Here is a 72,089-nt window from a genome sequence, read left to right as displayed (position 1 = left end):
GGGCGCTGAGGATGGCTCTATGGCCTCTGCCTCAGGCGCTAGAATGACTCCAGTTGCAACAGAGCAACGCCCCAGATGGGCAGAGCATCGCCCCCTGGTGGGCATGCCGGTGGATCCTGGTCAGGCACATGCGGGAGTCTGACTGCCTCCCCCGTTTCCAACTTCAGAGAAAATACAAAAAATAAAAATAAAAAAAAAAGATACTAGATCCAGGTCCTGGCTGGTGGCTCAGTGTGTAGAGTGTCAGCCTGGCATATGGACATTTTGGGTCCAGTTTCTAGCCAGGACACCCAAAAGAAGCGACCATCTGCTTCTTAGCCCCTCTCTCTCCCTCTTTCCCTCCCTCAGCCAGTGGATCAATTGATTCAAGCATGGTCCCCGGTACTGAGGATAGCTCTGTTGGAGCGCATCAGCAGCAGGTGCTAAAAATAGCTCAATACTCTAGCATCGGCCCCAGATGGGGTTGCTGAGTGGATACTGGTGAGAGTGCAGTAGCTGCCTCACTAGCTCCCCTTGTTTCATCTAAAAAAAACACAAATAACAAAACAAAAACAAAGGTATCAGATTCAGTAATGTAGTAATAAAAAGAATTAACACCATGACAGCCTGACCTGTGGTGGTGCAGTAGATAAAAGGTCAACCTGGAACGCTGAGGTTGCTGGTTTGAAACCTGGGCTTGTCTGGTCAAGGTACACATGGGAAGCTACACAAGGTACTATGAGTTGATGCTTTCTGCTTCTCTTCTTCCCCCCCCTCTAAAAATCAATACATTTTTTTAAAAATTAAAAAAGAAAAGAACACCATGACAAAGTACAGTTTATTCCAAGAATGGCTGTTTAACATTAAGAAATCTCAAAAAAAATTTAAGAAATTTGCTCATGTAACTTATCAAATTAAAGGAGAAAAGCCAAATGATATTATCTAAGAATGCATTGTATAACATTCAACATCCATTTCTGAATTTAAAAAATTCTTAGTGAACTAGAAATAAAAGCACATTTTCTTAATTGGATAAAGACGGTTACCAAAAAACACAGTGTGAAATGGTACAAGTATTCACATTAAAGTCAGGGACCTGAAAAAACAGAATGTATTACTGGATACCTATTCTGTGCCAGGCATGCCGATAGGTACAAAATATACTGTAGTTGATAAAGTTTTCTTAAACTAGACTGGCTTCTAAAACATTATTCAGACTTTCCTTTGTTCATGAGTCCATTTGTCATAAGTCTAGCTTTAGGCCTTCCATAAAGAGAGAGTCAAGTAAACTGCTTGTTACTTGGTGCTTGCTAGACTGCTCGTTAGACTGTTTGTTAGACAGTAGTAAACTGCTTGTTACTTGGTGCTTGCTAGACTGCTTGTTAGACTGTTAGACAGTAGTAAACTGCTTGTTACTTGGTGCTTGCGCATAGACTGCTTGTTAGACTGTTTGTTAGACAGTAGTAAACTGCTTGTTACTTGGTGCTTGCTAGACTGCTTGTTAAACTGCTTGTTACTTGGTGCTTGTGAAGGTGAGGGTTAGAGAGACAGCTTTTCTCTGATCCTATTCCAACTTCATTCTTAGGCAGGCTTTGAGTTCCTGGGTCTGGTGATCCTGACCCTCTTCAGCATTATGACCTCTTATGGTCTCTGCCCAGGACAGTGTCCAAGCCTTTCCCTGGAATAGAGGTTTTCTAATTTGTCACCTGTGCCTTGAGGACCAACGGGTTCACCGCCTTCCTCCATCAGCTTAAGTATTTTGATCCTTAGAGGACAAGGGTCTGGGCTTCCTGTGGCCATTACTGTGGTGGCAGCCACTCCTCTCTTCTAACCCTGTACCACCTGCAGTCTTTCTCTGCCTGCCACCCTGCCCCCAATCTCTGTCATGGGTGCCCAGTGCAGGTCCCTGGAGAAAAGCCTGGGAGAGAATGTAAACTTCCCTTATGATTGTGGTTTCCATGGGGTTCCCATGACAGTCCACATTCAATTTTAGCAATTTATTTAAAAATTTCGCAGAATTCTTCTTTGCTGTTCGTATAGCTGCACAATCTTTCTTCCTATGCTCTGCCACAGATGACCCAGGGTTGCACCTCTCCTGTGTTTAGAAGCATCAGTCTTTTCTTACATTTTAGGCTGTTATAGCCCTGTGACCTCAGCCCTTTGATTTACTCAGTAAAAGTTATGATTTTATAGATTATCTAGCTTATTGTTGTTGTGGTGGTGGGGTCTTCAGCTTTCTACACTGAGGCACAAGCTGGAAATCCTTCAGGTGTTATTGATTGATTGATCAATTTTTGTATTTTCCAAAGTGAGAAGCAGGGATGCAGTTAAGACTCCTGCACGCGCCCAACCGGGATCCACCCAGCATGCCCACCAGGGGGCGATGCTGCCCATCTGGAGCGTTGCTCTGTTGTGGCTGGAACCATTCTAGCGCCTCAGGCAGAAGCCATGGAGCCATCCTCAGCACCGGGGCCAACTTTGCTCCAATGGAGCCTTGGCTGTGGGAGGGGAAGAAAGAGATAGAGAGCAAGTACAGAGGGGTAAGGGTGGAGAAGCATATAGGCGCTTCTCCTGTGTGCCCTGACCGGGAATCAAACCTGGGACATCCACACACCGGGCCAATGCTCTACTGCTGAGCCAACCAACCAGGGCCCAGGAGTTATTTTAATTAAGAAAATATAGGTGTCTTGATTGCTGGACCAAAATTCTCATCAGTTTTTATCCAGGACAGTCCTACTTACTCTTTTAAGCCATTTCTTCCTACTTGTCTTTCTATCTCTTAGAGCTCTTGCTTTACAACCCAAGTTTCATGCTCTGCTTCTGGCTGTTGCCACAGTTGGTGTCATATTCAGATCATCCTCTCCATCTTTCTGACTTATTGATTAGTTTGTAATCAATCTTTGGATTTGTGTACTTCTTGATTTAAGTGAGAAGGGCAATTCGGATGGACACAACATCACATTCAATGATGCTGGGATTTTCTGGGTCTTCTATTTACCCAACCATGTTCTTTACTCAATTTAACAAATATTATTTGAGTACTTACTAAATACAAAGCACACAGTTCTGTGTACCTTGTAATCTACAAAAATGAATCAGGCTAACACATGTCTTTCACCCATCTCTCCACTTCCAATTCAACTATGTGTATGACCCCACTTGAAACATGACTCTGTGGGAACCAGCAGATAGACACAGTGTGCATTAGGCGGCATGAATGAAGCCTAAGGTTATAGTGAGTGTAAAGATGGAAGGGGAAGAGGATCAGAATACACTGGGCTAACAGAAAGAGTATAGCTTGTGAAGATCCACAGACCTCCAAAAGGAGGGATAGGACCTGACCCAGCATTGTTTGTAAGAGGAAATGCTGATCATCTTGACACTTGTGGAGCTTTGGGGAAGCAGACCAATTGTGTTAAGACATCTCTTCCTCTGAGGCTGGATGAGCCTTGGCCTTTGAAACTGTTTCAGAAGGCAGAAGACATACCATAAAAAATACCATAAAATATATTAATACATAAATAAAAGCACTTCAGAAGACTAAATTCAATGCATACATACAAGGCTATGAAACAAAAAGCATGGTTTTGTTCCCTTTTTAAATTGAGGTTTTACATTCAGTGAAATGCACAGATCTTAAGAGTACAGTTTGATGCACTTTGCTAAATCCGCACACTCATATAATCAATACCCCTATCAACATATAGAACATTTCCTACTACTTCCCAGTAAATTCTCATCATTCCTTATTTCTCCCTTCTTTCTGATTTTCACTCACCATAGATTAGTTTTGTCTGACTTAAAATATGTAGATGGAACCATAAATGTCAACCTCAAAAATAAAATATCCAGTTATTTTATCAGCAAAATGAGTTTACTTGGGAATAGCCGAGAATTGTAATTTGAGTCAGTCAAGCTATGGTGAACTATAGGCAAGTTCAAAAATACTATATAGAAAACTCCAGAAATAATTCATAGATTTTATTTTATTTTTTCAAAATTATGGATTTTATTTTTACTGAAGCATTTAGAAACATCACTAAGCTTATTTTTGGAAGGCTAAAGACATTGTTATACTGAGTATATTTTTTTTATAGAAAATAGGTCTATGACTAGCATTATCTTTCTTATTACATATAAAAACTGAGCCTTAAATAGCCGATACTCATGTTTTTATTACATGTAATTTTTATGTTTATTGTTAGGTGTTAAAGATATGTTTGTCTTAACTTACCTGTGATGGCACAGTGGATAAAGCATTGACCTGGAACACTGAGGTCATGGGTTCAAAACCCCAGGCTTGCTCAGTCAAGGCACATATGGAAGTTGATGCTTCCTGCTCCTTCCCCTTTCTCTCTCTCCCCGCTCTAAAAAGAAAAAAAATAAAATCTAAAAAATAAAATGGTGCTTACCAAGAAAAAAAAGATATGTTAGTCTTGTTGCTTCTGCTTGTAAAATTTCTTTACTGGTTGCCTATTTAATATATAAGATATCCATTGACATTAATTGCTTAGATAAGAATGGGTTATTTTCTTATATCACCTACACTAGATAAGCTCACTATGTAAAGGCATATTTTGCCTTCCTTTCACAAACCTGTGCTAAATCAATATCCTTAATAATCTCACAACTGTGTGACTTTTCAATAAATGTATCTTTACCAATCTATCAATAATATTTAAAAAATATTGTAAAACATTAGTCAACTCTATTTTATAGTTGCCACATTATTTTACATTAAAAATCATCATGACTAAAACTAACAGCTTTTTTAAAATTTTTAATGTTTATTTTATTGATTTTAGAGAAAAGTGAAAGGGCAGAGAGAGAGACAGAGAGACAGGAACATCAATCTATTCCTGTATGTGCCTTGATCGGGTATCAAACTGACAACCTCTGCACTTTGGGATGATGCCTTAACCAACTAAGCTATTTGGCCAAGGCTTAGTGTTTTTATATTTTGTAATAATAACCATCATTATATGTGTAAATTATCCCTCATCTTCCTCATCCTCATAGCATGACTTTGGATTATACAGATGAGGAAACTGGCCATCGCTAGATATTTTGGTTGGTTAGAACATCATCTCAATACACAAAGGTTGTGGGTTCAGTTTCTGGCCAGGGCATGTACAGAAAAAGATCAATGTTTCTGTCTCTCTTTCTTTCTATCTTCCTCTCTCTCTAAAATCAATATTTTTTTAAATCTTAAAAAAGAAAGAAAGAAAGAAAGAAAAAGAAAAAAAAAGAAAACTGACTCTCAGAGCTATTAAGCAACTTGCCATAGTTCACACAACTAGTGGTAGCAAGGAAGAAAATTGAACCAAGTTATCTGCCTTCAAAGATGTCCTTCCAACATCCCCTATGGCTTCATCTAGAACTGTACAAGCTGAACAAGGAGGAAACATGGCTGGTGCCCAGGGCACATTTTGATGGCCACTTGTATGACTGCGGGGTAGTCCATATATCCCTGTTTTATTGCAAAACATAACTTCATTGTCTTTTTCTTGTCATCATTCCAAGGCTGGAAAACAGAATCTCCAAGTTAACCAATATACCAATCTGGAACCATCTTCTTCTTTCTTCATTGGCTCCTTGTTCTCCCTAATGGGGGCCACTTTCTGGAAGGCAATTAGAGTTGACCCTTGAACAACAATAAATAAATAAATAAAATCAATAAATAAAATCTTTTAAAAAATTTATTGGGGTGACATTGGTTAATAAAATTATAGAGGTTTTAGGTGTACAATTCTATAATATATCATCTGTGTATTATATTGTATGTTCACCACTCCAAGTCAAGTCTCCTTCCACCACCATTTATCTTGACCCTCTCCTACCTCCCTCCAACCCCCTTTCTCTCTGGTGATAATTACCAGACTGTTTTCTGTCTATGAGGGTTTTCTTGTTGGTGTTAATCCCTTCAAAGTAACTTTCTTTTTTTTTAGTATTTAAACTGTTTTATTGATTTTAATTGATTGTGTTTATATAGATTCAAGTGTCCCACTGAATACGTACCCAAAGTAACTCTTATTTCACTTAATGATGGCCCCAAAGCACAAGAATAGTGGTACTGGCAATTCAGATATGGCAAAGAGAAGCTATAAAGTGCTTCCTTAAGTGAAAAGTTAAGCATGGTGCAATAAGTTATTTTGAGAAGAGAGATGACCTTCACATAGCTTTTATTACAATATATTGTTACTAGAAAGCCTGGCGGTCATACAAAATGACCGCTGTTCTAGATATTATAAATTGTAATTAAAATGATTTGTGCAAAGGTGTCTGCTAATTCAAACTGAATTACCCAGGGCAGACGGTGAGGATGCCCCTTTGCTTAGTGTCCCACGAGGTTTCCCCCTTCTACTTGCTTAATTGCTTAAAGTAGAGTGCAATGAAGGAAACCACTGGTGGTACATTTCTTAAGAGCCACCGCTAGCTCAATAAATAAAGGTGATTTAAGTAATAAAATGTTAATTCACATGTCAAAAATCTCTTTGTACACAACATTTTTTGTGTAGATCTTTCCATCATTTTTAAGCTCACCTGCCTTTGTTCAAGGGACTCATTTTGTCGAGATAGGCTTTTTTTGTCTTGCATCTGAGGCAAGCCTTGTTTCTCTATGCTCATCAGTCTCATTTTGCCAAGAAAGACGCATTTGCTCTGCGACTTGTCTTTCTCTGCTCAGTGGTTTCTTTTTGTTGAGAAAGCCGTTTTTGTGCAGCTTTAGCTCCTTTTCTCTCCTCTTCAGTGCTGTATTTTCTAGGAGGCATTCTTAAAAGAAATTTCGTTAAGACGTAGTTTTTATGTAAAACAGATGATTGCCAATGCAAACAAATGTTCACCTTCCCCCTGACACGCTCAATTTGCGTTCAGCCTTAAATTGTTTCAAAAGCAGATGATTGCCAATGCAAACAAATGTTCACCTTCCCCCTGACCCGCTCAATTTGCGTTCAGCCATGGCAACTTCACCTCATTGGCTAGTACAGTTACGCAAGCAACCAATAAGCTATCGGCGACAAACAGACACTTAAGCTGCATATAATAAAGATAATTGTTCTATTTTGTTATTGTTGTTAATGCCTTACTGTGCCTAATTTATAAACTAAACTTTATCATAGGTATGTATATATGAGAAAAAACATAGCATATGCAGGGTTCAGTAATAGTCACTGTTTTAGGCATCCATTGGGGGGTTTGGACCATATTCCTTATGGAAAGGGGGACTACTGTATGTACAGTATTTTTTTTTGAGGTTCATTCATGTTGTTATGTCTATCAAAAGAAACAACAAACCCAAAATAGAGTCACTTGTGGTAAGCCTTGTATCGACTTAATACTTAACGAAATTATAGTTTCACCCTCTCCCAGGTGTGGAATTTTAAACTAATCAGTCTAATATTTCCTAGTCAGCACTAGTGAATTAAACTGCTCAAAAAGACTTCCCCTAAGTCTAAGGGAATGTGACTTGGCCTGAAATATCCATTCTTTTGACTTTCTTGTCTCACCCTATCTGCCTATAAAAACCTTTCATTTTTCAACAATTCCTTGGAGCACCTTTCTAGTTGCTAGATGAGATGCTGTCCAATTCATGAATCACCTAATAAAGCCAATTAGATCTTTAAATATACTCAGTTAAATTTTATTCTTTTTTTTAATGTATTGATTGATTTTAGAGAAAAAGAGAAAGGGAGAGAGACAGAAACACTGATCTTTTCCTGTATGTGTCCTGACCAGTGATTAAAATAGCAACCTCTGCATATTGGGATGATGTTCTAACCAACTGAGCTATATGGCCAGGGCTGAATTTTGTTCTTTAACAAATATACCTGTGGGGTTCTTTTTCTTTTCTTTTTTAAAAAGATTTTATTTATTAATTTTAGAAAGGGAGGAGAGAGAGAAAGGGAGAATGTAGGTCAAAAAAGTTTGTAAATATGATATATATGTTTGCTCGCTTATAGTTTGCATTGGGTGTGGGAGACAGGCTGTAAGCCGGCAAAGTCATTATATCCCAAGGCTTAGTTTTAAGACTAAGCCTTTCCCACCCTTTTAATACTAAGATCTTTTCAAAACTAAGCTTTTCCCCACACCCTTGACTGTTGCATGATGTGGGGCGGTGCACACTTATGAGGAACCCCATTTATGCCTCAGATAAGTGACTTTGTATCAGAGACTTCCTTATTTGTATATTGGCTTAAAGGTTTTGATTTCTACACTATAAAATAAAGCAGACTGGGGGCTTTCTCCCTTGGTTCCTGCTATTATCATTGCGGAGGAGAAGCAGCCAAGATGGCAGAGTGCTAAAAGAGAAGCCAGTTTGTGCAGAGTTTGTGCAGAGAGAAGGAAATGGGGAACAGAAGTGAATAAGGCTGGTGAGGTAGAAACCTTTGATTCTAGGAAACTCAGATAAGTCAGTGGCTTTGGGAGCCCTGAATGAAAAGGGAAGTGTTTTCCCACTGTGTGTATTTCTCGCCCTTTGGGTGCAAGCTAGGATTAAATGTAATGACCCACCAATTCTTGGATTCATTGTTTCATTACCATCTGTCCGAATCAAAAGCAAACCTGCATGGGCCAGGTGGCTGTGGATATGGCCTTTACAGGGGAGGAAGAGGAAGCATCAACTCCTATATGTGCCTTGACCAGGAAAGCCCAGGGTTTTGAACTGGGGACCTCAGCATCTTAGGTTGGCGCTTTATCCACTCCAACACAAGCCAGGATTTTCTTTATTTTTTTAATGCCAAGTAGTATTCTATTGAATGGACATAACACCTTGTTTATCTACTTTCCTGATGAAGAACATTTGGGTTGTTTTTATTTGGGGCTGTGTAAAGCCAGTATCCAAGGCCATCATCACAGCAGCCTGGCCCACGCAGGTTCGCATTGGATTCAAACAGTCACTAAAGAAACAATGGAGCCAAAAACTGATGGGCCATCATCTTTAATCCTAGCTTGCACCCAGCGGGCAAGTAAAAACACACACTGGGCTCCAAAACCCACTCACATTCAGTGCTCACAAAGCTACTGACTTATTCGAGTTTCCTAGAATCAAAAGTTTCTAGCTCACTGGACTTATTCACCTCTGTTCCCCATCTTCTTCCTTCTCCCTGCACAAACTGGCTTCTCACTCAACACTCTGCCATTTTGGCTGCTTCTCCTGGCCTCCTCCATGTGACCTTTCTCTGCTCTCCTTTCTGCTCTCTCCTCTAATGACAATCCCAGGAACCAAGAGAGCAAGCTCCCTTTCTGCCCCTTTATAGTATAGAAATCAAAATCTTTAATCTAATATACAAAATAGGGAAGTCTCTAATACAAAGTCACTTATCAGACACATGATGCAATTGCACCACCCACATCAAAAAGGGTGGGAAAGGCTTAGTCCTAAAACCAAGCCCCAGGCTACCAGGATCCTGCCTTCCCACAGCCCACCCCCAACACACATTAATATCACCTGGGTGACGGCTTCCACGTGGGCAGCACCATCTTTAACAAAGTGAGCATAATATATATATTTTATCTGCCCAACAGGCTATTATAAATAAAGCACCTATAACATCTTTAGTCAAGTAAACATATGAAAACTATGATTTTTAAAACAACAGTAAAGATAGAGACCTGAAGATGGCAGCAGAGTAGGCGGATGCATAGATGCCCAGCTCTAACCACCAAACTGGAATACAAATCAATTTAGGAAAAATCAGCATAAAAAAACCAACTCTGGACTACAAGAACAGCTCTCAAAAACCAAAGAGCAAAGAAGAAGCCACAACAAACCTGGTAGGGAGCGCCTGAATCTCCCCTGCTTACAGGAATGGAGGGGGGGGGGTGAAGCTGAGAGCCTGAAGGGGATCTCACTCCAGGGAAAAGAGCAGAAAATACTGCTCACAGCCATATGCCTGGCGACCAGGGAGCAAGGTGTGTTAAAAGAACCGGCTTATCTCCCAAGTGGAAAGTAGAGAGAAAGGGACAGACTATGAGGGCAAAGGAATTCAGGAGATGAACTAAAAAAGCTGACTCATTCGTGCTGGAGGCGGCCATAGCTGGGGGAGGGATTGATCCTTCCACAAAACAGTACTGAATTGCTTCCAGATCAGAGATCTCCAGATATCTCTCCAGCTCCAATCAGCACAACAAGACATAGCTGAAAACAAGAAGTGGGGAGGAGGGGCAGTAACGCAGGTCTCCATGGAGATCTGAGATACACCTCCCCCTACTGAAGCTGAGAAAACACCCTGCCCCCAGAGAGATTAGTTGGTGGAAGAGGCCTTCAGAGCCTCAGGTTACACCCATCACATTTCTGGATACAGTTTCAAGGAAGCCCCCTGCTGAGATCAGTAAACAAGACTATCACCTGTTAAGAAAACAAACAAATCAAGACTTCAAAGCTGCCCAAACCCTAAAGTGGATTACAAATACCACTGATACCAATCCAAGAAGACCTAGAAATAACACAATTGAAAACTGGAGGCAGACAACACCAAGCTTAGACTCAACCAACTCTACAAACAAAACACCGAAACACAGATAATGCAAAGCATGTGCTCTACCACTGAGCTACATCCCCCGCCCCTATAGATAATGAGAAGACAAAGAAGTGCAATCCAAATGAAACCACAAGAGAAACCTTGAGGAGATGAACTGAGTGATATGGAAATAATCAAACTTCCAGATGTGGAGTTCAAACTAATAATTGTAAGGATGCTTAGGGATCTTAGAACAACAATGGGTGGTGATTATAAACACCTAAATAAAGAAATAGCAAGTATAAAAAAGGATATTGAAATATTAAAAAAGAATCAGTCGGAGATGACAAATACAATATCAGAAATAAAGATCACAATGGAAGGAATTAAAAACAAGATGGATAGAGCTGAGGATCGAATCAGCGAGTTGGAGGACAACTTGAATGAAGGCAAGAAAGCAGAGAAGAAAAAAGAAAAGAGACTCAAAAAGACTGAGGAAACTCTTAGAGAGCTCTGTGACAACATGAAGAGAAATAACATCCGGATCATAGGGGTTCCTGAAGAAGGAGAGAAAGAACAAGGGATAGAGACTTTGCTCAATCATATCATAGCTGAAAACTTTCCTAAATTAATACAGGAGAAACTCTCACAAGTTCAAGAAGCACAGAGAACTCCATTAAAGAGAAACCCAAAAAAACCTACACCAAGACACATCATAATTAAAATACCAAAGCTAAGTGATAAAGAGAAAATATTAAAAGGGGTAAGAGAAAAAAAAGCTATCACCTACAAAAAATCTCCCATAAGGATGACATTCGACTTCTCAACAGAAACACTTGAGGCCAGAAGGGAATGGCAAGAAATATTGAAAGTAATGCAGAACAAGAACCTACAACCAAGACTACTTTATCCAGCAAGGCCATCATTTAAAATTGAAGGAGAAATAAAAAGCTTCCCAGACAAAAAACAACTCAAGGAATTCATTACAACCAAACCAATGCTGCAGGAAATGTTAAGGGGCCTGTTGTAAACAGATCAACATGGGAAAAGAATATAGCAAAAAAGGAATACAGCTTTAAAGAATAAAATGGCAATAAATAACTACATATCAACAATAACCATAAATGTAAATGGATTAAATGATCCAATCAAAAGACATAAGGTAGCTGCATGGATGAGAAAACAGGACCCGTACATATGCTGTCTACAAGAGACACACCTTAGAACAAAAGATGCACATAAATTAAAGGTAAAAGAATGGAAAAAAACATTTCATGCAAATGGAAATGGAAAAAAACTAGGATAGCAATACTTATATCAGACAAAATGGACTTTGAAACAAAGAATATAGTAAGAGATAAAGAAGGCCACTACATAATGATAAAGGGAGTAATCCAACAGGAAGATATAACTATTATAAATATCTATGCACCTAATATAGGAGCACCTAAATATATAAAGCAGACTTTGATGGATTTAAAGGGCAAGATCAACAGCAATACTATAATAGTAGGGGATTTCAATACCCCACTAACATCACTAGACAGATCCTCAAGAAAGAAAATTCACAAAGAAACAGCAGACTTAAAGGACACACTAGATCAACTCATTTTAATAGATATCTTCAGAACTTTTCAACCTAAAGCAGCAGAATATACATTCTTTTCAAGTGCTCATGGTACATTCTCTAGGATAGACCACATGTTAGTGAACAAAAGCGTTCTCAACAAATTTAAGAAGATTGAAATCATATCAAGCACTTTCTCTGATTAAAATGGCATGAAACTAGAAATGAACCAAAACAGAAAAGCTCAAAAATTCTCAAACACATGGAAGCTAAATAGCAGGTTGTTAAATAATGAATGGATTAAGAGTGAGATCAAAGAAGAAATAAAAAAATTCCTAGAAACAAATGACAATGAGCATACAACAACTCAAAATTTATGGGACACAGCAAAAGCAGTACTGAGAGGGAAGTTCATAGCACTATAGGCACACCTTAAGAAACTAGAAAAAGCTCAAATAAACAACTCAACCCTGCATCTAAAAGAACTAGAAAAAGAACAGCAAGTAAAGCCCAAATGTAGTAGAAGGAAGAAAATAATAAAGATCAGAGCAGAAATAAATGACATAGAGGCTAAAGAAACAATACAGAGGATCAATGAAACTAGGAGCTGGTTCTTTGAAAAGGTAAACAAGATCTATGAACCTTTAACTAGATTCACCAAGAAAAAAAGAGAGAGGACTCAAATAAATAAAATTAGAAATGAGAATGGAGAAATAACAACTGACACAACAGCCTGACCTGTGGTGGCACAGTGGATAAAGCGTCGACCTGGAAATGCTGAGGTCGCCAGTTCGAAACCCTGGGCTTGCCTGGTCAAGGCATATATGGGAGTTGATGCTTCCAACTCCTCTCCTCTCTCTCTCTCTCTCTCTCTCCTCTCTAAAAATGAATAAAAAAACCCAACAAACAAACAACTGACACAACAGAAATACAAAATATTGTAAGAAAATACTATGAAGAACTGTATGCCAAAAAAACAAGACAACCTAGATGAAATGGACAAATTCCATGAAACATACAATCTTCCAAAAATCAATCTGAAAGAATCACAGCCACATGCCTGACCTGATGGCTTCACAACTTAATTCTACCAAATATTCAAAGAAAAACTAACTCCTATCCTTCTCAAGCTATTTCAAAAAATTCAAGAGGAAAGAAGACTTCCAAGCTCCTTTTATGAGGTGAGCATAATTCTGATTCCAAAACCAGGCAAAAACAACACAAAGAAAGAAAATTATAGGCCAATATCCCTGATGAATTTAGATGCTAAAATCCTCAACAAAATATTAGCAAACCGGATCCTAAAATATATCGAAAAAATCATACACCATGATCAAGTGGGATTTATTCTGGGGAGGCAAGGCTGGTACAATATTCACAAATCTATCAATGTTATTCATCACATAAACAAAAAGAAGGAGAAAAACCACATGATAATTTCAATAGATGCAGAAAAAGCATTTGATAAAATCCAGCACCTGTTTATGATCAAAACTCTCAGCAAAGTGGCAATACAGGGAACATACCTCAACATGATAAAAGCCATCTATGACAAACCCACAGCCAACATCATACTTAATGGGCAAAAATTAAAAGCAATCCCCTTAAGATCAGGAACAAGGAAAGGGTGCCCCCTTTCACCACTCTTATTCAACAGCTATCAGACAAGAAGAAGAATTAAAAGGCATTCAAGTTGGAAAAGAAGAAGTAAAACTATCATTATTTGCAGATGATATAATATTGTATATAGAAAACCCTAAAGTCTCAGTCAAAAAACTACTGGACCTGATAAATGAATTCAGCAAAGTGGCAGGATATAAAATCAATACTCAGAAATCAGAGGCATTTTTTTACGCCAACCATGAACAGCCAGAAAGAGAAATTAAGGAAACAATCCCCTTCACGATTACAACCAAAAAAATAAAGTACCTAGGAGTAAACTTAACCAAGGAGACTAAAGACTTGTACTCAGAAAATTATAAAGCTTTGATAAAAGAAATCAAGGAAGATACAAACAAGTGGAAGCATATACCGTGCTCATGGTTAGGAAGAATAAACATCATTAAAATGTCTATATTACCCAAAGCAATCTATAAATTCAATGCAATACCAATTAAAATACCAATGACAGGCCCTGGCTGGTTGGCCCAGCAGTAGAGCGTCGGCCTAGCGTGCGGAGGACCCGGGTTCGATTCCCAGCCAGGGCACACAGGAGAAGCACCCATTTGCTTCTTCACCCCTCCGCCTTGCCTTCCTCTCTGTCTCTCTCTTCCCCTCCCGCAGCCAAGGCTCCATTGGAGCAAAAGATGGCCCGGGCGCTGGGGATGGCTCTGTGGCCTCTGCCTCAGGTGCTAGAGTGGCTCTGGTCGCAACATGGCGCCGCCCAGGATGGGCAGAGCATCGCCCCCTGGTGGGCAGAGCGTCGCCCCATGGTGGGCGTGCCGGGTGGATCCCGGTTGGGCGCATGCGGGAGTCTGTCTGACTGTCTCTCCCTGTTTCCAGCTTCAGAAAAATGCAAAAAAAAAAAATACCAATGACATACTTCAAAGATATAGATCACATATTCCAAAAATTTATATGGGACCAAAAAAGAACACGAATAGCCTCACCAATCTTAAAAAAGAAGAATAAACTGGGAGGTATCACACTTTCTGATATCAAGTTATACTACAAGCCCATTGTACTCAAAACAGCTTGGTACTGGCATAAAAACAGGCATATAGATCAATGGAACAGAACAGAGAACCCAGAAATAAACCCACAGATCTATGGACAACTGATATTTGACAAAGGAGGTAAGGAAATACAATGTAGTAAAGACAGCCTCTTTAACAAATGGTGTTGGGAAAATTGGACAGCTACCGGCAAAAAAATGAAACTAGACCACCAGCTTACACCACTCACAAAAATAAACTCAAAATGGATAAAAGACTTAAATGTAAGGCGTGAAACCATAAGCATCTTAGAAGAAAACATAGGCAGTAAGCTCTCGGACATCTCTCGGAGCAATATATTTGCTGATTTATCTCCACGGGGAAGTAAAATAAAAGACAGGATAAACAAATGGGACTATATCAAACTAAAAAGCTTTTGCACAGCTAAAGACAATAAGAACAGAATAAAAAGAGAAACCACACAATGGGAGAACATATTTGACAATACATCTGATAAAGGGTTAATAACCAAAATTTATAAAGAATCTCAACACCAGAAAGACAAACAATCCAATCAAAAAATGGGAAAAAGAAATGAATAGATACTTCTCTAAAGAGGACATACAGATGGCCAATAGGCATATGAAAAAATGGCCCTGGCTGGTTGGCTCAGTGGTAGAGCATTGGCCTGGCGTGCAGGAGTCCCAGGTTCAATTCCCGGCCAGGGCACACAGGAGAAGTGCCCATCTGCTTCTCCACCCCTCCCCCTGTCCTTCCTCTCTGTCTCTCTCTTCCCCTCCAGCAGCCAAGGCTCCATTGGGGCAAAGTTGGCCCGGGCGCTGAGGATGGCTCCATGGCCTCTGCCTCAGGTGCTAGAATGGCTCTGGTTGCAACAGAGCAATGCCCCAGATGGGCAGAGAATTGCCCCCTCGTGGGTGTGCTGGGTGGATCCTGGCCAGGTGCATGTGGGAGTCTGTCTGACTGCCTCCTCATTTCCAACTTCAGAAAAATACAAAATCAAAAAAAAGAAAAAAGAAAATATGCTCAACATCACTAATCATTAGAGAAATGCAAATTAAAACCATAATTAGATATCACCTAACACCAGCCAGAATGGCGCTCATCAACAAAACAACACAGAATAAGTGCTGGTGAGGATGTGGAGAAAAGGGAACCCTCCTGCACTGCTGGTGGGAATGCATACTGGTGCAGCCACTGTGGAAAACAGTATGGAGATTCCTCAAAAAATTGAAAATCGAACTGCTTTTTGACCCAGCTATCTCACTTTTAGGAATATACCCCAAGAACACCATAGAACTGCTCCAAATGGAGAAATGCACCCCCATGTTTGTGGCAGCATTGTTCACAATAGCGAAGATCTGGAAACAGCCCAAGTGTCCATCAGAGGACGAGTGGATTAAAAAGGTTTGGTACATATATATTATGGAATACTACTCAGCCATAAGAAATGATGACATCGGATCATTTACAATAACATGGATGGACCTTGATAACATTATACAGAGTGAAATAAGTAAATCAGAAAAAACTAAGAACTATATGAATCCATACATAGATGGGACATAAAAATGAGACTCAGAGACATGAACAAGAATGTGATGGTAACGAGGGTGGGGGTTGGGGGGAATGGGGCGAGGAAGGAGAGAGGGGGTGGGGGAGGGGAGGGGCACAAAGAAAACCAGATAGAAGGTGACGGAAGACAATTTGACTTTGAGTGAGGGGTATACAGCATAATCAAATGTCAAAATAATCTGGAGATGTTTTCTCTCAACATATGTACCCTGATTTATCAATGTCACTGCATTAAATTTAATTAAAAAATTATAAAAACAACATTAAAGATATATTGAAGTAGAATATATCTTGCTAAGTGACCCAAGAAATATATAACATCCCAGCACACAGAGTAAAAAATAAATAAAGAGACCTGATGTATGACTATTTAGAGTTCCAGAAGCAGAGAAAGAAACAGATAAAAGAGAAGTAACCATTAAACAAAGAATAATAAGAAATTTCCCTTACCCAAAGATAGACTTCCATTTGTAGATGAAAGGGGTCACTGAGTTTTAGGTAAGACCAATGAGAAAAGACACACCTAATCATACCTGAGAAAAAATCCTGCAAAGAGAAAATCTTTAAAACTTCCATGTAGGGAATCATACATCTAGTCTTGGACCCTCTATAACTTGGTTTAAGAGACTTTAGTTTAAAAGTACTGAATGTGTCCTGACCAGGCAGTGACTCAACGGATAAAGCATCAGATTGGGGCATGGAGGACCCAGGTTTGAAACCCCGAGGTCGCCAGCTTGAGTATGGGCTCACCAGCTTGAGTGAGGGGTTGCTGGCTTGAGTGTGGGATCATAGACATGATCCCATGGTCACTGGCTTGAGCCTATGGTTTATGACTTGAGCAAGGGGTCACTCTCTCTGCTATAGTCCCCTGGTCAAGGCACATATGAGAGAGCAATCAATAAACAACTAAGCAGCTGCAACAAAGAATTGATGCTTTTCATCTCTCTCCCTTCCTGTCTGTTCCTATCTGTCCCTCTCTCTGTCTCTTTCTCTCTCTCTCTCTCTTTTTCTCTCTCTCTCTTTCTCACACACACACACACACACCTTGAATGTGAATGGTGAGGTGAATGTAATTCCCTGCTGCAAACACAGGAAAATAGGTTTCTTGGATGTGAACACCAAGAAACTGTGTGAATAAGTGATCTTTGTGTAAACACAAAGGAATGCATGTGAATGGCCTTTTAGGAAATTAACCTAGAGGTTTATAGATTGCCCCTTCCTTGGTGCTTGTTAATTAGCAAAAGAAAAAGAATGTGCTGATCAAAACTAGCTCTTTATCCATATCAACAAGAAATAATTAGTCATTCTTTCCCCTTCCCACCTGATCTACCTCCTCTGCAATCCTGTTATATTTGTTCTGCTTCTGATCAATAAAAGCTCTGGGAGAAGGAGAATTGGGAAGTTAGTCTCTCTTGACTGCCTCTCCCTCTTCTCTTGACAACAGTTTGTGTCTTGAGCACTTTTTCCACATAACACTGGTAGTTTCCAGTGGGCTGGAGGACTACAAGTGGTGACCCCCAAAGTGATCAAATGGAATTAGTGCTTGAAGAGAAGTTTAGCGGCTGCATCTGACAAGGAATTTCCGGTAAGGAACAGTCCCTACTTATCTTGAGGTCAAAGAGGGATTTCAACATGGGTCAGGAGCTCACCAAACAGCAGCGTATTTATGTTAGGAATTTACAACAGTTGCTCCACGCTACTCAGTGTACTGTAGAGCCTAAAGCATTACAGCAGCTCTTACTTGTTGTACTGTTGTAAAGTACAGTCGTACCTTGAGATACGAGCAGACCAACATATAAATTTTTTAAGATACGAACTGCGACTTGGTCCATATTTTTGTTTGAGATCCGAGCGAAATTCCGAGATACAAGTCATGATTCAGGAAGCTGCCACTAGTTGGCGCGTTGGCGCATGGTCCAGTATCAGCAGCACAACACCAGCATCTCGTTCTTTCTCATGTGTTACACGCAGAATCAAGTTGAAACTCGTGCGCTGTACTTGTTCTTGCATCATTTTTGCATTTTTAACTAACTTTTTTGTGTACTATCATGAGGCCGAAGAAAGTCAGTGTAAAGGACAGTGCTGAGAAGAAGAAGAGAATGATATTGATAGAAGTAAAGCAAGAAATAACAGAAAAACATGAGTGTGGTGTACAAGTGATTGAACTGGTAAGGCTGTACGACCGCAATACATCTACAATTTGTACCATCCTTAAAGAAAAGGATGCCGCCAAAAATGCAAATCCAGCGAAAGGAACTACAGTTCTGTCCCAATTAAGGACAAATATCCATGAAGAAATGAAGAAGCTTCTGCTGGTGTGGGTGAAAGAGAAAGAGCTGGCAGGAGATACAGTGACGGAGACTGTAATATGCGAAAAGGCACGTATTATTTATGGCAACTTGAAGAAGAAAGAACCATCAACCTCAAAAGAGGCAGCAGAAGATAAGTTTAAGGCAAGTCACGGCTGGTTTGAAAATTTCAAGAAGAGATCTGGCATCCACTCGGTGGTGAGGCATGGTGAAGCTGCAAGTGCTGACGTTAAGGCAGCTAAGGAGTACATCAAAGGTTTTGCTGCGCTTATTGCAAAGGAAGGCTACATCCCCCAACAAGTGTTCAACTGTGATGAAACAGGATTGTTTTGGAAAAAAATGCCCCAGAGGACTTTCATCACACCAGAGGAGAAGAAGCTGCCAGGCCATATACTCATGAAGGAGTGTCTGACCCTTGCATTGTGTGCAAATGCTAGTCGTGACTGTAAAGTAAAGCCACTGCTAGTGTATCATTCCGAAAATCCTGGAGCCTTTAAGACTCACAAGATTCTTTAAAAAAAAACAACCCTGCAGGTTATGTGGTGCGCCAATGCAAGGACATGGGTTACGTGGCAGTTTGTTTTTTTTTTGTATTTTTCTGAAGCTGGAAACGGGGAAAGACAGTCAGACTCCTGCATGTGCCCCACCGGGATCCACCTGGCATGCCCACCAGGGGCGAAGCTCTGCCCACCAGGGGGCGATGCTCTGCCCCTCTGGGGCGTTGCTCTGCCGCGACCAGAGCCACTCTAGCGCCTGGGGCAGAGGCCAAGGAGCCATCCCCAGCGCCCGGGCCATCTTTGCTCCAATGGAGCCTTGGCTGCTGGAGGGGAAGAGAGAGACAGAGAGGAAGGAGGGGGGGGTGAGAAGCAAATGGGCGCTTCTCCTATGTGCCCTGGCCGGGAATCGAACCCGGGTCCCCCACACGCCAGGCCGACACTCTACCGCTGAGCCAACCGGCCAGGGCTACGTGGCAGTTTTTTATTGAATGAGTACATCTTGTCTTTGATCCTGCAGTGAAGAAATATCTTCCAGAAAATAAACTCCAGATGAAAGCCTAATCCTTGATAATGCTCCAGCCCACCCACCTGGTCTTGAAGATGACATTCTTGATGAGTTCAAATTCATGAAAGTCCTCTACCTCCCACCCAACACGACTTCAATCTTGCAACCTATGGATCAGCAGGTCATTTCCAACTTTAAAAAGCTTTACACAAAGCACTTGTTCCGCTGCTGCTTTGAGGTGACTGAGAATACAATTCTAACCCTATGAGAGTTTTGGAAAGATCACTACAACATCGTGATATGTTTACGCATTATTGACTTGGCATGGCAAGAGGTTACAAGAAGAACCTTGAACTCAGCATGGAAAAAGTTATGGCCTGATGTTGTTGCAGACAGGGACTTCCAAGGATTTGAACCAGAGACTGAGACCGAGATAGAAGTGTTGGAGGAGATTGTGTCCCTTGGAAAGTCAATGGGTCTGGAGGTAGATGAGGGTGATGTAAATGAGCTCATCGAGGAACATGAGGTGGAACTCTCAACTAAGGAGTTGAAGTAGCTACAGATGATGCAACATATGGAGCTTCTGCAAGAGATTAGTAACGAGGAGGAGGTAGCGTCGGAGGAAGTGACTCCTACAAGTGAAATTAAAGACATGCTGGCTGGCGATGGGGGAGAAGCTTTCAAGTTTCATTGAAGAGAAACACCCAGAAAAAGTTTCAACTCGTCGTGCTTCAGCATCTTTTAATGACACTTGTTTGTCACATTTCTGTAACATTATAAAAGGCAGGCAAAAGCAAACCTCTTTGGATAGATTTTTATTCAAGTCCTGCAAGTGAAAGTGCCAAAAGTGCAGCTAAAAAGGCAAAAACAGGTGATGATTAAGTGAAAAAATACGTAATGTTAAATTTACGTTAAGTTTGGCCTGACCTGTGGTGGTGCAATGGATAAAGCGTCAACCTGGAAACGCTGAGGTTGCCAGTTCAAAACCCTGGGTTTGCCTGGTCAAGGCACATATGGGAGTTGATGCTTTCTGCTCCTCCTCCTTCTCTCTCTCTCTCTCTCCCCTCTCTAAAATGAATAAATAAAATCTAAAAAAAAAAAGAAAGAAACATTATTAGAATAAAAAAATAAATAAATTTACGTTAAGTTTAAAGTTAGGAAAGTGCAGTTTTTTACAATTAAGTTTTTGTGGTTTCATTTTAAGTAAAGAAAGTGCAGTTTTAGTTTTGTTTAAAGAAAATGCAGTTTTAGTTTACATTTAGTGTTAAGAAAGTGCAGTTTTAGTTTACGTGTCTACAGTGCCTGCATCACTTCCTCTCTCCCTCCTCCTCCACCATTAATCTCCGTTAGCCACACTCGTCTGTCTCCAAGGTAAGAATACAGTACTAAATAACACTTTTGTCTTTTATTCCATATATTTTGTTATGCATTGGTAAAGTATACATGTATGTTTCTTAATTAAAAGCATGTCTTTTTTCGGCCCTGGCCAGTTGGCTCAGTGGTAGAGCGTCGGCCTGGCATGTGGGAGTCCTGGGTTCGATTCCCAGCCAGGGCACACAGGAGAAGCGCCCATCTGCTTCTCCACCCCTCCCCCCTCCTTCCTCTCTGTCTCTTTCTTCCCCTCCCGCAGCCGAGGCTCCATTGGAGCAAAGATGGCCTGGGCGCTGAGGATGGCTCCATGGCCTCTGCCTCAGGAGCTAGAATGGCTCTGGTTGCAACAGAGCAATGCCCCAGATGGGCAGAGCATCGCCCCCTGGTGGGTATGCCGGGTGGATCCTGGTCGGGCACATGCTGGAGTCTGTCTGACTGCCTCCCCGTTTCCAACTTCAGAAAAATACAGAAAACCCCAAAAACAAAACATATCTTTTTTCATAATTTAGGATGGTTTGGGGATATTTTATAGGGCTGGAACAGATTAAATTTATTTCAGTTATTTTAAGTGAGAGAAATTTGTTTGATATATGAGTTGACTGACTTATGAGCTCGGTTACAGAACGAATTAAACTCATATCTAAAGGGATCACTGTACCATACCTCACTAATGTTGTAAAGTACCGTACTTTACTTCCAATGGGTTTACATAGAGACACCAAGTCCAGATGAATTTTGAAAGGTTTTATTAAAAGGAGGAGATTTATTAATATGCCACATATGACTAACATGGGGCATATCTGACCCAAATCGTGCAGCCCTAAATATATCTCAGAGGCTGGTTATTATACCCTTTGACCACACACAGGTTGGGTGGGGCATGACAGCGTGGCACAATCATTAACAAGATTATAACATTTGTCTAGGGGATTTAAAAAATGTAGAAACTTGCAAAGTAATACAATATGAAACATGTTACAGGTATCCTTTATAATCCAACAGGACAGGCCTGTATTGAACATGCTTACCATACCTTAAAAACCTATCTTGAAAAACAAAATAAGGGGAGTCCCTGTGGACAATTAGAGTTCCTGTGGGATTGATTAGCCATGGCTTTATATACCCCAAATGTTTTGAATCTTCATAAATACCATCTTCCTGCTATTGAATGGCATTACAGTGGTCCCTTGTCTATCGCGGGGGTTATATTCCAGAACCCCATGCGTTAGGAGAAAATCCGTGAAGTAGCGACCTTTTATTTATTTTATTATTTAGATATATTTTAAGGCTTTATAAAACCTCCTCACACTCTTATAAACCTTTCTCACACTCTTATAAACACTTCTTATGCTCTTAAACACTTTCTACACTCTTAAACCTACATAATTTTAACAACATACAAAATTCTATATGGGTACTTACCAGTGAATATACTACAACTTGAATGATAAAGATGATGACTTAATATTCTTTTAATATGTTTTAATTAATATTTTTAATACTGTTTTCAATTTTTTAAGCTAGAAAATGCTTATTTTACTACAAAGATAATTAAAATAATAAATATATAAAAATACCTACATACTACAAAATCCCACCATATAGGGAAAAATCTGTAATATGAAATTAGATATATACAATTTAAAAATCTGCAATACAGTAAGACCGTGAAAGTGAACCATAATATGGTGAGGGATGACTGTATTCCAAAACAAACATTTCTCTCAAGACCAGCAGGTGTATCTTTGCAGATGGGAAACAGGATCTCCATGGGAAGGATCTTATTCTGCTTTAACATGGAGTCAAGGATCAGTTTGTGCTTCCTTACCTACTGGAATGGAGTGGATCCCCCTCCAGAGAGTGAAAATATTATACATCATGAATCCCAAACAATTGGTCCCGGAAATACAATACCTGATGCTGAATCCAACATGAGGACCAATGAGACGAGCATTGCAAGTGCCAGGAATCACTTGGGGACTACTGAAGAGCCTAGATCAGTAGGCGGTACATTGATGAATAATGTTGGAGCTGCTCCCACCCCAGAGAGTAGATTCCTGGCATATTTATCTCTAATAGCTCAAAATAGTCAACAAGTATTTAGTAGAGCTCTTGTATTTTGACCTTATTTTTTTTGTTTACTCCAGCTATGTCCAATGTATATTAGGCACATTTATATAATTCTCCTTTATTTTTCCCACTTACATGATGGGATGCTTGTCCTCCAACGACACTGCCTGGACTGGAGGTGTATGGTTACCTCCTGCAGGCTCTTTAGAAGAGCAAAGGGAATGCCTCACAATTAATGAGTCTTTACACCTCCCCTCTAGCAATCCTCCCATATGCTTTACAGATTATATATATTTGCTTGCTTATAGTTTGCATTGGGTGTGGGGGACATACTGCAAGCAGGCAGGGTCGTTATAGCCTAAGGCTTAGTTTTAAGACTAAGCTTTTCCCCACACAGTCAAGGGACTGTTGCATGATAGGGGGTGGTGAACTCTCATGAGGAATCCCATTATACCTCAGATAAGTGACTTTGTATCAGAGACTTCCTTATTTGTATATTGGATTAAAGGTTTTGATTTCTACACTATAAGAAGGGGCAGAGGAGCTCATGCTAGAGGAGAGCAGAGAAAGGCCACATGGAGGAGAGGAGAAGCAGCCAAGATGGAGGAGTGCTGAAGGAGAAGCCAGTTTGTGCAGAGAGAAGAAGATGGGGAACAGAGGTGAATAAGGCTGGTGAGGTAGAAAACTTTGATTCTAGGAAACTTGGATAAGTCAGTAGCTTTGGCAGCCTTGAATAGAAAGAGAAGTGTTTTCCCACTGTGTGTATTTCTCACACGCAGGGTGCAAACTAGATTAAATGTAATGGCCTACCAGTTCTTGGCTCCGTTGTTTCTTTACCGTCTGTCTGAATCAAATACGAACCTGCATGGGTCAGGCGGCTGTGATGGTGGCCATACACTACCCTACCATCTATGAGGAATATATATTATTCCTCAAGAATTTCTTTATTTTCAACCCAAAACAGATAATCAAACAGCTAATCTCACATTTATACATGCTATAAGTGTCAATACTACAGCATTTAGAGCAGTAAACTTTACCACATCACCTAACATTCCACCTTTTCACCCAGGAATAGATTATAAACATCAGTTCCAGCCTGTTCAGTGAAGTCCTTGTCATGTAAAAGTTCCTTGTACTGCTCCTCTTTTCAAGAATAGTACACTGTAGGACTGGGGACCCCATGGCCATTTGACCACTAATGAGCATAAACTTTCTTTTAATATCCCTTCTAATAGTACTGTCAGCTGGAAGGAATATAGGTTGTCTGGACCTGTCTTACAACTCTCAGACACCCAACACTTTAGCCCCTTCCAGACGCAGTTATGGAGACTAGGATTACCTTTTTATAATCACATTCTTTCACATAGAAATTATAGTTAAAGTAAATATTTCACCCTTTCTTTAGTTAGGAATTTTTTGACAGTGTTATGCTGTGTACTTCACACCCTTATGTGTTTATTATTACCACAGAAACCCCTAATATCACTCTCACCAACCAACTATATAATATGATTATTCCATGTGGTTGTTATACAATACTTCTTGTCTCACTCATCAAAATGCTACAAGGCTTAATATTGCCTCCATCATTCCTTTGCATTGCTTATCTCAGGTATGACTGACTACCAGTCAATTTAACCTGGCCTTGGGCAGTATCTTCAACTTTATAGGTTTTAAAATCTACACTTACCCACTGGAGATGTTCAAAGCAGTTCTTATTTACTCTTATTGCTTTTCTTGTCTCTGTTATTATTATTTTAACTACTGCTACAGTTGCTTCTGCATTTCCTACTCACAGTATCCATACAGCTGCCACTATAGAACATGGAATGACCAATAACACACAATGTCTAGTAGAACAGACACAAACTGATAAGGGAATTTTATCCAGACTGTAAGCTCTTAAGGCAGCTGTGGAGTGGCTCGGGATCATCAACAAGCTCTTGCCACTCGACAGACTCTTAGGTGTGACTGGGAACATACTCACACCTGTGTCACTGTGTTACCATATAATAAGTTTCATCAACCCTGGAAATACATTAAGAAAAATCTACTTGGAGCATTTTCTACTAATTTAAGCTCTCAAGTTATTCACCTTGAGGCCAAACTTCATCAATAGCTCCTTGATATTCAGAAACTCAAACCAATACCTTACAGACTTTACAAGAGAGTTTCCAGTGGCTTAACCCTTCTACTTGGTTTCATGGCATTAATTTACCCTTCTGGAGCATCTCTGTTCTTCTAATTTGTTTATATTTTCTTTTAGTGATAATTTTCCCCATTATTGTCTGTCTCTTTAGTGAAGTACAAAGCCAGCAAGGAGCTCTCACAGCTTTCCTCACCCTGCAGCTCACCTTACATCTTCTTCCTCAGAAAACAGGGAAGGGGGAGATGTAAGGAATCACCTATCTAATCTTGGACCCTCTATAACTTGGATTAAGGAACATGTTAAAAAGCCCTGAGTGTGAATGGTGATGTGAATGTAACCCCCTGCTGCAAACACAAGCAAATAGGTTTCTTGGATGCAAACACCAAGAAACTGTACGAATGAGTGATCTTTGTGCAAACACAAAGGAACGCATGTGAATGGCCTTTAGGAAATTAGCCTAGAGGTTTATAGATTGCCCTTCCTTTGGCACTTGTTAATTAGCAAAAAAAAAAAAAAAAAAAAAAAAGAATGTATGACCAAAAACTAGTCCTTTTTCCATATCAACAAGAAATAATTAGTCATTATTTCCCCTTCTTACCTGATTTGCCTCCACTGCAATCCTGTTATCTTTGTTCTGCTTCTGATCAATAAAAGCTCTGGGAGAAAAAGAATCAGGAAGTTAGTCTCTCTTGACAGCCTCTCCCTCTTCTCTTGACAACAGTTTGTGTCTTCAGCAGTTTTTCCATGTGACACTGGTAGTTCCCAGTGGGCTGGAGGATTTCACTTCCAGGTTGAAATATAAAGGCGATGTATTATAAAATTGTACATTTGAAACCTTTATAATTTTATTAACCAACATCACTCGGATAAATTCAATTTAAAAAGAACCTTCCAGGTGGAAAGAACAAGTTACTTACAAAAAGAAGAAAAACAAAAAGAACATGGAGGACAGGGAGCTGGGGGAGGGATAGGGGAAGGGATGGGAGAGGGAAGGGACAGGAAAGGGAGAAGGGGAAGGTGTGGAAATAAACATGAAGACCAACCAAACAAAGGCTATTTATATAAAGTTCTATATAGCAAGAGACTTTGCCACCATCAGTGTGTTGACAGGGGTCCAACGGCAGGCATGGAATGGAAGCTTTATAGTTTTATAGAAAAGGGAATTCAGGTATGCCCTGATTAGAGGCTGTTGTCATGGGGAAGTTGTCAAGCAGCCTAACTTAAAATGGAGCATCCTAAGTGATTGGTTTGGGGAGCATATTTGGCTTTCTCTGGTTGGTTGTAAGGTAAAGTGGGGGCAACATTTTGAGAATCTGACAGTTGCTGATCAAGTGGTGGACATTTTGGGCTGGTTGCTACAGAAATTGTTGGACTTCCTGGAATGATTGCTTCAGATTGTGGGTCAGAGCTTTCTTTTTATGTATGACCTTGACTGTTTGCATATTCAGTCTTTCAAAGAGAAGAAAGAAGGAGAGAGGGAGACAGAATCATTGGCATTGGACTTTTTATCTAAAATCCTAGAAGCTAGAAGACTGTGGAGCAACAGTTATAGGTCATGAAGGAAAAGGATAGCAGCTCAACCAAAATTACATTCATGTCAGGATAATAGAAAGATATCTGTGAGGCCCTGGCTGGTTTGCTCAGTGGTAGAGCATCTGCCCATCGTGTGGAAGTCCCAAGTTTGATTCCTGGCCAAGGCACACAAGAAAAGTGCCCATCTGCTTCTCCACCCTTCCCCCTCTCCTTTCTCTCTATCTCCCCCCCCCCACCCATAGCCAAGGCTCCATTGGAGCAAAGTTGGCCCAGGCGCTGAAGATGGCTCTATAGCATCACCCCCTAGTGCAGTGTTTTTCAACCAGTGTGCTGTGGCACACTAGTGTGCTGTGAGACATGGTCAGGTGTGCTGTGGGGAAATTAAACATGGGTCCCCAAACTACGGACCGCATGCTGAATATGGCCCGCGGAGGCTATTTATCTGGCCCGCCGCCAGCCACCTCCATCTGAACATAAACATTCCCCTCACAATCCCTCCAGCTATCAGTGACAGGAAGAGTGGAGGCACAGGTGACCAATCACCTTCTAGGATTCATCCCGACCACTAGTGATGAACCAATAGTAGGCCGCCTCTCATCCACACCCAGGAAGGTCCCCGCTCGGGCTGCCGCGCACTTGTCATTGTGTGGCCTTGGCGAGTAGTTGAAGCTGCTACTCCTCCCCATGGTCCCGATTTCTAATCCTGGTCAGGACTGGAGGTAAATGTTGCCACCACTAGATGAAGCCTCAGCCTCAGCTGGTTATGTCTATCCTGATGGTGTATATAGATATTTGACCTTTTTCTTTTTAAAAGAGGCCCCTGCAGAGGGTGATATACAATGCATCACAATGTTATCTATATTGTATGGCCTCCTGAAGGGTCATCTTCCTAAAGAGCTCAAATCTCTATATACACCATCAAAACAGACATAACCAAGGCCCCTGCACCCAGCTGACCACGGGATTTGAACCCACAACCTCAGGGAGAACTCTAGTATTTATCAGAATCCTTACCTAGAAAGCAAACTTCTCAATCTGACAGTAGAGATGCTCTGAGGACTTATGATGTTCACAAGTACCCAACATTTTCTAAAATTGATTTTGTCCAGTCTCTATATAGAGAGAGTGTTTGCCAAATTGATTTGAACCCACAACCTTGATGAAAGCTCCAGTATCTATTAGCGGGACTGTATATATGAGGGGTTACATGGGACTGTATATATGAGGTTACATGGGACTATATATGAGGGGATGTTACGTGGGACTGTATTTACAAGGGGATGTTATGTGGGACTGTATATATGAGGGATGTTACATGGGACTGTATATATGAAGTTACATGGGACTGTATATGAGGGGATGTTACGTGGGACTGTATATATGAGGCATGTTACATGGGACTGTATATATGAGGGATGTTACGTGGGACTGTATATATGAGGCATGTTACATGGGATGTATATATGAGGGGGCTATCCTTTTTTATTTAACTTTTAAAAAAAATAAATGTAATTTATTTAAAGGACCTCTGCCAGGCATATTGCACTCTTGTGACAGTTTGGGATCTCAGCAAGACGAGCAAGTGACAGTGATGGAGAAGTTTTTGAGAAGAGAAAATGCAAATGCCGAACAGGGCCCTAGACAAAATTCTGACCCAGATGAAGGCCCTAGTATGAGTGGTTGACAAAAGAAAAAAGACAAGATGGTGAGCTCGAGGCAATACAGCAAAAGCTATCTTTCATTTGGATTTACTTTCACTGGGGATGAGACAGCACCAACTCCGCTGTGCTTGGTGTGTGGTGAGAAGCTATCCAATAGCGCCATGGTGCCAAGCAAGCTTAAACGCCATCTCCAAACGAAACACCCTTCCGTTCAAAACAAGCCGATGGACTATTTTGTATGCTTACATACAAACAATGGAGAAACAGGCAACTTTTTTGAGAAAAACCACAAAGATAAACGAGAGAGCCCTCAAAGCTAGCTACCTTGTTGCTGAACTCGTAGCTAAATCAAAAAAGTCTCACACTGTGGCAGAAACATTAATACTGCCAGCTTGTAAAGCCATTGTAAATGAGATGCTTGGCCCTACCGCGGCCAAAGAGATAGCTAAAGTGCCTCTCTCAGATAACACAATTGCCAGATGTATTGATGACATGTCTGCGGACACTGAAACTGTTGTTTTGGAAAGGTGCACATCAGTAAGAAATTTGCCTTGCAACTTGATGAGTCGACAGATATTAGTGGACATTGTCAGCTCTTGGCCAATGTGCGTTTTGTGGATGGAGAAGCCATTAGAGAAAACTTCCTATTTTGCAAGGCACTGCCAGAAAAATCAACAGGAGAGGAAATATTTTGGGTCATGTCGGAATATCTTGATAAAATAGGGCTTACATGGGAAAACTGCACAGGTGTCTGCACTGATGGAGCCGTAGCCATGGTCGGGCACATCAAGGCTTCATAAGTAGAGTCAAAGAAAGAAACCCAGATGTTATTGTTACGCACTGTTTTTTGCACCGTGAGGCCCTCGTTGCAAAGACCTTGCCAGCAGATCTAGCTCTGTGTTGGATGATATTGTAAGCACAGTGAACTTTGTGAAGACGCGACCTTTGAGATGTCGCTTATTTGCGTCTTTGTGTAAAGAAATGGGAGCGGAACATAAAATCTTATTGTTCCACACGGAGGTCTGGTGGCTGTTGCGCGGCAAAGTGCTGGCCCATGTGTATGAGTTGCGAGAGGAACTTAAAAGTATTTCTGACAAACGAGAGGTCTGATTACTCAAAGCTGCTTGCAAGTGATGAGTGGTGTGCAAAGCTGGCATACCTGGCTGATATATTTCATTATCTGAATGAACTGAACACACGGATGCAAGGCCGAAATGAAAACCTGTTTACAAGCACTGATAAAATGAACAAATTCCGTTTAAAGGTGCAGCTCTGGCAACATATGCAGCATGGCAACCTTGAGATGTTCCCGCTCACCGAGAAACAGCATGATGGCAACACTGCTGCAATGTGCGAGGTGATTGGCAGACATTTGGAAACTCTTGAGAAGACGTTGTCATTTTATTTCTCTTCAGCCTTCACAGACTGCCTTGACTGGGTTAGGGACCCATACAGCTCAGTATCTGTTGCTGGAAAGGACATGACTTTAAAGGAGCAAGAGGAACTCATTGAACTGAAACAAGATCGTGGTTTAAAGCTAAAGTTTGCTGATCTTCCTTTGGACAGTTTTTGGTTATCTGTTGCCAAGGAGTTCCCCATTCTGGCCAACAAAGCTATTTTGACATTGCTCCCGTTTTCAACCACATATCTATGTGAACTGAGCTTCTCAAGCTTGACTGCAATAAAACTAAAAACACAGAGAGACTGAGAACTGTTGAGGAAGAGCTTCGTGTGTGTCTTTCTACCATTTCTGCCAGGATATCCCTTTTGTGTTCATCAAAACAGGCCCAGGTTTCACACTGACTATAAATACATTTAGAAACTATATTATTAACTATATGTATAATATGTACTGTGTTAGAGTGTCATTTTGTGTCATTTTGGTAGGTGGTGTGCCCCAGGATTTTGTAAATGTAAAAAATGTGCCGTGGCTCAAAAAAGGTTGAAAATCACTGCCCTAGTGCATATGCCAGGTGTATCACGGTCAGATGCATACGGGGGTCTGTCTCTTTGCCTCACCACTTATCACTTAGAAAAATAAAAAAAAAGAAGGAAGGATATCTGTGAATATGCACAGATTCACAAATATGTTACCCATGCACAGTATCTAACAGATCACTTACACGTGAAGACTACAAAACCATAAAACAATCATAACAGAGACCTCATATCAAGACAGCCCCAAATCAGGGAGGATGAAAAGAAGGGGAATTTGTGGTGAGTAATTTCTTTGAATTTATATAACAATATAAGTAAATAATGACAATGTAAGTGGGAATTATAATACAGGTGGTAAATTAAGGATTCCTAAAGTAGAAGAGACATATTGAAAAGGAAAACCAAATACTTGGTGAAATGGAACAAAGTGCCAAATTTTCTTAGTAAAACCTAGTAATTATGTGGGGTTAGAAGGGACAGAAGTAAATATGTCCTAAAAATCTCAAATAGGAGTGAAGGGTATGGAAGTAAAAATATTGTTGAGCTATAATAATGAGGCAATGGTGGCCTTTTGGCTTTTTGAGTAGCACCTTAAAAAAGGTGGCAAAAAGGGAGGCAATCTCTGACTAGTTAGGTCAGTTAGATAAAGGATCGCCCAGACACACCAAGTTGCAGGTTCAATCCCTGGTCAGGGCACAAACAAGAATCAACCAATGAATGCATCAATAAGTGAAACAACAAATCAATCTTCCTTTCTCTTTCTCTAAAATTGATCAGTCAATCAAAAAATAATTAAAAAGAAAAAAATGAAGCCAAGAAGAAAGTGGTTGATTCATTTTCTAAGAAAGACTAGTATGATGGCCTGAATGATGATGGCCTGACTGGTGATGGCACAGTGGATAGATGTCGACCTGGGATGCTGAGGTCCCAGGTTGAAACCCTGAGGTCACTGGCTTGAGCATAGGCTGATCTGGCTTGAGCACAAATTTGCCAGCTTGAGTGTGGGATTATTGACATCGTCCTATGGTCACTGGCTTTAGCCCAAGATTACTGATTGCACAAGGGGTCACTGGCTTGGCTGGAGCCCACCAGTCAAGGCATGTAGAGAAGAAATCAATGAACAACTAAAGTGATGAAACTACAAGTTGACATTTCTCATCTCTCTTCCTGTCTCTCTGTCTTTGTCTCTTGTTTGCTAACAACAACAACAACAACAAAGATTGGTATGATGTGAAAGCATCAACTGTGTTCAATATAAGAATTGGAAAAACAGTAGTCATAACTCAAGGAACCAAAATCACATCAGACGATCTAATGGTCATGTTTACCTGATCTTACCTGATATGCAGAATGATGATGTTACATTTAGAAAATTCATGCTAATTACTGAGGATATTCAGGGCCAAAACTGCCTAATTTCCATTACATGGATCTGATCTGTGATGAGATGTGCTCCATAGTAAAAAAATAGCAGACCATGATTGAAGCTCATGTTGATGTCAAGACTGCCAATGGTTATTTGTTTGATTTATTCTGTGTGGTTTTACTACAAAATGTAACAATCATATTCAAAAGACTTCTTATGCTCAGCACCAACAGGTCCCCCAAATCTGGAGGAAGATGATAGAAATCATGACCCGAGAGGTACAAACAGATGACTTGAAAAAAATGGTCAGCCCTGGCCAGTTGGCTCAGTGGTAGAGCATCAGCCCACCATGTGGATGTCTTGAGTTTGATTTCCAGTGAGGGTCTACAGGGGAAGCAACAAACTGCTTCTCCATCCCTCCTTCTCCCACTTCTCTCTCTCTCTCTCTCCTTTTGTCTTTCTCTTTTTCCCTTCTGCAGCCATGGCTCAATCAGTTTGAGGGAGTTAGCCCTGGGTGCTGAGGATGGCTCTGTGGCCTCTGCCTCAGGTGCTAAAAATAGCTCAGTTGCCAAGCAATGGAGTAACTGGCCCCAGATGGGCAGAGCATTGCCCCATAGGAGACTTGCCAGGTGAATCCCCACTCGGGGTGCATGTGGTAATCTGTCTCTCTGCTCCCCTCCTCTCACTTAAAAAAAAAAAAAAGAAATGGTCAATAAATTGGTTCCAGATAGCATTGGAAAAGACAGAAAGGCCTGTCAATCTATTTATCTGCTTCATGATATGTCTTCATTAGATAGTCAAAATGCTGAAGAAGCCCAAGTTTGAATTAGAAAAAGCATAGAGCTTCATGGCAAAGGTAGCAGTTGTGGAAAAGCTACTGGGAATGAGACAGACGCTAAAGTTGAATAAGCTGATGAATATAAGCTCCAGTCCAATAACCTGTTCAAAATTCAGACATTTAATGGTGACAAATAAAAAATCCTATTTGTAATTTTTTTTTAAAGAAGGCACTAGGGGATTAAACTGTCTAGAAGGGAGGAAAAGGCTGAACAAGTGTTCTTGTATATTATTACAGAAAAAGTGTTTGATAGTGAATGTCAGAGAAGGGAAGGTAATAAAATTGAAAAGATGAAATACTATTCTTTAAGCTTTAATATGCTATTCACACGAGTTAAATAGAAAGAAAATTATGCAGGATACAATATGACAACATGATAAAATTAGAAACACCCAGAATAAATGGCAGAACTCAGGAAAGAATTAGAAATAACAACATTTTAGGAATGAACAAGACTAAACTGAAAGGAATCCAGGAGTAAATAAAAATGGCTTCTAGGCCCTGGCCAGTTGGCTCAGTGGTAGAGCGTTGGCCTGGTGTGTGGAAGTCCTGGGTTTGATTCCCACCCAGGGCACACAGGAGAGGCACCTATCTGCTTCTCCACCCCTCCCTCTCTCCTTTCTCTCTGTCTCTCTCTTCCCCTCCTGCACCAAGGCTCCACTGGAGCAAAGTTGGCCTAGGTGCTGAGGATGGCTCCATGGCCTCCACCTCAGACACTAGAATAGCTCCAGTTGCAATGGAGCAATGGCCCAGATGGGCAGAACATCGCCCCCTAGTGGGCATGTTGGGTGGATCCCAGATGGGCACATACAGGAGTCTGTCTCTCTGCCTTCCTGCTTCTCATTTCAGAAAAATACAAAAAAAAAAAAAAAAAGAGGCAGCTAATGACTTAAGAAAAATAGTGTTAAAAGAAAAAAAATTAAATAAAAAAGATGTAAAAACAGAGGAGGAAAGGTAATTATCTTTAATAATTAAAGACAAGTAAAGAAAATTAACATATAGATAATAGATAATAGTAGTTTCTGAAGAAAAAAACAAAAATAAAGAACAAGTAAAAATATAATTAAAGATATTGTTATTGAAAATCAATGTTTCCCTCTCTTTCCCTTTTGCTAAAATCAATAAAATTTTTTAAAATTAAAAAGGAATTTTAAAAGTTAGTAATAATAATAGAAGTCTTAGCAGGGTAACTCGGTTGGAGCATCATCCCTATATGCCAATGTTGTGGGTTTGCTCGTTCGGTCACATATAAGAAGCAACCATTGAATGCATAAATAAATAGAACAACAAATTGATTTTTTTCTCTCTCTCTATCTCTCTCTTCCCCTTCTTCTCTCTCTCTAAATCGACAAAAAAATAAAGATAATGTTGAAAAAAGTTGAAATTATATATTGAAAATATACACAATCTACCTGAGAATACTGACTGAGAATGACCAACAAAAACACATAGTCTAGTAAAATTACTCAATGTTATAGGAGAAAAAAATTGGGAGGCAAAAGAATAGATAATTTATAAGGGAATGAGTATTCGATTCTCATGAGATTTTTCCAGCAATGCTTTTTGCCAAAAGAAAATGGAGTACCACAAGTAAGATACTCAAGAAAAGTGACTGAAGGTTTATTCTATCTAACAAAACCGATTCTGAAACATAAAAGCACAAGATGTCACCAACATACAAGAACATGCAAGAATGTGGTTTCCACGAGCCCTTCCTTAGAAACCTATTAAAGTATTATGGTTAGAGAGATAGCAATAAAAGTTGATGGTGAGCATTAAATATATATTACTTTCAGAACTAAGATTAAATGTGGACTAAAGTGAAGAAAGCATTGTTTGTAAAGGGGACATGTGCTCACAATATAGCTATAGTTCAACTGAAAAATTAGAGGAGCCCTAACCAAACAATTCGGTTGTTTAGAACATCATCTAGAAGCACAGAGGTTGCATGTTCCATCCCTGGTAGAGCACATACAGGATCAGATTGATGATCTTGCTTCTCTGCTCTCTCTCCCTTCCTCTCTCTCTAAAACCAGTCAATAAGTTTTTTTTTTTAAATTAGAGTATTAGTACTGTTATACTGAAGCTGCTGTGTATATAACATGGGATGAATGAAGTGAGCAATTTTGGACTATACTGATTCTATAATCCCCTATGTACTTGTGAACCAGTGAGAAGGAAGGAGATACAGATGTCATATATTGTAGAAGAGGTTAGGAAAAATCACCTAAATTGGATTTCGAGGTATCAGTATGAACTCTTGTGTTATTTTATCATTCAAATATGTAGATATTTCCTACCTCTGTCTTATGAAGAGTTCCCCAAATGACCAATGCAATAGCAATGAGAATCCTAGCACTCAGATTCTTATCTGTAAATATCAATTTCTAGATGGAACAAGGGCTCTTTGGAAAGGTTGCTGATTTGGGGTCTAGGCTAGGAAACACACAAGGTCACTCTAGAACAATTCTGTCACACAGCACTAGCAACATGTGGAATAAAAGTACAGTAAGGATTAGTGCTCAGAAAACAGCAGAATATATACAATCACCTATGTTCTTTTTTTCTCTGGTGAGGCATGTAGGACCAGGACACATGAGCAAAGAATAATGTACATGGGAAAAGGAACCCAGGATGACTTCTTCTGCATGTTCATAGGGAAATTGAAGGTATAAAGACCAACTGGTTGAATATGTAGACATGGTGTTGTGGACAGGGAAATGGCATCATTTGACAAGAGGTTAGTGAGAACAGCGTCTATACCAGTGGTGTTGACATCTGCTACAGCAGGGTTACCCAAACTTTAATGTGAAAGAATTAGTAGAGGGATTTTGTTAACAGGAGAATTTTGACTGAGTAGGTTGGGGCTGGGACCTAACATTTTGTCTACTGAAAAAGAAGTAGGATTTGTGCACTTCCCTTGAGTTAATTCAGATATGCTTATCTAACTTCTTGCTAAGAAATTGGAAAAAGGGTGACTTTAAGCTTTCAGTGCCATGCGTGTTTGTTTTTCTTCACTGCTGTAAGCAAAACCTAAAAATATGTAGCATTCTCTTAGAGGTTGGGCAGGGATAATGAGCAGTCTAGAAATGGGAGACCTTGTTATATTTAAAAAAATTAGTAAAATTGCTGACTACAATAACCATTAAGGCAGATACTCTTTTTCTAACTTACAGCTCTAGTAGAGGTATCTGGAAAGAGCCAATTTGTGTCAGTGGCTGCTTCTTTTTGTTTTCAGCAAGGTATTACAGGTAAAGTTTGAAGTCATGGTAATAAGGGGATAGAATGTGCAGAAATTCTGGGACTTTACTAAGTTGAAAAAGACAACTGTTTATGTACCCCTAAATATCAGAAGAGAAGACTTGGCTTAGAAATTTCTCATAGCCCATTAAGATATTGTGGCGTACACACACACACACACACACACACACACACACACCAGAAAACAAAGATAAGGTGAAGCAAAAATAAAATTAATAGAGTTTTCTTCTCACTTAAGCTTATTGTTTCAGATAATTTCAAGGCTGCCATCCTTAAAAAGATGTTAAGAACAGTTTGAAAACCACAAGAGAAAAACAAAAATAACAAAAATGAATAGGTTGATCATGGAAGTAGGAAATAGGGCAAGTTTAATAACTACTTCTCGAAACAACTTTGGATGTGGTTACTGGTACTTGAGACTGTCTTGAAGCAAACAAAGTTTACTTAATAGTCAATGGAATTATATTAAAAAATTAAAAACACTGAAAAACCTGGCCTACCCCGGTTCAATTCCCCGCCAGGGCACACAGGAGAGGCGCCCATTTGCTTCTCCACCCCTCCCCCTCTCCTTCCTCTCTGTCTCTCTCTTCCCCTCCCGCAGCCAAGGCTCCATTGGAGCAAAGATGGCCCAGGTGCTGGGGATGGCTCTGTGGCCTCTGCCTCAGGCGCTAGAATGGCTCTGGATGCAACAGAGTGAGGCCCCAGAGGGGCAAAGCATTGCCCCCTGGTGGGCATGCTGGGTGGATCCTGGCCGGGCGCATGCAGGAGTCTGTCTGACTGCCCCCCTGTTTCCAGCTTCGGAAAAATGAAGAAAAAAACCCAAAAACCAAAAAACAAAACAAAATAAAAACAAAACAAAACTAAAAAACCTGGCCTACATGTCTCCAATTGTTTGAATCCTAAGGCATTCATTCTACCAAAGAAGGAATATACTCCAACATCCAGTTAATCTATATTCCAAGGACAAAGGTTGGACCCACAGAATATAATATTAATAGACAATGGAAATTCTCTCAAAGAGCAGAACTAGGGTTTAACCCAGGAACTTACTACACTACAGGGTAGTGGGCATTCATAATTCCTACCCAAGATTTCACCATTGCTATGGATAAGTAACTTCTGTGTTTCTCATTCTTACTTTTTCAGAGTTTTAACTGCAGTTATCCTGTTCCTGCTCCACTCTTATTTTGTATTACATGTATGGGCAGGAGGGAAATAATTTGTTTTATAGTTTATATATATCTGGGCCATGAAATTCACAACCTGACCTGATGGAGAAGTTTGTGCATCATCAGACATTCTGGATTTTGAGGTAATATAGAAACTAAATGGGAAATTCAACTCTTTTCTTTATGGGGGAGAGTATTCTATTGTAAGAAGAAGGGTACACATAGATATTTTAGGTGGTCAGAGGGACAGACTTTTAGAGATTGCCGACTATCCCTTTAAAACCATTGTTTTCTTTTTCCTGGGCAAAAGCTTCCAGTGTAAACAAAATTTCTGGTCTTACTGTTGCTAGGCATGATCATTTGACAAAGCACTTGCCAATGGAGTGACATCTAATTTTTAAAAATTTATTATAGAGTGAAAGGAAAGGAGAGAGAGAGAAACATCCACTTGTTGTTCTACTTATTTATGCATCCATTGGTTGATTCTTACATGTGCCCTGACTAGGGATCAAACGCTGCAGCCTTGGCATATGGGGAAGATGCTCTGATCAACTGAGCCACCCGACCAGGACAGATCTACATTCATATGGGCAATCTCCAAATCGTTTTAAGTATTTCCTTATAATGGTCTTCTTTTCTTTCCCCTTCCCAGTAGAGGAAACACGCTATCTTTCACCTATTAAGACGGAAAAAATTCAGAAGTTTAGCATCCTTTGTAGGCAAGGCTGTAGAAAATTGCACTCTGACTTATTGCTGGTAGAAAGACAAAATTGCATCCAGAGCCATTCTAGCACCTGAGGCAGAGGCCACAGAGCCATCCTCAGCGCCCCAGCCAACTTTGCTTCAATGTATGCAACAGAGCAAAAGCCCAGATGGGTGGAGCATCGCCCCCTGGTGGGCGTGCTGGGGCGCATGCGGGAGCCTGTCTGCCTCCCCGTTTCCAACTTCAGAGAAAAAAAAAAAGGCAAATTGTACCATCCCTATAAAGTACAATTTGGCAATCTATATAAAATTGTAAGTGAATTTCCCCTTTGAATTTCTTTTTGGAATGTATTCTACCTATACACACGTCAAATGATGCATGTATAGTATGTGCAATGGTTGACAGATTAAAAACATGTCTAGCTGTAAGGATTGAACAAACTACAGCATCTCTCATTTTATGTAAAACTTTCCAGCTCTAAAACAGAATGAGGAAGCTCTCTGTACTTACATGGCAAGATCTTCAGAAGAAAGTGAAAAAAAATCAAGAGTAGAATAATAATATGCTGTGTTTTTGTTTTGTGGAAGCAAGAAAGGATAAAATTTCATTTATTTTCAGAAAAAATCTATAAGGATACATAAGTAACAATTATAGTACATATAAAGGTAGGGTGACTGTATAATTTGTCTTCCAAATGGTAGCGTTTCTACAGTGAAAGGGCGTGTTATTAATAATTACTCCGGAACAACAGATGGAAAATGCACTGTCTCGCACAAACTGGGATGTATGACCAGTTCGGGTATAGAGTACGAGGGGCTATGTGGACATTTTAATTGTGTTTTACAAAAGAGCCTCTTTGACTTGAATTGGCAATTAAAATAAATCGTTCTTCACCACAGGTAGTTTAAGAGCTATCTTAACGAAGAACGGTAAACCATAGACGTGACACACGGAACTTAATAAAAACGCTGTCGTTTTGCGTACTCGGAACTTATTATGGTTGCACAAGCGATTTACCCCCTTTGAGTTCGTCCGCCAATCCGGAGTGGGAGCGTGCGAGTTTGAGCTTGTGTGAGAGGCCTGGGCGGGCCTCCTGCTTGAAGAGTGGAGCTTCCCGTCACTCAACGCCGGGGGCGGGCATAGTGCAGGCTCACACACTCGGCGCTCTGGCTCACACAGACGCTACTCTGTGGCATCTCGAGTTCCCTCTAGCTCCGCCTTGGAGGACTATACTCGTTTTCTTTTTGGTTTTGAGGCCCAGCTACCTCGGCTAAGCTGGAAGGAAGATGGCGGCAGCTGTGCGACAGGATTTGGCCCAGCTCATGAATTCGAGCGGCTCTCATAAAGACCTGGCAGGGAAGTGAGTATTTCCCAGGGCTGTGGGAAGGGGCGGAGAGGGAAGCCACAGACTTGTTCTCCTTGGGATGGAGACTGCTTTCGGATGTGTGGTTAGTAGCCGGCCTGCGGATCAAGGGGGCGGGCCTGAGGTCGGTTGTGGAGGCAAATGTTGGAAGCAGCAGAAAGCTGGATGGAACCTTGTGCAGGGAGCCCTTCAGGCCATAGAGCTGGGGGGATTGGCAACTTGTTCAGCCCCGATAGCATTCTTACTTGACTTTTAAGATTCTGGAAGCACGGTCTGAGGGTCGACGGCCTTCTCTGCCGTCCCTGGTACCTCTTCCTATCGCTGGCTGGACTGACCAAATTCTGGCCAGCCTCTCTTTTTAATTGAGGGAAATTTATATTTTGGGACCACGATGCATAATTTTTCAGGGAGATAGTTTCTTCAGGTTGTTGGGGTTTGAGGAGGTATGGCCGCTATCACGTCCAGTACCACTTGGACCATGTACCACATGGTCCAGTACCATTTGGACCATGTTCTGTGGGCCCTTGTGTTTTGGGTCCTCTTTCTCCACCACCAACTCGGAAGAGGGCACCTGGGCACATGTCCTCATAATATGGGTCAGGATGTGTAGAATAGTGATGTTTGCGGGAGTCTGGATTATCTGGCAATTTTGTTGTAATTTATGTAGAAGGCTTAGGTCCACTCCAAGATAAAATTGTGACATATGCCTGTGAACAGTGTTGATCATAGGTGGATACAGATATTGTCTGTTTCTCTTTGTAGGTTTTACAGCGCTGTTCTTTTATAATGAACATACATTCTATTTACAGTATGCTTCTCAATTGATCCCAATATTTCACCCTGACAGTTAAGATTACTTTGATCTCTATTAATGGGATACACCTGCTCTTACATTGAAACCCTGTGTTTTATATAGGCTGTTTTTCCTTTTCTTTGGTGGTAAATGTAAGCTACTTTTATCAGTGAGAAATTTTGCATGTATCTTGGTCTTTACTTCCTGCAGCAATTTCCCTTTCAGGAAAATGGGGATAATCAGAGGACTTATTCTTGACTGGGACAAAATGAGTAGGTGTGTGTACATGCACTTATATCACACTTACACCATATTTCCCCATATATAAGACACTCTCATGTATAAGATGCCCCTTAATTTTGGGGCCCAAAATTTGAAAAAAAAAAGTATTACATAAAGTTATTGAACTCAAGTTTTATTCATCATAAAATTCATACCACTCTTCATCACTGTCAAAACTCCCATCCATTAGCTTGTTCTCATCTGTGTCTGATGACGAATCACCGTCTGTCTTCATATATTACCTCGTCCTCAGTTCCACCTATGCCTTTTGAAATGCCACAACCACTGTATAAGATGCACCCAGTTCTTAGACCCTAAATTTTTCAAAAAAGGGTGCATCTTATACATGGGGAAATACGGTACATCACTTAAAACAGTACATAACTCTTCGAGCATTAGATTATCTTTGTTACTATTATTGCTATTAAACAGTTATAACTTCATATTGAATTATTCTGTGGGTTGGAAATAAGTTGAATATGTCTTCATGGCACAACGCTTATTGCATGTATATTTTATAGCTTTGGATGAAAGTAAAACTAATATTTCCCCTCATGCTTGCTTTCCTTTATGTTTTGTTGAAGAAAATAAGTGCATTAGTTATCAGAAGAGATGTAGTTTTCATGTATTTTCAGATATTTGAAACTCAAGCATTTACTTCCTTAGCTCTGAATTGCAGATAAGCAACAGTTCCTATATTGAGTGCATCAGTTATTTATTGCTGTGTAACCAACCAAACAGTGATGTAAAACAACTACTATTTTTCAAGATTCTTTAGGTTAACTGGGCTGTTTTTCTGGTCTTGTTTGGGCTCACTGGTGCAATTAGCTGACAGCTCAGCTGGGGCTGGTGGGCTAAAATGGACACCCATACATCTCTGGCTGTTGGCTGGGCCTCTCTCGCAACACATGGTCTCTTATTAAATAGTTTAGCTGAGGCGTCCTTATAGGACCAAGAGGCTGGAAGACCTCTTAAGACTAGACTTGGAAGTCTCACAACATTAGTTCTCAAGTACTGGTCAAAGTAAGTCACAAGACCATCCCAGATTCAACGGGAGGGGAAATGAGTTTACTATTTTTTTTTGGGGGGGGGAGAGAAGTGGCCAAGTTACATTTCCAAAGCACAGGGTCAGAGGGAGGTATAATTTACTGGAGGCCATTACTGTACCAGTCTACCCCATGGGGTTATTGTGAAGATTGAGTGAAATAATGTGCTTGGTAACTGGTAGCCAGTGCTTTCTGAAGAAAGTTTTGGCCTTGCCTGCAGGTATGTATCTGGTCCTATCTGAGCAAGAATGTGTCAGGATGTTTATTTTCATACCAAAGCAGTTCCTCTAGCTATATGTTTCATGAGAGAACATTCTTGAACTATATCAGTAATGTTTGGGGTTTACATTAGGAGCTAAGTCACAAAGGGTTTCATATTAAGGAATGATGAAGAAAATATTTCTAAAATACAGATACTGTGAGTTCCCAGCAATTAACAGGCTATCTATAACAGAGTAATCATTCAAAAAAATATAGATTGATTCCATGAATGCTAGAAAGGTACAGAGCTTAAATTTGAATCCAAGTTTGTCTACTCTAAAAAGCACATTTTTAACCTATACTGTTTTTCCAAAACTTCAATTGAAAATGCTTTCCTATAACTATGAATTAACACAGCAGTGTAAAATTGATATAATTGGCCATATGAAAAGCATTTTTGCAAATTTTGTACACTGCTTTTGTACATACATGCACTGTTTGTTTTCTCATAAAGCTTTAGAAGAGGAGGAGCTGCTTTAAAGGGAACATAAGTAGATAGCTGTTGTGATAGCCTGCCTTATCCAGTTAGCTAAAATCTACTTGGTTTTTCAAAATTAGTTCAGATGTTCTTTCTTTCTAAAGCCTTCCTTGAACAATTACCAATATACACTTATACCCATACACACACACAACTTGGTTAGTTGCTCTTCTTATGGCCAGTGACATCCTATATACTTTTTTACCTCTACCATAGAGCTTGGATTTTAGATATTTGTTGAGTTAATCCTATAGAAATAGAACCATTTATGTTTTTCTTTTCTTTCCAGTTCTGAGGTATGGATAGTACCAAGGAAAAAGAAAATAGATTCTGCTGTCTTACAGAGGTAGACTTTGGATTAGATTAGACTAGAACTCTTAAAATATGGCGGACACTCACACACACACAAAACCACCCACCGACCCAAAGGATAGACTGTATAAGCTTAAACGCCTCTTCTAATTCAGGTATCTGGTTCTTTGTTATTCCCGTACCCAACAGTTTTAGTGGTTCCATCTCAAGAGTGAAGTTCCCTGACTTCTAGTGTTTACTCCGTGCCAAGTGCAACTTTACTTACATTTTTATTTTTATTTAGAAATTTTTTTACTTATCTTTTGATTGTTTTAAGAAGGAGAAGAAGAGAGAGACATCAATTTGTTGTTACATTTATTTATGCATTCATTGGTTGATTCTTATATGTGTCCTGACCAGGGATAGAACCCATAACCTTGGCATATCGGGACAACTCTCTAAGCAACTAAGCTACCTGGCCATGCTATTTACATATTGAATAACCCTTAGAAAGTAATATTATTTATATTACATATGAGAAAACTGAAGTGCAGAGGTGAAATACCTTGCCCCAGGGTCACACAGCTAGTGGCAAAGCCCTTACCTCCAAATACATCTACTTTTTGGCCTATATTGTTTTTATCTAACTAGACTACATTTCAGATAGTGAAAAAAATTTTTTTTGTCTAGAATGCCTGTCTTACCCGTATTTGTTTCCACTTAGCAAAAAGTTGAAATATTTAGAATGCTTAAAGATCAACCTCATTGGGAAATCGTTTCTCCTAAAAAATTATTAACACCTGTTTTTAAGATTGTCTTTATTTTTCTTTTAATTTTTGGAATTTTTATTATAATATGTCTCTCTGGATTTGTTTTTACTCATCTGTGTTAGATAGTTGATTTTTTTGTATTTTCTGAAGTTGGAAACGGGGAGGAAGTCAGACAGACTCCCGTATGTGCCTGACTGGGATCCACCGGGCATGCTCACCAGGGGGCGATGCTCTGCCCATCTGGGGCATTGCTCTGTTGCAACCAGAGCCATTCTAGCGCCTGAGGCAGAGGCCACAGAGCCATCCTCAGCGCCCAGGCCATCTTTGCTCCAATGGAGCCTTGGCTGCGGGAGGGGAAGAGAGAGACAGAGAGGAAGGAGAGGGGGAGGGGTGGAGAAGCAGCTGAGCGCTTCTCCTGTGTGCCCTGGCCGGGAATTGAACCCGGGACTCCTGCACGCCAGGCTGACGCTCTATCACTGAGCCAACCGGCCAGGGCCTATCTATGTTAGATAGTTTTTTTTGTGAAATAAACCTTGGTAAAACTTGGTGGCTTAAAACAATAATTGTGTTGGTTGGCAGTGTGGCTGGGACTAGCTGGATGGGTCTTATCTGCTCCACATGGCCTTGGTTCCACACGGGCTCCCACATGTTCCTTTAGTCAGCTGCTTGTCAAGTAGGCAGCTCTATTTCTGTGTGTTGGCTGGGACTGCGGAGGTGACTTAGCTACGCATTTCATTATTCAGTAGGTTAGCCTGGCCTTGTTCATGTGACAACAGAGATAAAAACACATGTAAGGCCTCTTGAGGTTTAGTTTGAGAACAGGTACTTCACTTCTACTGCATTCTATTGGTCATAACAGGCCCAGATCAAAGGGTGGGGAAATAATTTACCTTTTGATGTGAAGAGCTATAAGGTCACCTTGCAAAGGGACATAGATACAGACAGTAAAAGAATTGCAGCCTCTTTCTGTAAATGCTCCACTGTATTATCCTGGTTGAGCTTCATTTTATTTCTTGATTCAATAGATTGGATTCTTTCATTGTCCTAAGAAGTTTTCAGCTAAATTTTTTTTTAATTTGCCTCTGTTCCATTCTATTTCCTACTTTAGGACTCCATTGAAACCCCTATTAGGGTTCTGGATGACCTTGAATAATATTCTTGTGTGTCTGTGTAATACATAATTGAAGGAAATAATGGCTTATCTTTGAAGACATTTGACTTTAAATTCAAAACTACAACTTTCAAGCAAGAGTGGCACCTTGGATCTAGTACAGGGGTCCCCAAACTACAGCCTGCGGGCCACATGCGGCCCCCTGAGGCCATTTATCTGGCCACTGCCACACTTCCGGAAGGGGTACCTCTTTCATTGGTGATCAGTGAGAGGAGCACATTGACCATCTCATTAGCCAAAAGCAGGCCCATAGTTCCCATTGAAATACTAGTCAGTTTGTTGATTTAAATTTACTTGTTCTTTATTTTAAATATTGTATTTGTTCCCGTTTTGTTTTTTTACTTTAAAATAAGATATGTGCAATGTGCATAGGGATTTGTTCATAGTTTTTTTTATAGTCTGGCCCTCCAACGGTCTGAGGGACAGTGAACTGGCCCCCTGTGTAAAAAGTTTGGGGACCCCTGATCTAGTAACTTATAGATTCACTTTTCTTTATGATGGCTTTGAAAACTTAAAAGTTGTAGTACACTAAAGAAATATAGAAATGGCACCTTAGAACTGTAGATTGCCTTTTTAGTTTAAATTTAAAACAAAGTTTCAAGCAAAAATGGCACCTGAGATCCAGTAACTTACAATTTTTTAAAAATTGATTTGAGAGAGAGAGGGAAACATGATTTGTTGTTCTGCTTACTTACACATTCATTGGTTGATACTTGTGTGTTCCCTGACGGGGATTGAGTCCAAAACCTTGGCATATCAGGACGATGCTCTAACCATCTGAGCTACTTGGTTAGGGCCAATAACTTAAAATTATAGACACACTCTTTTTTGTCATGGACTAGAAATGTAAAAAGAAAATCTGTGGTGTATCATAAAAAAACTGGAAATGAGAGCACTGTGAAAGATACCAGAGTAGATAGACATGAATGAACATCAAAGTTAACAATATATAGTGACCTCTGAACGTTATTTTTATTTGGTATTGTTTTAGGTATCGTCAGATCCTGGATAAAGCTATTCAGTTATCTGGGGCAGAACAGCTAGAAGCTTTGAAAGCTTTTGTGGAAGCAAGTAAGTGGAATGAAAAGTCTGTTTGCTTTGTGTTGCTGAGTAGGACTTTAAAGTTTGCCTAAGCTTTGTTATATATCAAATGATCAATATGATTTCCAAGAGATTAAATGAAATATACAGGATGGGGCAAAAGTAGGTTTATAGTTATGAGTACGCAAAACACAGTTTATTCTTCTATGATTATTTATTAATTATTGTATTCTCCATATGAGCTATAAATCTACTTTTGCCCTACCCTTTTCATTGAAATTGATAGATTTATTTTAGAATTTAAACTATTTACAACTTGATTTTTTGTTGTTGTTGATATTTTTCTGAAGTGAGAAACAGGGAGGCAGAGAGACAGACTCCCTCATGCGCCTGACCAGGATCCACCTGGCATTCCCACCAGGGGGCGATGTTCTGCTCATCTGGGCTGCTGCTCTGTTGCAATCGGAGCCATTCTAGTGCCTGAGGCGGAGGCCATGGAGCCATCCTCAGCGTCCAGGGCCAACTTTGCTCCAGTGGAGCCTTGGCTGTGGGAGGGGAAGAGAGAGACAGAGAGGAAGAAGAGGGGGAAGGGTGGAGAAGCAGATTGGTGCTTCTCCTGTGTGCCCTGGCCAGGAATTGAACCCGGAACGTCCACATGCTGGGCGACACCCTACCGCTGAGCCAACCTACAACTTGATTTTTTGAAAATGAATTGTCTTTAGCGATAAATTTCCAGTTAAGATTTTGTATAGTTGTCAATAATAGTAACTGATGAGAGACAGTATAGCATTTTGACAAAGAAAGTAGTCTAGATTCAAATCCTAGTCTGCTATTTTATTAGCTGTATCATCTTGAGTAATTTATTCAACCTCGTTGTGCCTCCTTTCCTTGTCTGTAAAGTGAGGATATGATACATACCTGTAGTAGTGCTACAAGATTGAATGAGTTATTATATATACATAATTAAGTGCTTAGAATAGGACCTGGCATATAATAAGGGCTATATAAGTGTAAACTGTTCCTGATGTTAAGATCATTCTTTTTGAATAGGAACTAGAGTAGTAATCTCCATTCTTCAAGACACTTTCCCCCACATGACTTCAAACAGTTATCTTGAAACTTACTCAAAAGTCAAGTTGGAATTGGTACTGTGTTATCAATATCAATGATAGAAGGAAAAAAAAAGAAAAATAATATACAAAACAACAACAAAAAGCCCCCAATATTAATTATACTTGACAGTACTTTACAGTTTACAATGTGCTTTTACACATTATCCATCACAGGTTCCCTGAGACTACACAGTATAGATATAGATACCCTTGTATAATATATTGTAAAATTAGTCTCAAGAGTAAGTGACTCTTTTTCCCAAGGAAATTTAGTCAGTGGCAGAGCACAAACTGGAAACTAGCTTTTCTGTGATCTATAGTCTTTACTTGTATTTCCCTGAGAAGTGCTAGTTTGTATAGTAATTTCTAACAGTTATGTATCTATTGATGCTAGTAATGCAACTTTTTAGTCACAACCAGTATTTAATAATGAATTCCAATGAATGTATTATAGACTGATTAATTACATGGTCTGTAAGTTATTGCCTCAAAATTAGAGCCCACAATATGAAAGGAACTGGCAGTGATTTCAGAAGAACCTTTTTTTTTTCCCAAGTGAGAGGAGGGGAGATAAAGAGACAGACTCCCGTATGCACCCAGGCCGGGATCCACCCAGCAACCCCCTCTCTGGGGCTGATGCTTTGTCTATCTGGGGCCCATGCTCACAACTGAGCTATTTTTAGTGCCTGAGCAGGAGGTTCCACAGAGCCATCCTCAGCATCCTGGCTGATGTGCTCTAATTAATTGAGCCACGGCTGCAGGAGAGGAAGAGAGAGAGAGAGAGAAAGAGAAAGGAGGAGGGAAGAGGAAGATGGTGGCTTCTCCTGTGTGTCCTGATCAGGAGTTGAATCCAGGACATCAACACGCTGGGCTGATGCTTTAACACTGAGCCAACCAGCCAGGGCCAGAAGAATTTTTAAGACTGGTTTTATTGAGAACACTGCACCGTAGTAGCAAAAGAATAGTGCTTTTGGTAAACTTTGACTTTTACGTAAACTCTGAATCCAAAGAACTGCCAACAAAAACCTTCTTTTGTTAAATCATTTATATCAACTGCATAGTTTTTGGACTATCATTTATCTTCACAGTAACTGCTGACTTAATACAGATTATGTAACCTGACCAGGCGGTGGTGCAGTGAATAGAGTGTTGGACTGGGATGTGAAGGACCCAGGTTTGAAACCCTGAGGTCGCTGGCTTGAGCACGGGCTCACCAGCTTGAGTGCCGCGTCACTGACTTGAGTATGGGGATCATAGACGTGACCCCATGGTCACTGTCTTGAGCCTAAAGGTCACTGGCTTGAAGCCCAAGGTCACTAGCCTGAGCACGGGGTTACTCGCTCTACTGTAGCCCCCCTGGTCAAGACACATATAAGAAAGCAATCAATGAACAACTAAAGTGCCGCAAGGAAGAATTGATGCTTCTCATCTTTCTCCCTTCCTGTCTGTCTGTCCCAATCCATCCCTCTCTCTGACTCACTTGGTCTCTGTCCCTGTCTGTCCTTCTCTCTGACTCACTCTCTGTCTCTGTCAAAAAAAGAAAAGAAAAAGTTTATCTAAGCAGTGGTTGGTTCACAAGCATAATGCATTTAAAAATATGATAGTATTATTAATAACATTTGTTGAGTGCTATGTGCCAGGTATTGTTCAAAGTGCTTTATGTATATTGCATTTAAACTTCACAACAATCTTACCCACATTTTACAGATGAGGAAACAGAAGCATAGAGGCTTTTTTCTGAGGTTATGTTATCAGGAGTGGTGGAAGCAGTGTGGCTCCTTTCATCCTTAATCACATACTATAATAACCTCTTAGCTATTTATAAATAAAAGTCATAAAATATGTCACTATATCTAGTGCTGACCTAAGTTGTTTTTTTTAATACTTTAAAATTTTTTTGTTGATTTAAGGAGAGAAGAAGGGAGAGGAGGGAGAGAAAGAGAGAGTGACATCAATTTGTTGTTCTACTTACTTATGTATTCATTGGTTGGTTATTGTATATGCCCTGAGCAGGAATTGGATTTACAGCCTTGGCATATTGGGATGGTGCTCTTATCATCTGAGCCACCTGGCCAGGGCTTTAAATTCTTATTGGAAAGTATAAGTGATAGTAACTGTCAGTACTTGCTTTATTTAAATTTTATGAAAATTATTTCACTATTTTTTTAACTCCTTTTTGTAGCTAGGTGCGATATAAGGACGTAGATAAAAATATAGGTGTTTGTATGCCTTTACTTTGTATATAAATAAAGAAGAGAAAAAACTAATGTAAAATTTTCAATTGTTAAAAGTTTTTTCAACTGTTTCTATTTCTTAGAAAAGTTATGGTAGTTTTACTATTTTGGTGAAGTCATGTAATCAAATAATTCAGGATAAGGGAAACTTATTCCCTAATATAAGATGATAGGGGTGTGAAAATCTAGAAATAATGCATTGTAGGTTTTACTAATATATATTGTTTTTAGTATTAATTTTAGGTGAAGATTGATTGCTTAATAAAAAAATTATAAATTCCTTGTTTTCTTATCTCTTTTGTTTTTGACAAGTGGTAAATGAGAATGTCAGCCTCGTGATCTCTCGACAGTTGCTGACTGATTTCTGCACGCATCTCCCTAACTTGCCTGATAGTACAGCCAAAGAAATCTATCATTTCACCTTGGAAAAGATCCAGCCTAGAGTCATTTCATTTGAGGAGCAGGTAAAAATCTAGAGCAGGGTTTTTTGAACTTGAGATTGTAGCAGTTATTTTGAGAGATATTATTACATTTAAAGGAAATAAATCATTAAAGTTCATTTGTCAAAACTTTGCTAAACAGCATTTTATAATACATAATAAGATGTTGGGATATTGTCACTCTAGCTGATATTTGCTTATTTATTACAATTTGATTTTATGTATCAAACATTGCTCTTTAGACAGCTTTTAAAAAAATCAGTTAAGTTGTTAGTTATGCTGAAAATGTAGGAAAATTCCAGTATGTTGTTTACTATTTTGATAGTCTATGAATACAAAATTCATAGAAAAATTTGGGTGGTCTAGATAAACTTTTACTATTTATACTTGCCAGCTTGATATGTTGAATGAGAGCATGGTAGCAATAGATAAACTTATTTATTTACTTTAATTACTTAACTCATAGCAGTTGATATAATATGTATACCTATTATTTCAGGTTGCTTCTATAAGACAGCATCTTGCATCCATATATGAGAAAGAAGAAGACTGGAGAAATGCAGCCCAAGTGTTGGTGGGAATTCCTTTGGAAACAGGACAAAAGTATAGTAAATAGTGGATACACACACACACAATACATATAAAGGATACATATAATTGTTCGCTTATGTTTTTCTTACATTCTAGTGTTGGAAACAGGTAATAAACAATTTAATAAATAAGTAAACTAGAATAAATCAGTATGTTAGAAGGTGATAAGGGAGAAAAGAAGAGTCAGGGGCAAAGTTGGGAACAGGTTGTATCATTAAATAGGGTGATTGGGCCCTGGCCGGTTGGCTCAGTGGTAGAGCGTCGGCCTGGCGTGCAGAAGTCCCGGGTTCGATTCCCGGCCAGAGCACACAGGAGAAGCGCCCATCTGCTTCTCCACCCCTCCCCCTCTCCTTCCTCTCTGTCTCTCTCTTCCCCTCCCGCAGCCGAGGCTCCATTGGAGCAAAGATGGCCTGGGCACTGGGGATGGCTCCTTGGCCTCTGCCCCAGGCGCTAGAGTGGCTCTGGTCGCAACAGAGTGACACCCCGGAGGGGCAGAGCATCGCCCCCTGGTGGGCAGAGCATCGCCCCCTGGTGGGCGTGCCGGGTGGATCCTGGTTGGGCGCATGTGGGAGTCTGTCTGACTGTCTCTCCTCGTTTCCAGCTTCAGAAAAAAAAAAAAAAATAAAATAAAAAAATAAATAAATAGGGTGATTGGAGTGGTGGAATGCTCCTGACACCATCTTCTTAGACTTTTGAAGGAGTTAAGGGAGTGGCTGTCAGCTCTCTGAAGGAAAAGTATTAGTAGATTCTCTTAGAGAGGATGGTTCCTGCAAAGGCCCTAAAATGGGAGCATGCTTGGAGTGTTTTAAGAAGAGCAGGCAGACTGTTGTGGTGGAATGGAGTGAGCAAAGGGAAGAGTGATAGGATGAGTCAGGGAGTCCTGGGGTCTTTTTTTTTTTTTTTTGTATATTTCCAAAGTTAGAAGTGGGGAGGCAGGCAGACAGATTCCCGCATGCGCCTGACCGGGATCCACCTGGCACGCCCACCGGGAGGCAATGCTCTGCCCATCTGGGGTGTTGCTCTGTTGCAACCAGAGCCATTCTAGGTCCTGGGGTGGAGGCCATGGAGCCGTCCTCAGCACCCTGGCCAACTTTGCTCCAATGGAGCCTTGGCTGTGGGAGGGGAAGAGACAGAGAGGAAGGAGGGGGGAGGGGTGGAGAAGCAGATGGGCACTTCTCCTGTATGCCCTGACCGGGAATTGAACCCCGGGACTTCCACACACCGGCATGACACTTTACCACTGAGCCAACCAGCCGGGTCTTTAAGCTATTGCAAGGCCTTTAGCTTTTCTTTGAGTGAAATGAGGGCGAGACATTGGAACATTTTTTACAGAAGACTGACATGATCTGACTTAAATTTTTAAAACTCATTCTGACTACTTAGTTGAGAATTAACTAGGCATGCAGTGATAGAAGTAGAGCCATTAGGTGGCCTTTTGCACTATTGCAGATGAAATGGAGATTGTGAGAAATGTTGGATTCTGGATATGTTTTTAAGGTAAAGCTAAGGATTTCCTGGTTGCTGGATATGGTGTTTAAGAAAAAGAAACAAGATAAGTTCAGATTTTTGGTCTGAACAGCTGGAAAAATGGAGTTGCCATTTACTCTGTGGTGAAGAACAGGTTTTGAGGGAAGATCAGTAGTTCTATTTTGGACATGTGATAATCAAATGGAAATATCTAGTAGGGAGTTGATGGTATTAGTCTGGAGTTTAGGAGAGAGGTCTGGGCTAGAGATACACATTTGGGAGTCATTGATATACAGATGGAATTTAAAGCCATTACATGGATGGGGAAGAGGACCAACTACTGAGGCCTTGAGCACTCCAAATGAAGAGGTCGGGCAGGAGGAAGATGTAGCAAATGAAGGGTATCCACTGAGGTAAGAAGAAAACCAGCAGAAAGCAGAGTGTCAGTGTGGTGTCCTACAGACCGGATGAGGAAATTGTATTGAGAAGAGGCAGGAGTCCATCTGTGGTCTTCATAGGTCAAGTAAGATGTGAGGGTTAACTGTAGGATTTGGTAATGTGGAGGCCATTGGCTATCTTGACAAAAGCTGTTTTGGTGAACTGGTGAGAGTGAAAGACTAAAGTTGTTTAAAAAGAGAATGGGAAGAGAGAAACGAGATGGTGAGCAATTGTCAGAGGTGACTCTTTGGGGAAGTTTTCACAAGGGGAAGAGAAATAAGGTAGAAGATGATAGCAGAGGTTAGGTAAAGAGATTATTTTTACTTTTATGATCCGGTGGAAGGCAAAAGTGTGACCTAGGAGAGTGGTGGAAAGTATTCTTACAGGGCAGACACGAGGGGAAGGAATCTGTGGACGGTTAGGTTTTAGATAGGAGCACAGATACTTCATCTTGGCACTGTTTCTCAGCCTTGGCACTGTGGGGATTTTAGATTGATTCTTTGTTGTGTAGGCCTTTCTGTGTATTGTAGGATGTTTAGCAGCATAACAGGCCTTTACTCACTAGATGCCAGTAGCACCACTACTCCACTTGTGACCACCAAAAATGTCTGTAGACATTGCTGCAGGTCCTGTGGTGGGCAGAGTAGCCCCCGTGATCTGTGGGATGTTGGTGCAGGTATCAATGATGTGGTAGTGAAGTGTGTGCAACCACTCTTTTTAAAAAAATTTTTTTTATTTATTGATTGATTTATGCAAGAGAGGAAGAAAAAGAAACTTGGATTGTTGTTCCACTTATTTATGCATTTACTGTTGTTTCTTTTATGTGCCCCGACTGGGGGTCAAACCTGCAGCTTTGGTGGGTGTAACGGGATAATGCTCTAAACACTGAGCTAACTGGCGAGGGTGCAGTTACTCTTTGATTGCTTCAGTATTTTTAGTGAGGTTTGGTTCAGGGGGGGTGGGAGTTGTGAAATTGAGGAGAGAAGAACATGAGAAAAAATTGTTTAGGAGAGTGGGACAGTGAATGGACTAAGGATGTGTAGTAGAGTTGGAAGCATTAAGGGCTCATTTGAAGATTGTAGTGATTAAAATGAGATCATTCAGATTGGTTGGACATTTTTCTCCATCAGAGTTCAGCTTCATGGTTGCAGAAAGGATTGAGTGAACTGTTAGGTTTAATTATGATTCTGTCCACGTATGGCAGCATGAAAGAGGCAGGGGAGATGAGTGCTATGCAATTCAATGATTATGATTGACCAAAAGACTTGAGCTAGGTAAGGAGGGAAGTGAGGCCTTTAAGGGGAAGAAGACCCCTTAATACAGTGGTTCTCAAACTTTTTTGAAGTTGGGGCACATTTAAAATCCTACTAATAATTGTAGGTGCACTATATACAAATTTCTGAGAAATACAATAATTAAGTCAAATATTAAAGAAAAAAAATATAAAGTCCAAGCATGCTTTTATGGTAATTAAACGAAATAAATATGACAAAATTAAATTTATTCTGACATTAAAAACCATTTTTATGTTACATTTTTTGAGTTATACTTTTTAGAATTTGTAAAAAAGGTTAAAAAACAAAGACAACTTATCTTTATATATATATATATATATATATATATATATATATATATATATACACATTCTTAGTAAGATTTAGTAAATTCGGCAGGTCCTAGGATGAATGTGTTAAGTTTTTTCATTCTTGTGTTTATGAGAAATATGAGTCTGATGTGTCCTAGTGATTTCTTTGATGTTTGGGCATATATTTGAGAGGCAAACTCTCATTTCCTGGTCAATACATTGAAGAATTCCTCTCTTTTTACTTTTAATTGTGTTGAGAGTAGAAAATCCTAATTCACATAAATAGAATGTTGAAAATTATAGTAAAAGCCTGACCAGGCGGTGGCGTAGTGGATAGAGCATCAGACTGGGATGTGGAAGACCCAGGTTCGAGACCCCGAGGCCTCCAGCTTGAGCGAGGGCTCATCTGGTTTGAGCAAAAGCTCACCAGCTTGAGCCCAAGGTCGGTGGCTCGAGCAAGGGGTTACTCGGTCTGCTGAAGGCCCGTGGTCAAGGCACATATGAGAAAGCAATCATTGAACAATTAAGGTGTTGCAATGCGCAATGAAAAACTAATGATTGATGCTTCTTATCTCTCTGTTCCTGTCTGTCCGTCCCTGTCTGTCCCTCTCTCTGACTCTCTCTCTCTGTCTCTTTAAAAAAAAAAAAAATTGTAATAAAATGTTCAAAGCTTTTTTTAGATATTGCCACATATTCTTCTTTTATAGAAATCCAAAAGGCTTCAAGAGACAATTCCTAATGTTTAATCATCAATCCAAAACCCCCACCATACATACCATTTTAACTTTACACCAAAGAAAGGATAGAAAAAACTTGCCCCCAGTCTTTCTGGGGAACATGGGGGGTAGTGTAAACAATCCAGCACCACAGCTTAACAGCCTTTTGCAACCTAATCAGGCAAGTGAGGTTGGGGGTTGGGCAGACTGTCAACTTACAGTCAATATCCCACACCTCTGTCCCCTAAAAATCTAAACTCCAAAAATCCTGTTGGTTTTTGGTCCCCAACAGGCACATATTTCTCTGGAATACCATAGGGTGCACCTGGAAATCTAAGTGGTGCACACTTTGAGAACCACTGCCTTAATAGGATCAGGTATTTGGAGGTCACAATGGGTTCAGTGGATTGTGGAGTTTGGGATAGTAGAGAAAGATACAGTGCTAGAGGCGGAAAAATAATTATAAAAAATCAAGATGACAGTTTGTAACTCTTATTTAACCAATCTTACCTTTTTAAAATTTTTATTTGATTTTTATTTTTCCTTTTAGAGGAAGGAAGAGAGATGAGAAACATTAACTTCTAGTTGTGTTACATTAGTTGTTCACTGATTGCTTCTCATACATGCCTTGACCTGGGGGTTCCAGGTGAGCCAGTAACTCCTTGCTCAAACTGATGACCTTGAGATTTCGAACCTGGGCCCTCATTGTCCCAGGTCAACGTTCTGCTTGATATATATTTAAAAAAAAAAAGCAAACCCAGCATTTATAGTTCTTTATGAATACCCATCTAAATTGTGTTGTACAAGAAGGATGAAAGGTGTGAGACTCTTGGTTGAATTATTAAACACATTTCCCCTTTCAGTTGGCAGTTGGCAAATATAAAAGTACCAATTTGTGGATGACTTAAAAAATATTTTCAGCTGCTTGTCTACTCTTTTACCAGGTGAATGAGGGATTTTTTTGGGTTTCTATTAATATCTGTCATGATAAGGCTGATACTACTGCAGGCATCTTGCCTTTTGCGTATTTATGAAATTGTTAGACAGTAATGCTCTTTGAGAAAGTAGCCAGTATATGAAAAAGCCTTCATATGTAGATGTTGAATTTTGCTTTTTAAGGCTTCTTGTTAATTCTGTTTTTCTTTTATAGTTTGAGAAGGCAGGGCTTTCTTAGTTGTTTTGGTCTTATTCTGTCTGGAGTATTTTCTCCCTTGCACAGAGCAGTTGATTTATTTTCACTGGTAGTTGAAATAAATAGAAAATTAGATATTGTTCTTTGCAGTGGTGGTAATGATAATTTTTATAGCACTGTAATATTGTGAGGATACCAAAGAACTGAAAATTTAGTTCTTTAAATAAGTTAAATTAAAATAAAAGTAGTTACAAGTTGAATTTAGATGAATGATTAAGAACTTTAAAAAAATGTTTTATTCTGATTATGAAAGTAATAGATATAATAATAGATACATTGGCATAAAATTGAAATATTCAAAAAGGTATACTATTTATATCAGTTTATGTAAATTTGAGTTGTGAATGGAAATAATGCAGTACAAAATACTAATATGTGACATATGGAAAAAATTTGAATTACTATTAGATGTTTTTTAAGTAAAGATTAATTTTAGATCTGGGGCCAAGTCAGTTATAAACTCTGTTCTTGCCACATGGTGGCACCACTTTTGCTGGTAAATAGGATTAATTTTTTCTCTGAGGATTAATCTTGAATTATATGATTTTTGGGTTATATAGGGTCTTCAGTTATACATTTCTTGCATAAAATTTGACCACTTGCATAAAGAAGAAATGAAAACCACTTGTGATTTCACCACCCAGAGATAATTATGATTATCTTGATATGTGTATGTAGAAATAATTATTTCTTTTTTTTTAGAGAGAGAGAAGGACAGATAGGAAGAGAGAGCATCAACTCATAGTTGCGGCATCTTTGTTATTCATTGATTGCTTTCTCATATGTGCCTTCAATGGAGGGCTGCCCCAGAGCAAGAGACCCCTTTCTCAGGAGACCTTGGGCTTCAAGCCAGCAACCTTTGGGCTCAAGCCAGTGACCCTGGGGTCATGTCTATGATCCTATGCTCAAGCTGACGACCCTGCGCTCCAGCTGGTGAGCCCATGCTCAAGCAGGATGAGCCCAGGCTAAAGCTGGTGACCTTCGGGTTTTGAACCTGGGTCCTCAGTATCCCAGGCTGATGCTATGTCCACTGTGCCAACACCTGGTCAGCCTAGAAATACATTTTTTAAACATTTATTTATTGGTTGATTTTAGAGAGAGAGGAAGGAAAAGAGAGGAGAGAGAGAGAGAAACAGTGATTTGCTGTTCCACTTAGTCATGTATTCATTGTTTGATTCTTGTATGTGCTTTGTTTATCAAACTTGCAATCTTGGTGAATTGGGGTGACACTTTAACCAACTGAGCTAACAGCCAGGGCGTAGAAATACATTTTAATGGTGTTTTGTGTACTGTTTTATCCAAGTTTTTCACTTAGCAAAAATACATGATGACTATTATTACATAGTAATTATTATAATAATGGTGTAGCATTATACCATCTTTATGTACCTACCACAACTCAATTGAATACCATAAATATAATTGGAGCTTTCCATTTTTTTCCTATAACAGGTATTTATGGGTAATTTTACAAATGAATATCTTTGTACATACATGTATACACATGTCCATGATTATTCAGATTTATTTTCTAGAGGTAAAATACAGGATGTGGCAAAAGTAGGTTTGTAGTTGTTCATGTGGAAAATAATGCAGTAATTAATAATAATATAAGAATAAACTCTGTTTCATGTACTCCCAACTATAAACCTACCTTTGCCCCTCACTGTATAGTGGGTAAAGAGTATATGCAATTTAAAGCAGTCAAAGGATGGTTGGAAAACACATTGCCAATTATTTTTCCATGATGGTTATACTTAATTATCATCCCACCAGTAGTTTATGATAAATCCCTGAACTGGGCAATTTGTCTTTTAAGATCTTTGATTTGTGAAATTATCTGAGAATTAAAAGAAGCTAAAGTATAATGTGAACAATGATGGTAAAAATAATGAAAATTCAGTAAAACTTATTTTGGAAATATTTCTTAGCTTTTCTATAATATAGTAAAAAGTTTGATTCCATTATATTAGCACAATATATATATAAGGAAAAAAATAAGATTTTCTACCAGTCTTAATAATATTTTTGATAAAATAATTAGTCATTCTGTGTTTTTCTATTATATCCTAGACAGTACAATGTGGATTATAAACTGGAGACGTACCTGAAGATTGCTAGGCTATATCTAGAGGATGATGATCCAGTCCAGGCAGAGGCTTACATAAATCGAGCATCATTGCTTCAGAATGAATCAACCAACGAACAGTTACAGATACATTATAAGGTAAACAGATGAACTGATTTGGAATTAATTTTCTGTTAGAGAATCCTACTATACTAAGGTGCTCCAGAACATGATAAATGCTATTATATATTAGAAATTCTTTTTAAAAAATTTTTTGCATTTGAGTCTTAATTTTCCCCCCAATTGAAACCTTTTCCCTCCTGTAGGTATGCTACGCCCGTGTTCTTGATTATAGAAGAAAATTCATTGAAGCTGCGCAAAGGTACAATGAGCTCTCTTACAAGACGATAGTGCACGAAAGTGAAAGACTAGAGGCCTTAAAACATGCTTTGCACTGTACCATCTTAGCCTCAGCAGGTAAACCTGTCATTTATGCTTTAGTCAATAGTCCATTTGTTTAATGTTTTAGGTTTATTACTACTAGAGGATTTAGTAAGGGGATGTCTTATTAATACAGTTATGGTATACTAGAAAACCCGGCGGTCATACTAAATGACCGCTGTTCTAGATATTATTCAAGGGACTCATTTTGTCGAGACAGGCTTTTTTGTCTTGCACCTGAGGCAAGCCTTGTTTCTCTATGGTCATCAGTCTCATTTTGCCGAGAAAGACGCATTTGCTCTGCGACTGAAGCAAGCCTTGTCTTTCTCTGCTCAGTGGTTTATTTTTGTCGAGAAAGCCGTTTTTGTGCAGCTTTAGCTCCTTTTCTCTCCTCTTTAGCGCTGTATTTTCTAGGAGGCATTCTTAAAAGAAATTACATTAAGACGTAGTTTTTATGTAAAACAGATGATTGCCAATGCAAACAAATGTTCACCTTCCCTCTGACCGGCTCAATTTGCGTTCAGCCGTGGCAACTTCACCCCATTGGCTAGTACAGTTACGCAAGCAACCGATAAGCTATCTGCGACAAACAGACACTTAAGCTGCATATAATAAAGATTTAGTTTAAAGATATTTAAACAGAAACAAAGATAAAATTGCTATCTTAAAATTTTTTTAAATTATGCGTGTATCAGTCTACTACCATATTAGGAGTAGTTAAGAGATAATATGAAATTTATTTCTCCTATAAAAGATCACTGAAAAAAATGAGTATTAAATTAAGAGAGAATTACACAAAAGGAAATGAAAATTAAAATCTAGAGTTGGTGATACGATAATTAATGAGCTGCTTTTGGGATTTTTTTTTAACCTTCAAGCCTCAGTTTTAGACTTGACTTGGCATTTACTCTTTTTTTTGATAAATATAAATAATAAATTATTCTTTGTTCTTCTTACTGTATTATAGCATATATATAAATCACTACACTTATGAAGCAGAAAGGTCATTGAGAGGAAATGCTGATAATTCTAAGCCTTGGCTTTTCTAAGTCATTTTATTTTATTTATTTATTTATTTATTTTTACAGAGACAGAGTCAGAGAGAGGGATAGATAGGGACAGACAGACAGGAACGGAGAGAGATGGGAAGCATCAGTCATCAGTATTTCATTGCGACACCTTAGTTGTTCATTGATTGCTTTCTCCTACATGCCTTGACCGCAGGCCTTCAGCAGACCAAGTAACCCCTTGCTCAAGCCAGCGACCTTGGGTCCAAGCTGGTGAGCGTTGCTCAAACCAGATGAGCCTGCGCTCAAGCTAGTGACCTCGGGGTCTTGAACCTGGGTCCTCCGCATCCCAGTCCAACGCTCTATCCACTATGCCTCCGCCTGGTCAGGCTCTAAATCATTTTAGAATGTTTATTCTTGAATCATGTTTAGTTGAGAGACTAAAGACATATTCAGACCACATAGTTCATTCTTTATGAAGCAATAATCTTATTTTATTTTTGTTATGGAAAAAGCAGTATATAAAATGGTATTGTATCCTGTTCTAAAGAACTGTTATTGGCTTTTTGTATTTCCTTTAATCTAAAAGTTTGTGTCTTTTTTTTGTTTATTTTGGTTTTTTTGTATTTTTCTGAAGCTGGAACCGGGGAGGCAGTCAGACTCCCGCATGTGCCCGACCGGGGTCCACCCGGCACGCCCACCAGGGGGCGATGCTCTGCCCATCCGGGGCCTCGCTCTGTCGCAACCAGAGCCACTCTAGTGCCTGGGGCAGAGGCCAAGGAGCCATCCCCAGCGCCTGGGCCATCTTTTGCTCCAATGGAGCCTCGGCTGCGGGAGGGGAAGAGAGAGAGAGAGGAAGGAGAGGGAAAGGGGTGGAGAAGCAGATGGGCGCCTTATCCTTGCTAGTCTGGTAGATGAAATATACACACAGAAAAGTACAAAAGCGTACAGCCTGATGAATTGTCCCAAAGAACACCATCATGTAATCAGCATCCAGAACAAGAAACAAAAATTACTAGCACCCTGAAAGCCTCTGTCATGTTTTCTCTTAGCCACTAGCCCCAACTCATTCCCCAAAAGTAATCTTTAAGTTTCCTGTGTGCCCTGGCCGTGAATCGAACCCGGGACTCCTGCACGCCAGGCCGACGTTCTACCACTGAGCCAACCGGCTAGGGCTCGTGTCTTTTTTTTATACACAAATGTTAGCATGATACACTGGCAGCTTGCTTGTTTATGTAGTTACATATTATAGTGGTGTTTATATATGGATGGCTCATTTTTTATTTTCTGTTCAACTTTTCGTAATTTAGTCTATTACAAACAGTGCTATAGTGATGATGCACATATATATGTAAATGTATAGGTTAAATTCTTGAGTCCAAGGTCACATGCATTTAAACTTGGAAATTATACATTGCCCTTTAATGTTATACTCTAAACAACAATGTCCATGTGTACCTGATTTCTCATGTATGTATTACCAAATGTTTTTATCCTTGCTAGTCTGGTAGATGAAATATACACACAGAAAGTACAAAAGTATACAGCCTGATGAATTGTCCCAAAGAACACCATCATGTAATCAGCATCCAGAACAAGAAACAAAAATTACTAGCACCCTGAAAGCCTCTGTCATGTTTTCTCTTAGCTGCTAGCCCCAACTCATTCCCCAAAAGTAATCTTTAATATATATTAGTGTTACCTGCTTCTTATACTTATGTAAATGAAATCATATAGTTTATGTATTTGTCTTCTTTTGCTTAATTTTATGAAATTTATCCATAGTGTTCCATATAGTTATAGTTTCTTCATTTTCATTGTTACATGGTATTCTATTATGTGAATTTGCCTCAATTTGTTATCCTATTATCTGAGTAGTTTCTTTTTGGCTCATAGTAATAGTACTGCCATGAACATTCTTGTATATTTGACTGTTTTTTTTATTTATTCAGTGTGTTGTTATTATAGTTATTGTTCTTTGTGAAGCTGAAATTATCTTTACTATGACCAAATCATGTCTTTTTGACATGTCCCTATTCTGTGAATAATTACCTGCATTGCAGCATGAAAAGATGCCTTAGGTTTATCTTACATTTTTCCTGTCCCAGATTTGAAATCAGCTATTTTTCAAGGATCCCTAGTTTCTTTTAACAAGGACACCAAGATCAGGGTGGTAGGTATGGTCATTGTTACTGGGTGTCATTGTGCTTAGGCTCTTTCAGAATATAGAGCTAAAAATAGATGTGAAAAGAAAAAGGTTGGCCCAGGCTGTTAGCACAGAGGTTAGAACGTTGTCCTGGAATGCTGAGGTTGCTGGTTCAATCGTGGGGTTGCCGGTTTGATCCCAAGGGTGCCAGCTCAACCCCAAGGTCTCTGGTTTGAGCACCAGTCTGGGCATATATGAGAAGTAATCAGTGGATGCACAACTTAGTGGAACAACAAATTGGTGTCCCTTCTGCCCTCCCTCCCTCTCTCTCTCTCTCTCTCTTTCTCTCACACCCTTCCTTCCCCCCATCTATCTTCCTCATTTCCCTTCCTCCCCTTTTTTTTGTAGAAATACAAATAAAAACAAGAAGAAAATAACAATTAGCTATAATTGAACCACTTGTAGCAATTTGGTGTATATCCTAATCATTATAAATGAATATACTGTTGATTTTCATTATTCCATATTTGTGAATTTGCCTACTTGCTAAACTTTGTCACTTCACAGTCAATACTCATGGTGCTTTCGCAGTAATTTGCAGACATCTGAAGAACTACAAACGATTTGAGCCCCCCCTCCTCATGTGTGTGTTTGGCTGGGGTTGAACAAGGCAGTGAGCTCCCCTCCTCATGTATGTGTTTGGCTGGGGTTGAACAAGGCAGTGAGCCCATGTGTGTGTTTGGCTGGGGTTGAACAAGTGCTCTCTACCTTCTTGTTTCTGCTCTCATACTGTAAACAAGTTCCTCTTTGTGCTTCATTAATATGATTTTCACATTTTTGTGCTTTTTTTTTTCAAACTATAAGAGAAAGTTTATTTAGAAAGAGAGGTAGAAGAAGTGAGTGGTAGAAGAAATGGGCTCAGGAAACAAGTTACAGAGGCAAAAGAAGGGGCCCTGGAGCTGAGGAGAGAGAAAGGGAGAGGTAAAGCACCTGGGGAGGGAAGAGAAAGGGGAGGGGAAAGGTGTGGGCCTGGTCCTGGGAGAGAGAGCTCCACAGTTTTATGCTTTTTGATGGTGATTTTGATGTTTAAAGTGGCCCTTAAGCATAGTGCTGAAGTACTGCTGTCTTGTGTTTTTAAGTAAAGAAAGTGTAGGCCCTGGTCATTTGGCTCAGTGGTAGAGCATCGGCCTGGCATGTGCATGTCCCAAGTTTGATTCCTGGCCAGGGCACACATGAGAAACACCCATCTGCTTCTCCACCCTTCCCCTTCTCCTTTCTATCTCTCTCTCTCTCTCTTCTCCTCCTGCAGCCAAGGCTCCATTGGAGCAAAGTTGGCCCGGGCACTGAGGATGGCTTCCATGGCTTCTGCCTCAGGTGCTAGAGTGGCTCCGGTTGCAACGGAGCAATGCCCCAGATGGGCAGAGCATCACCCCCCAGTGGGCATGCCAGGTGGATCCTGGTCAGGTGCACGCGGAGTCTGTCTCTCTGCCTTCCTGCTTCTCACTTCAGAAAATACAAAAAAAAAAAAGTATGTGAGGTGCCTGAAAGAGAAAATGTATGTATTAAATAAGCTTCATTTAGTCATGAGTTATAGTGTGGGCTGAATTCAGTGTTAATGAATCAACAGTATATGTTAAGGTGTCTTTAAACAGAAACACACATGAAACAAGGTTGCATATTGATGAGCTGACCATAATGTTGTGATGAGAGTCTGGTAGGGACATAACCCTGCATTTCCTCTAGGAAGAACAGTTGAGTATTTCCTAATTTAGAGTTGGCAGCAATTTTATACAACATAATGACTGCAAATAATGAGAATTGACTGTATGTTTTAGTAGACAGAAATGGGGACATAAGAAAGATTGCTTTTATTGATGAAATAAATTGTGAGAATATTTGCAGCTCACTTGTTTTCTTTAGGACAACAGCGCTCTCGAATGCTAGCTACTCTCTTTAAGGATGAAAGGTGCCAGCAACTTGCTGCTTATGGGATCCTAGAGAAAATGTACCTGGATAGGATCATCAGAGGAAATCAGCTTCAAGAATTTGCGGCCATGCTGATGCCTCACCAAAAAGCAACTACAGCTGATGGTAATGATCATGTCTTATAAGTACGTGGCAGTGAATGTTTAGGTATATTCAAGTGGAAAGTATGCTAAGTTTGAAGCACCTTGATATCTCCCAGTAATATTTTTACGTAACACTTGATTAAAAAAAGAATATTGACTAAGATGAGTATCCATACACAGATAAGGATTTGAAGTATAAAAACAGCCACAGATAAGGATTTGAAGTATAAAAACAGCTTTTTGGACTGCTTCTTCCTGCTTTGTGGCGGGAAGCACCTTCCCCTGGGATATCAGTGCAAGACTGAATAAGAAAAAGAGTTTCTTCCTTGTAAGTCTTGGCATAACCATTACACAGAAATAGCACTTTGGGAAACAGTCTTTAGAAAAGCCTCAGTGAGCTTATACAGTCGCAACAGATCAGCCCCTAGTTTGCCCTTCAGCTTCTCCTTTAGTTCGATAAGGCTGTAAGTTCAGCATTGGCTCACAAGGGTCTGGAACAGAGTCCATTTCAGGGGCTCTCTTAGACAGACAGATTCTGTGATAATATGTGGGCTTATGCATTGAATGATGTTGAATTCAGAGACGGGACAGAACTTAATAAAGTGGGTAAAGTGAAAATTGTAGCCTGTGATGGTGAAAATACTGGCGTCAGTACTGCAGAATCAATAGGAAAATGGCTTTTTTATGCCCTCATCTGTTATTACTCATCACTTTTTAAAGAGAAGCATAGAAGAGACTTTAAAATTTTCTTCTAGCATTGCAGAAATGATTACACTGTGCTATACTGTCAGAATCCAGTAGAAAGAAGCTCATCACTCTGTAGCCTCCTATACCACCTTTATTATACAGCACGGAGAACCAGAACTTTGTAAAACGACAAATCAGACATTGCATTCCTAATAACATTCTTTAATAAACTTATTTTAAAACTAAAAACTAAAAAAATAGCCCTTTTGGAAAGCATTTTGAGGAACTGCATTTTTGGGAAACTGTAAGGGAAGTATAGGCTAGGCTTATAAGGGTCTGTTTTTAAAAAAACTTAAACCATTTGACAAATACCTATATTAATTTTAAACATTAGTTTTTTGAATAATTATTCTGTCTAATTTTAGATGTAGCACAGTCTGGCACAGTAGCTTACCCAGGGTTATACAGGGTAGAAGTGTTGCCAATAAGAATAGAGCTTTGATGTCATATTCCTAACCAAAGGATATATTTTCTCTAATCAGACTGTCAAGAAAGAAACTTTAATAAATGCTTGTTCATAACATCAGTTATTTTTCAGGTTTTCAAGTAGCTTATAACAATACACATGATAAAAGTGCTGACATTGACTATTAGAAATGTGGAAGAGGTTAAAAGCAACATGCAGATCTGCACTGCTTTGGATTTACTGTCATCCTATTGAAGAGAATTTAGCTGTAAAGAGTCATTTATGTAGGCTCTGATAGTTGGCTCAGTAGTAGAGCATTGGCCTGGCGTATGGATGTCCTAGGTTTGATTCCCAGTTAGGGCACACAGTAGACGCAACCATCTGCTTCTCCACCACTCCCCCGCCCCATTCTCTCTTTCTTTCTCTCTCGCTCTTACCCTCCTGCAACCAGTTCCTCAATTGGTTCTAGTCCATCAGCCTCAGGATGAGGATGGCTCTGTGAAGCTTCTGCCTCAGGTGCTAAAAGTAGCTCGGTTATAAGCATGGCCCAGTTGGGCAGAGCATCAGCCTCAGACGGGGTTTGCAGGTGGACGCCGATTGGGATGCATGCAGGAGTCTGTCTATCTCCCCTCCTCTCACTTGGGAAAGAAGAAAAGAATAAAGTCATTTATGTAGGATTTGGCAGAAAGGTGTACATACACTTCACCCAATTTTAATTTGAGTTAAACCAGATTAGTGAAGGGATTGCATTGAACTTTTACTGATTTTATAAAAAAATTTAATTGTACTTTAAGAAGCAGTTGATTCTTTTCTTTTTGTTTAAAGGAGATTTTTTTTTTTCTATAGGACATTATCTGTATAGATTCTGAGGAAAAATTCCATTTCATTCTTAGGATTAGTTGTGATTCTCCTGAGCAGTTGGTTTTTGTCTTATTTAAAAATACAGTGAGTTGATAAACTGATTGGTTTACTTAATTTGGTTGGCTACTAGAAAGCTTAAAATTAAATTTGTAGCCCACTTGTAAATACTGTATGTATTTTGATTGTTGCTATTATTGTTTTTCTCTTTTTTAAAAACTAAATTTATTGGGGTGACATTGGTTAATAAAATTATATAAATTTCAAGTGTACTATATTATAATACATCATTTGTACAGTGTGTCTGTAAAGTCATGGTGCACTTTTGACCAGTCACAAGAAAGCAACAGAAGACGATAGAAATATGCAATCTGCACCAAATAAAAGGAAAACCCTCCCAGTTTCTGTAGGATGATGTGGCAGCATGTGCGCATGCGCAGATGATGACGTAACACCATGTATACAGCGGAGCAGCCCACAGCCATGCCAGTCGAGATGTGGACGGTACAGAGGAAAGTTCAGTGTGTTCTGTGGCTCTCTAAATTCGAATCCGTGTGACCAGAGTACAACGTGAATATCGGCGCATTTATAATGAAGTGCCACCATATAGGAATAACATTACTTGGTGGGATAAACAGTTGAAGGAAACCGGCAGTTTGGTGGAGAAACCCATTCTGGTAGGCCATCAGTCAGTGGTGAGTCTGTAGAGGCTATACGAGATAGCAACCTAAGGAGCCCTAAAAAAATCTGTGTGAGCCCACATCGAACTGCACTGAATAGGTATGAAACTGGGAGAGTTTTCCTTTTATTTGGTGCAGATTTCACATTTCTATCGTCTTTTGTTGCTTTCATGTGACTGATCAAAATTGCACCATGACTTTACGGACACACTGGATATTGCATTTTGTGTTCATCACCTCTTTTTTTACTTTTAAATTCTCTTCTGTACATTCTTCTGAGCAACTTTAAATTCCTTTTGTGAGAAGATATCTGACAAACAAGTTAAAAGCTAGATATATAAAAAGTGTTCATAATGGATATAGTTGAGCTTCAGATTTGACTTTGAGCTTTCTGACCATAAAAAAAAAAAAAGATATAATCAGCTAGATAATTTTTTTCTAAAAACAAGGATACTCGGTTGACCCTAAATGTGAGTATTTATTTCTGGATGTAAACTCTGTTTTTCCCTTCTGTAACCCTGTGCTCATGCCAGCACTACACTATCATGGATGCTGTTATCTTTGTAGTATAGCATCTGGACAGTTTTAAAATCTGGAAGTGTCAGTCTTCCAACTTTGTTCTTTTTTTTTTTTTTTTTTTTTCATTTTTCTGAAGCTGGAAACAGGGAGAGACAGTCAGACAGACTCCCGCATGCGCCCGACCGGGATCCACCCGGCACGCCCACCAGGGGGCGACGCTCTGCCCACCAGGGGGCGATGCTCTGCCCATCCTGGGCGTCGCCATATTGCGACCCTCCTGGGTGTCGCCATATTGCGACCAGAGCCACTCTAGCGCCTGGGGCAGAGGCCACAGAGCCATCCCCAGCGCCCGGGCCATCTTTTGCTCCAATGGAGCCTTGGCTGCGGGAGGGGAAGAGAGAGACAGAGAGGAAGGCGCGGCGGAGGGGTGGAGAAGCAAATGGGCGCTTCTCCTATGTGCCCTGGCCGGGAATCGTACCCGGGTCCTCCGCACGCTAGGCCGACGCTCTACCGCTGAGCCAACCGGCCAGGGCGCAACTTTGTTCTTTTTGATGATTGTTTTGGCTCCTCTTGATCCCTTGAATTTCCATGTGAATTTTAAGATCAGCGTATCAATTTTACAAAGATGCCCTGCAGGTGGGATTTTGATAGGAATTACACTGCCTATAGATCAATTTGGGGAGTATTGCTATCTTAACAATATTAAGTCTTTCATATATTCCTATTTATTTAGGTCTTTATATTTGAAAGATACTAAGAGAATAGATTTTAAAAGTTCTCATAAGAAAAAAAATTTTAACTGAGGTGATGGATCTTACCAAAAGTTTTTGTGATAATCATTTTGTAACATATACATATATCAACTCATTATGTTGTATACCTTAAACTAATGAAGTGTTATATGTCTAGTGTATCTCAATAAAACTGGACAGAAAGAAAAAGGAATTGGGTGAGCCCAGCAGTCTTAACACCTTCAGGTCCAGAACTTCATCATCAGGCCCTCGTCTAAGGGAGGATGTTATGGCTTATCTCTTATGAAGGGATAGCTTGTTCCTACATACTGGACGTATTTCATATTTGCCTCAGTAAAGGTGCTTGTGGAGTATCCAAAAGAATAGAGATATTTCTGATGAACTTGATCTATTGACTTTATTAAGCTTGTACAACAAGTTGCATGATTGTTTTGCTGATACTTGCTAAAAAAGTTAGCTTACCAAGAAAAGAAAAGTTATGAATCTGCTAGTAGCCTAAGGAAGCACGCTCTCAAACCCAGAGGGTTAAATCCATTCAGCTAGTTCAGGGGTTGGGAACCTATGGCTCACGAGCTTGATGTGGCTCTTTTGATGGCTGCATCTGGCTCGCAGACAAATCTTTAATAAAAAAAAAAACATTTAAAATATAAAACATCCTCATGTATTACAATCCATTCATTTTCTACCGCTCATGTTCATGGTTGCGGGTGGCTGGAGCCAATCACAGCTGTCCTCTGGGACAACACCAAATTTTTATTGGATAATGCAAAACTACACGGGTTGTTGTATGGCTCTCACAAAATTACATTTTAAAATATGTGACGTTTATGGCTCTCTCAGCCAAAAAGGTTCCCAACCCCTTAGCTAGTTAATAATTGACTTGCCAGTTGCTCATTTTCCAAATATGTTATTTGTATTTAATTGTATAGTATATTATTTAGGCTATATCAAATAAGGCATTTGAGTTCCTTTTAAAGCTTGGGTGGGAATAACGACAATGATTATGAGTTATTACATGCTTAGAAATTTTCAGAAAAAAAGGATGCATATTTTAAGACTGTAAAACTAGTTTCAAACTTATAACTGTCTTATTTATATTTATTTAAGGTTCTAGCATCTTGGACAGAGCTGTTATTGAACACAATTTGTTGTCTGCAAGCAAATTATATAATAATATTACCTTCGAAGAACTTGGAGCTCTTTTAGAGATCCCTGCAGCTAAGGTATATTCTTGTTTCCAATACATAAAAAGGAGATTAAGAGACTAAATTATTGATGTAATGAGAAAATAAAATATATAATTGATAAATATTAGCAACTGCAACAAAAAATACAATTAAAAAGCCTCAGGTAAGTAGAAATAAATTATTTGAGTGTTAAAATAGTACTGTAACGGAATTGTCTTTGTTTTTTCTTTGGGTTTTATGATAAAGTGACTAGAATGGAAATCTTAAAGGGTTTCCAGGTTGGGATACCCATTTTGTGAGAATATCTTTGCTTAGAGCCTGTATTAATCCATTTCAGAGTGGTTTCTGATTTCTAATTAACAAGATTTCGATAGATGCCATATTACTTATATTCTCTGCCCTAAATTGACTCAAAGTTTAAATATTTCTTCTTTTTGAGAAAATGACTGTGGTACTATGCCAGGCTATTCTGTTGTAACTTCTGTGCTTGATTTAACTTAAGGTGTTGACTGAGAGTTATTGGGAATTAATTTCATTTTTTGTCATGATAAAGGTTTAGTTGGCTGAGTATAAATCCCAACAAAGTAGCAATAGTATAATATTTAGAGGGTATTTCAGGTTATCATCTATAAAACATTCTCTTAATTTTAAATAATAGTAAAAGCAAGCAGTTAACCTTTTATCTAACTTGCAAAACTTAAAGTCACGTAGTTTTATGTGTTAGTGCAGTCGTAGGTAAATATTTTCTAACACAGTTTCTTTACATATACACATTTAATACACAATAAAGGAAGTGGAACAATTTGGGAACCAAGGTTCAGTTACTATTAACAGATGCTTTCTTCTTAGGCTTTGAAGTATGATTCGTTTATGAGACTAAAGGAAGTGAATATATTTTTAACAGTAAATGCTAGTCACACTCTGTTCTGAAGTGATTTACAGCATGGCCTGTGCTGGTGCAGTGGACAGAGGTGCAGCGGCTAGAGCATGGGCCTGGAACGCTGAGGCTGCTGGTCCTGGCCCTGGGCTTGCCCGGTCGAGGCACCTATGATAGGCAGTCAATGAACAACTAAAGTGAAGCAGCTAGAAGTTGATCCTTCTTACTCCCCCCACCCCCGTAAAGTCAGTAAATAAAAATCTTTTAAAAAAAGTGATTTACAATTGACTGTGAAGGTGGTCTGATTTATTAAAATGACTGAGTTACAACCCAGTTTGTTTACACGTATGTAGTAAACATGAAACATGTCTTTAGGAGATAGGTAGGGGACCTTTTGCTCCCTTTTAATTGTTTTATAAATCCTTTCACTTTTTTAAATTTGAACATCTGTTTCTCCTTTTGATTTTTTTGTTCAAAAATATTAAAGAGTTTTTGGGGTGATAAACACTGTGGAAATTGAAATAAAATAAGAAAAACTTAAGTTATTTTGAGATGTGAATTCCAGTGAGAAAAAAGAATTGTTAGTTTGATTTTAAGCAGAGATAAATATTGGTAAGAGGGCTACGTTCTTGACCAGAATCTCACAAATAAAATAGATTTCAGTTAACTTAAAATAATGGATTGTATCCAGAAAGAATTGGAGCGATATAATAGGACTTACAAGATTTATTCTTGTAGTGAATGGCAGATAAACACATTTGTAAACTTAGGGAAGGTTAGCTAAACCAAGAGCTTCCAACTGTCTTACCGTATATAAATGTGTTTGGTGTGATAAGTAAAGTGTCTGAGATTTGTTATTTTTATATTTAAACAGGCAGAAAAGATAGCATCGCAAATGATAACGGAAGGACGTATGAATGGATTTATTGATCAGATTGATGGAATAGTTCATTTTGAAAGTAAGAAGTTTTGCTTGTTTCTGTCATAATGAAATGTCAGTGAGATGTTGTATACTTACAAAAAAATATTGAACAATTTCCTTTGACAAGAATCTTACTCCTGGAATAGGCTTATTGCCCAAAGAAATAATTAAAAAAATATTTTTATGTGAACTTGTATTCATGGATCTACTTAACGCAGCATTTTCTATGCTGTGGAAATAATTGAAACTGGAATTGTTGTTAGTTCATTCATTTACTCATCAGACATTTATTGAACACATACCATGTAGCGGGCATGTGGAAATGACAGCATTTCCTATCTAACAGCTCTTTAAACTAATGGAGGCATTGCAGGTAAGTAGAGTAGATCTTTTAACTTTCTCATTGTCTAATACCTCCTCAGCCCCTATTCCCACCTCATTCACATTGTGGACCTTGTGTCCAGAACCATTCCACTTAAAAATGTTAATTTGAAATAGCTCCCTCTGCCCATAACCCTTTTCCTCTTTCCTAGTGGTCTGTCTCAGCCGCTTCCCCTTCACCACTCTCCCCAGTAGATGGCAGTGTCTTATGAGTCATTGGTGATGAGATAGCTCGCTTACCGCTGTCTTACTATTGTGTGGTTGAGATTGATTGGGTTGGTTGGTTTTACCTTGTTTTCCTGGATAATAACTGTGTGTACATTTTTATTTTGTTTTACACTTTGTGCTAGTGACTTAGGCACTTTTCCTAAGTATGACTTAATTAGCTTAATTTTATTAGCCAAGATTTTTGGAGTAAATTTTTAAAAACTAGTAACTTCTGTATATATCTTTTAACTTACATTTGCTGTGAATACAAAGGAGTAATTTCAACTTTTTACATTATTTCTTTTTTATTTAGCCCGAGAAGCCCTGCCAACATGGGACAAACAGATCCAGTCGCTTTGTTTCCAAGTGAATAACCTTCTGGAGAAGATCAGTCAGACCGCACCAGAGTGGACAGCACAAGCCATGGAAGCCCAGATGGCGCAGTGAGCCCCGCAGAGCGCCTGTGCCGCCACACCTGTGTCCGTGCTGTCCAGGTCAATGTCACCGTCTCCAGAGCATCTGCATCATGACCGGATATCTTTCAGTCCCTTTTATGCTGGATTCCATTTAAAGAAGATATTATTAGAGCAGGAAGTACAAACATTTAAAAATATGTAGTTCCCATATTTCAGGGTCTCTGTGTATCAAGCTAACTCAGATGTTTTGAAAGCTTTTTCTTTAAGCAGAGGAAGTGAGAAATCTGTGGCTAAAGAGTTTGGGGTTTGTGATAACTTTGTAGTCATGTAAAACTTGAGTGCTTTGTGCCCCTCCAAATGTGGTTATTCTAATAAATGGAGAAGTGAGCCAAATAAAAGTAGTACTTTGTTTTTAATTAGTGAACAGTGTTTTTTTTTCCTTTTTTTCTTTTCTTTTTTTCAATTAAGCAGACAGTTATACCATATGCTGAAAATGCGAAGATAAGCCATATGCCTGTTCTCTGGGCTTTTACAGTCAGAGCCAGTAGGTAGTAAGTGTGATACTTGTAGTTGTACCAAGTACTAGAACACGTGGGCAGAGCTTTAGCAGAGGAAGAGAGGCTCCTCAGAGAGAGTTATTTCAACCCAGCTTCCTTGAGAAAATGGGGAAAGGACTTTCAAAAGTTTGTGGGTGAATATCAATTTCAGCTCCAGTAAATCATCACTCCATTCTCACAACAAGAAACAAGCTGAACAGGCAGAAAACCAATGACCTTTCTTAGATGTCCCAGAGAGCTGAAGTCAGAGCACACCACCGCTCTGAAAACGGGAGAGACAGCAAGTAGAATAGTAGAGATGTGCTTTCTAGGCACAGGATCTGCTCCAGCCAGTCCCTGACGTGGACAGTGGAACGGTAACTGACATTACTGGAGGCTGAGTGTGGCCTAGCTTGACAGTTAAAAACTCCTGAGTGCTCACTCCTAGAGAAGCTGCCATACTTCCTAAGAATCGACCCTCAGCATCCCCACCAAATTCTCATGATTCAGGTCAGGGATCCCCTTGTGTTTCAGACAGGCCGCAGGAGGAGAAAGGAACTATTTTGAAATATACCTAGATCATTTTTCATGATAAAGGGCTGCCTTCTAAGGGGAAACTCCCTTTTCAGAGCCTTATCGGAGCTGGGGAAAAGGCAGACAAGTCTAGTTCCTTCACCCTTCCTGTATCAAAAAGGCTAAGAAACACTTTTGAAGGTCACTGTTGAGGGAATCAGGCCAAATATACTGCTCACAAAAAATAGGAGATATTTTATAACTTGAAGTGATATTTTATCCGCTAATTTTTGTGAGCAGTATAAAAGAGATGAGATTACAGCATACTTCCCAAATATCATATAATAACCAGAGCAACCGTATAATCAGTGGACTGAGAGCTGCAAGACACCTTATAAGAAAGATTTCTTAGGGAAACAACACAACAAGGAAGAAGAAAAGGAAAATAGAGGAAACACAAGAT

General features: G+C 39.6%; 1 protein-coding gene and 2 pseudogenes across 2 annotated transcripts; all 3 read left to right on the top strand.

Annotated features, from left to right (window-relative positions):
• The first annotated feature begins 18,298 nt into the window (after positions 1 to 18,298).
• LOC136306618 (small ribosomal subunit protein eS1-like) lies at positions 18,299 to 32,627 on the top strand (annotated as a pseudogene).
• A 6,135-nt stretch (positions 32,628 to 38,762) lies between these two features.
• On the top strand, positions 38,763 to 70,993 carry COPS4 (COP9 signalosome subunit 4). Of its 2 annotated transcripts, XM_066232519.1 has the most exons (10): positions 38,766 to 38,983; positions 45,070 to 45,149; positions 48,778 to 48,929; positions 49,405 to 49,508; positions 56,968 to 57,121; positions 57,289 to 57,439; positions 62,477 to 62,647; positions 67,695 to 67,810; positions 69,526 to 69,610; positions 70,475 to 70,993. In XM_066232519.1, exons 1-10 carry the CDS (start codon positions 38,910 to 38,912, stop codon positions 70,606 to 70,608), a joined length of 1,221 nt encoding a protein of 406 aa, XP_066088616.1. In that variant the 5' UTR covers positions 38,766 to 38,909; the 3' UTR covers positions 70,609 to 70,993. The 2 variants fall into 2 exon arrangements, with proteins under 2 accessions (XP_066088618.1, XP_066088616.1); XM_066232521.1 differs by lacking the exon at positions 69,526 to 69,610 and having other exon boundaries at positions 38,763 to 38,983.
• Positions 62,788 to 63,380, top strand: LOC136338036 (transcription initiation factor IIA subunit 2 pseudogene; annotated as a pseudogene).
• Positions 70,994 to 72,089: the final 1,096 nt, after the last annotated feature.

The sequence above is a fragment of the Saccopteryx bilineata genome, chromosome 5 (genome assembly GCF_036850765.1).
Source record: "Saccopteryx bilineata isolate mSacBil1 chromosome 5, mSacBil1_pri_phased_curated, whole genome shotgun sequence".
In the NCBI taxonomy this organism is placed as follows: Eukaryota; Metazoa; Chordata; class Mammalia; order Chiroptera; family Emballonuridae; genus Saccopteryx; species Saccopteryx bilineata.
Note: the sequence above shows the minus strand (reverse complement) of the source record. Positions and strands in the feature narration are given on the sequence as shown.

Excerpts from the sequence above, each read along its gene's own strand:
- COPS4 (XM_066232519.1), top strand. The coding sequence starts at position 38,910 with ATGGCGGCAGCTGTGCGACAGGATTTGGCCCAGCTCATGAATTCGAGC. Across the intron at positions 57,122-57,288 it reads AGTTACAGATACATTATAAG|GTATGCTACGCCCGTGTTCT; the intron begins GTAAACAGATGA and ends TCCCTCCTGTAG. Across the intron at positions 69,611-70,474 it reads TGGAATAGTTCATTTTGAAA|CCCGAGAAGCCCTGCCAACA; the intron begins GTAAGAAGTTTT and ends TTTTTTATTTAG.